Source organism: Ambystoma mexicanum, chromosome 10 (assembly GCF_040938575.1).
Source record: "Ambystoma mexicanum isolate Mex_15411 chromosome 10, UKY_AmexF1_1, whole genome shotgun sequence".
Lineage (NCBI taxonomy): Eukaryota > Metazoa > Chordata > Amphibia > Caudata > Ambystomatidae > Ambystoma > Ambystoma mexicanum.
The window spans coordinates 585,617,484-585,689,572 of NC_090932.1; positions in this window are offsets into that span (position 1 = coordinate 585,617,484).

Here is a 72,089-nt window from a genome sequence, read left to right on the forward strand (position 1 = left end):
TCTTAAAGCATGAGATGTGATATCCAACTCCTTCCCGTTCCAAACCTGAGACCCTTCCTATAGCAAGAATGTAATATCCAACTCCTTCCCATTCCAATCCTGAGACCATTCCTATAGCATGAGATGTGATATCTCAGTGCTTCTAATAGCAAACCTGAGATCCTTCCTATGACATGAGATGGGATATCCAACTCCTTCCCATTCCAAACCTGAGACCCTTCCTATAGCAAGAATGTAATATCCAACTCCTTCCCATTCCAATCCTGAGACCCTTCCGATAGCAGAGATGTGATATCTCAATGCTTATACCAAACCTGAGACCCTTCCTATGGCATGAGATGTCATATACTACTCCTTCCCATTCCAATCCTGAGACCCTTCCTATAGCATGAGATGTGATATCTCAATGCTTCTACCAAACCTGAGACCCTTCCTATAGCATGAGATGTGATATCTCAATGCTTCTAATACCAAACCTGATATCCTTCCTATAACATGAGATGTGATATCCAACCCCTTTCCATTCCAATACTGAGATCCTTCCTATACCATGAGATGTGATATCTCAATGTTTCTGATACCAAACCTGAGGCCCTTCCTATAGCAAGAGATGTGATATACAAATCATTCCCATTCCAAACCTGAGACCTCTCCTATAGCATGGGATGTGATATCCGACTCCTTCCCAATCCAATCCTGAGACCCTTCCTATAGCATGAGATGTGATATCCAACTCGTTCCCATTCCAATCCTGAGACCCTTCCTATAGCATGAGATGTGATATCTCAATGCTTCTAATACCAAAACTGAGACCCTTCTTAAAGCATGAGATGTGATATCCAACTCCTTCCCGTGTTCCAAACCTGAGACCCTTCCTATAGCATATGTGCTACCCTTCCTATGGCATGAGATGTCATATACAACTACTTCCCATTCCAATCCAGAGACCCTTCCTATAGCATGAGATGTAATATCTCAATGCTTCTACCAAACCTGAGACCCTTCCTATAGCATGAGATGTGATATCCAACTCCTTCCCATTCCAATCCTGAGACCCTTCCTATATCATGAGATGTGATATCTCAATGCTTCTAATACCAAACCTGATATCCTTCCTATAACATGAGATGTGATATCTCAATGTTTCTCATACCAAACCTGAGGCCCTTCCTATAGCAAGAGATGTGATGTACAAACCCTTCCCATTCCAAACCTGAGACCCTTCCTATAGCATGAGATGTGATATCCAACTCCTTCCCAATCCAATCCTGAGACCCTTCCTATAGCATGAGATATAATATCACAATGCTTGTAATACCAAACCTGAGACCCTTCCTATAGCATAAGATGTGATATCCAACTCCTTCCCATTCCAATCCTTAGACCCTTCCTATAGCATGAGATGTGATATCTCAATGCTTCTAATACCAAACCTGAGACCCTTCTTAAAGCATGAGATGGGATATCCAACTCCTTCCTATTCCAATCCTGAGACCCTTACGATAGCAGAGATGTGATATCTCAATGCTTATACCAAACCTGAGACTCTTCCTATGGCATGAGATGTGATATCCAACTCCTTCCCATTCCAATCCTGAGACCCTTCCTATAGCATGAGATGTGATATCTCAATGCTTCTATCAAACCTGAGACCCTTCCTATTGCATGAGATGTGATATCCAACTCCTTCCCATTCCAATCCTGAAACCCTTCCTATACCATGAGATGTGATATCTCAATGTTTCTAATACCAAACCTGAGACCCGTCCTAAAACATGAGATGTGAAATCCAAATCCTTCCCCTTCCAAACTTGAGACCCTTCCTATAGCTTGAGATGTGATATCAAACTCCTTCCCATTCCAATCCTGAGATAGCTTGAGATGTGATATCCAACTCCTTCCCATTCCAATCCTGAGACCCTTCCGATAGCATGAGATGTGATATCTTAATGTTTCTCTTACCAAACCTGAGGCCCTTCCTATAGCAAGAGATGTGATGTACAAATCCTTCCCATTCCAAACCTGAGACCCTTCCTATAGCATGAGATGTGATATCCAACTCCTTCCCAATCCAATCCTGAAACCCTTCCTATAGCATGAGATGTAATATCACAATGTTTGTAATACCAAACCTGAGACCCTTCCGATAGCATGAGATGTGATATCAAACTCCTTCCCATTCCAATCCTGAGATAGCTTGAGATGTGATATCCAACTCCTTCCCATTCCAAACCTGAGACCCTTCCTATAGCATGAGATGTGATATCCAACTCCTTCCCATTCCAATCCTGAGACCCTTCCTATAGCATGAGATGTGATATCTCAATGCTTCTAATACCAAACCTGAGATCCTTCCGATAGCATGAGATGTGATATCTCAATGCTTCTAATACCAAACCTGAGATCTTCCTATAGCATGAGATGTGATATCCAACTCCTTCCCATTCCAAACCTGAGACCCTTCCTATAGCGTGAGATGTGATATCTCAATGCTTCTAATACCAAACCTGAGATCTTCCTATAACATGAGATGTGATATCCAAATCCTTCCACTTCCAAACCTGAAACCCTCCCTTTAGCATGAGATGTGATATCCGACTCCTTCCCATTCCAATCCTGAGACCCTTCTGGTAGCATGAGATGTGATATCTCAATGCTTCTAATACCAAACCTGAGATCCTTCCGATAGCATGAGATCTGATATCTCAATGCTTCTAACACCAAACCTGAGATCCTTCCTATTGCATGAGATGTGCTATCCAACTCCTTCCCATTCCAAACCTGAGACCCTTCCTATAGCATGAGATGTGATATCTCAATGCTTCTAATACCAAACCTGAGATCCTTCCTATAACATGAGATGTGATATCTCAATGCTTCTAAAACCAAACATGAGAACTATCCTGTAACATGTGAAATCCAAATCATTCCCTTTCCAAACCTGAGACCCTTCCTATAGCTTGAGATGTGATATCAAACTCCTTCCCATTCCAATCCTGAGATAGCTTGAGATGTGATATCCAACTCCTTCCCATTCCAATCCTGAGACCCTTCCTATACCATGAGATGTGATATCTCAATGCTTCTAATACCAAACCTGACACCCGTCCTAAAACATATGTGAGATCCAAATCCTTCCCCTTCCAAACCTGAGACCTTTCCTTTAGCATGTGATGTGATATCCAACTCCTTCCCATTCCAATCCTGAGACCTTTCCTATAGCATGATATGTGATATCTCAATGCTTCTAATACCAAACCTGAGATCCTTCCTATAACATGAGATTTGTATCCAACTCCTTCCCATTCCAAACCTGAGACCCTTCCGATAGCATGAGATGTGATATCTCAGTGCTTCTAATAGCAAACCTGAGATCCTTCCTATGACATGAGATGGGATATCCAAATCCTTCCCCTTCCAAACCTGAGACCTTTCCTTTAGCATGTGATGTGATATCCAACTCCTTCCCATTCCAATCCTGAGACCTTTCCTATAACATGAGATGTGATATCTTACTGCTTCTAAAACCAAACCTGAGAACCATCCTATAACATATGTGAAATCCAAATCCTTCCCTTTCCAAACCTGAGACCCTTCCGATAGCATGAGATGTGATATCTCAATGCTTCTAAAACCAAACATGAGAACCATCCTACAACATGAGATGTGAAATCCAAATCCTTCCCTTTCCAAACCTGAGACCCTTCCTATAGCTTGAGAAGTGATATCTCAATGCTTCTAATAGCAAACCTGAGATCCTTCCTATGACATGAGATGTGATATCCAATTCCTTCCCATTCCAAACCTGAGACCCTTCCTACAGCATGCGATGTGATATCTCAATCCTTCTAATACCACACCTGAGACCCGTCCTATAACATGAGATGAGATATCCAAGTCCTTCCCATCCCAATCCTGAGACCTTTCCTATAGCATGAGATGTGATATCTCAATGCTTCTAATACCAAACCTGAGACCCTTCCTATAACATGAGATGGGATATCCAACTCCTTCCCATTCCAATCCTGAGACCCTTCCGATAGCAGAGATGTGATATCTCAATGCTTATACCAAACCTGAGACCCTTCCTATGGCATGAGATGTAATATACAACTACTACCCATTCCAATCCGGAGACCCTTCCTATAGCATGAGATGTGATATCTCAATGCTTCTACCAAACCTGAGACCCTTCCTATAGCATGAGATGTGATATCCAACTCCTTCCCACTCCAAACCTGAGACCCTTCCTATGGCATGAGATGTGTTATCACAATGCTTCTAATACCAGACCTGAGATCCTTCCTATAACATGAGATGTGATATCCAATTCCTTCCCATTCCAAACCTGAGACCCTTCCTGTAGCATGAGATGTGATATCCAACTCCTTCCCATTCCAATACTGAGACCCTTCCTATAGCATGAGATGTGATATCTCAATGCTTCTAATACCAAACCTGAGAACCTTCCTATAGCATGAGACGTGATATCCAACTCCTTCCCTTTCCAAACCTGAGACCCTTCCGATAGCAGAGATGTGATATCTCAATGCTTGTACCAAACCTGAGACCATTCCTATGGCATGAGAGGTCATATACTACTCCTTCCCATTCCAATCCTGAGACCCTTCCTATAGCATGAGATGTGATATCTCAATGCTTCTACCAAACCTGAGACCCTTCCTATAGCATGAGATGTGATATCTCAATGCTTCTAATACCAAACTTGATATCCTTCCTATAACACGAGATGTGATATCCAACTCCTTCACATTCCAATCCTGAGATCCTTCCTATACCATGAGATGTGATATTTCAATGTTTCTCATACCAAACCTGAGGCCCTTCCTATAGCATCAGATGTGATATCCAACTACTTCCCAATCCAATCCTGAGAGCCTTCCTATAGCATGAGAGGTAATATCACAATGCTTGTAATACCAAACCTGAGACCCTTCCTATAGCATGTGTGATATCCAACTCCTTCCCATTCCAATCCTTAGACCCTTCCTATAGCATGAGATGTGATATCTCAATGCTTCTAATACCAAACCTGAGACCCTTCTTAAAGCATGAGATGGGATATCCAACTCCTTCCTATTCCAATCCTGAGACCCTTACGATAGCATGAGATGTGATATCCAACTCCTTCCCATTTCAATCCTGAGACCCTTCCTATAGCATGAGATGTGTTATCTCAATGTTTCTAATACCAAACCTGAGATCCTTCCTATAACATGAGAGTTGATATCCAACTCCTTCCCATTCCAAACCGGAGACCCTTCCTTTAGCATGAGATGTGATATCAAACTCCTTCCCATGCCAATCCTGAGACCCTTACTATAGCATGAGATGTGATATCTCAATGCTTCTAATACCAAACCTGAGAGCCTTCATATTACATGATATGTGATATCCAACTCCTTCTCATTCCAAAACTGAGATCCTTCCTATAGCCTGAGATGTGATATCCAACTCCTTCCCATTCCAAACCTGAGACCCTTCCTATAGCATGAGATGTGATATCTCAATGCTTCTAATACCAAACCTGAGACCCTTGTTATAGCATGAGATGTGATATCCAACTCCTTCCCATCCCAAACCAGAGACCCTTCCTATAGTATGAAATGTGATATCTCAAAGCTTCTAATACCAAACCTGAGACCCTTCATATAGCATGAGATGTTATCTCCAACTCCTTCCCATCCCAAAACAGAGACACTTCCTATAGCATGCGATGTGATATCTCAATGCTTCTAATACCAAACCTGATATCCTTCCTATAACATGAGATGTGATATCCAACTCCTTCCCATTCCAATCCTGAGATCCTTCCTATACCATGAGATGTGATATCTCAATGTTTCTCATACCAAACCTGAGGCCCTTCCTATAGCAAGAGATGTGATATACAAATCCTCCCCATTCCAAACCTGAGACCCTTCCTATAGCATGAGATGTAATATCGCAATGCTTGTAATACCAAACCTGAGACCCTTCCTATAGCATGAGATGTGATATAAAACTCCTTCCCATTCCAATCCTGAGACCCTTCCTATAGCATGAGATGTGATATCTCAATGCTTCTAATACCAAAACTGAGACCCTTCTTAAAGCATGAGATGTGATATCCAACTCCTTCCCGTTCCAAACCTGAGACCCTTCCTATAGCAAGAATGTAATATCCAACTCCTTCCCATTCCAATCCTGAGACCATTCCTATAGCATGAGATGTGATATCTCAGTGCTTCTAATAGCAAACCTGAGATCCTTCCTATGACATGAGATGGGATATCCAACTCCTTCCCATTCCAAACCTGAGACCCTTCCTATAGCAAGAATGTAATATCCAACTCCTTCCCATTCCAATCCCGAGACCCTTCCGATAGCAGAGATGTGATATCTCAATGCTTATACCAAACCTGAGACCCTTCCTATGGCATGAGATGTCATATACTACTCCTTCCCATTCCAATCCTGAGACCCTTCCTATAGCATGAGATGTGATATCTCAATGCTTCTACCAAACCTGAGACCCTTCCTATAGCATGAGATGTGATATCTCAATGCTTCTAATACCAAACCTGATATCCTTCCTATAACATGAGATGTGATATCCAACCCCTTTCCATTCCAATACTGAGATCCTTCCTATACCATGAGATGTGATATCTCAATGTTTCTGATACCAAATCTGAGGCCCTTCCTATAGCAAGAGATGTGATATACAAATCATTCCCATTCCAAACCTGAGACCTTTCCTATAGCATGGGATGTAATATCCGACTCCTTCCCAATCCAATCCTGAGACCCTTCCTATAGCATGAGATGTGATATCCAACTCGTTCCCATTCCAATCCTGAGACCCTTCCTATAGCATGAGATGTGATATCTCAATGCTTCTAATACCAAAACTGAGACCCTTCTTAAAGCATGAGATGTGATATCCAACTCCTTCCCGTGTTCCAAACCTGAGACCCTTCCTATAGCATATGTGCTACCCTTCCTATGGCATGAGATGTCATATACAACTACTTCCCATTCCAATCCGGAGACCCTTCCTATAGCATGAGATGTGATATCTCAATGCTTCTACCAAACCTGAGACCCTTCCTATAGCATGAGATGTGATATCCAACTCCTTCCCATTCCAATCCTGAGACCCTTCCTATATCATGAGATGTGATATCTCAATGCTTCTAATACCAAACCTGATATCCTTCCTATAACATGAGATGTGATATCTCAATGTTTCTCATACCAAACCTGAGGCCCTTCCTATAGCAAGAGATGTGATGTACAAACCCTTCCCATTCCAAACCTGAGACCCTTCCTATAGCATGAGATGTGATATCCAACTCCTTCCCAATCCAATCCTGAGACCCTTCCTATAGCATGAGATATAATATCACAATGCTTGTAATACCAAACCTGAGACCCTTCCTATAGCATAAGATGTGATATCCAACTCCTTCCCATTCCAATCCTTAGACCCTTCCTATAGCATGAGATGTGATATCTCAATGCTTCTAATACCAAACCTGAGACCCTTCTTAAAGCATGAGATGGGATATCCAACTCCTTCCTATTCCAATCCTGAGACCCTTACGATAGCAGAGATGTGATATCTCAATGCTTATACCAAACCTGAGACTCTTCCTATGGCATGAGATGTGATATCCAACTCCTTCCCATTCCAATCCTGAGACCCTTCCTATAGCATGAGATGTGATATCTCAATGCTTCTATCAAACCTGAGACCCTTCCTATTGCATGAGATGTGATATCCAACTCCTTCCCATTCCAATCCTGAAACCCTTCCTATACCATGAGATGTGATATCTCAATGTTTCTAATACCAAACCTGAGACCCGTCCTAAAACATGAGATGTGAAATCCAAATCCTTCCCCTTCCAAACTTGAGACCCTTCCTATAGCTTGAGATGTGATATCAAACTCCTTCCCATTCCAATCCTGAGATAGCTTGAGATGTGATATCCAACTCCTTCCCATTCCAATCCTGAGACCCTTCCGATAGCATGAGATGTGATATCTTAATGTTTCTCTTACCAAACCTGAGGCCCTTCCTATAGCAAGAGATGTGATGTACAAATCCTTCCCATTCCAAACCTGAGACCCTTCCTATAGCATGAGATGTGATATCCAACTCCTTCCCAATCCAATCCTGAAACCCTTCCTATAGCATGAGATGTAATATCACAATGTTTGTAATACCAAACCTGAGACCCTTCCTATAGCATGAGATGTGATATCCAACTCCTTCCCATTCCAATCCTGAGACCCTTCCGATAGCATGAGATGTGATATCTTAATGTTTCTCTTACCAAACCTGAGGCCCTTCCTATAGCAAGAGATGTGATGTACAAATCCTTCCCATTCCAAACCTGAGATCTTCCTATAACATGAGATGTGATATCCAAATCCTTCCACTTCCAAACCTGAAACCCTCCCTTTAGCATGAGATGTGATATCCGACTCCTTCCCATTCCAATCCTGAGACCCTTCTGGTAGCATGAGATGTGATATCTCAATGCTTCTAATACCAAACCTGAGATCCTTCCGATAGCATGAGATCTGATATCTCAATGCTTCTAACACCAAACCTGAGATCTTTCCTATAGCATGAGATGTGATATCCAACTCCTTCCCATTCCAAACCTGAGACCCTTCCTATAGCATGAGATGTGATATCTCAATGCTTCTAATACCAAACCTGAGATCCTTCCTATAACATGAGATGTGATATCTCAATGCTTCTAAAACCAAACATGAGAACTATCCTGTAACATGTGAAATCCAAATCATTCCCTTTCCAAACCTGAGACCCTTCCTATAGCTTGAGATGTGATATCAAACTCCTTCCCATTCCAATCCTGAGATAGCTTGAGATGTGCTATCCAACTCCTTCCCATTCCAATCCTGAGACCCTTCCTATACCATGAGATGTGATATCTCAATGCTTCTAATACCAAACCTGACACCCGTCCTAAAACATATGTGAGATCCAAATCCTTCCCCTTCCAAACCTGAGACCTTTCCTTTAGCATGTGATGTGATATCCAACTCCTTCCCATTCCAATCATGAGACCTTTCCTATAGCATGATATGTGATATCTCAATGCTTCTAATACCAAACCTGAGATCCATCCTATAACATGAGATTTGTATCCAACTCCTTCCCATTCCAAACCTGAGACCCTTCCTATAGCATGAGATTTGATATCTTACTGCTTCTAAAACCAAACCTGAGAACCATCCTATAACATATGTGAAATCCAAATCCTTCCCTTTCCAAACCTGAGACCCTTCCGATAGCATGAGATGTGATATCTCAATGCTTCTAAAACCAAACATGAGAACCATCCTACAACATGAGATGTGAAATCCAAATCCTTCCCTTTCCAAACCTGAGACCCTTCCTATAGCTTGAGATGTGATATCAAACTCCTTCCCATTCCAATCCTGAGATAGCTTGAGATGTGATATCCAACTCCTTCCCATTCCAATCCTGGGACCCTTCCGATAGCATGAGATGTGATATCTCAATGCTTCTAATATCAAAACTGAGACCCTCCCTATAGCATGAGATGTGATATCTAAGTCCTTCCCATTCCTATCCTGAGACCCTTCCGATAGCAGAGATGTGATATCTCAATGCTTATACCAAATCTGAGACCCCTCCTATGGCATGAGATGTGATATCCAACTCCTTCCCATTCCAATCCTGAGACCCTTCCTATAGCATGAGATGTGAAATCTCAATGCTTCTATCAAACCTGAGACCCTTCCTTTAGCATGACATGTGATATCCAACTCCTTCCCATTCCAATCCTGAGACCCTTCCTATAGCATGAGTTGTGATATCTCAATGCTTCTAATACCAAACCTGGGACCCGTCCTATAACATGAGATGTGATATCCAAATCCTTCCCCTTCCAAACCTAAGACCCTTCCTTTAGCATGAGATGTGATATCCAAATCCGATCGCTACCTTGATTGGTCTGGTTCGTCCAGAGGTTACCCTGTTCCAAGTAATTAGGTTGGCCTTCTGAACTTCTGCGCCACCAGGACAGAGTTCAGAAATCCGTCTTAACAGCATGAGATGTCATATACAACTCCTTCCGATTCCAATCCTGAGACCCTTCCTATAGCATGAGATGTGATATCTCAATGCTTCTAATACCAAACCTGAGATCCTTCCTATAGCATGAGATGTGATATCAAACTCCTTCCCATTCCAAACCTGAGACCCTTCTGATAGCATGAGATGTGATATCTCAATGCTTCTAAAACCAAACATGAGAACCATCCTATAACATGAGATGTGAAATCCAAATCATTCCCTTTCCAAACCTGAGACCCTTCCTATAGCTTGAGATGTGATATCAAACTCCTTCCCATTCAATGTGATATCCAACTCCTTCCCATTCCAAACCTGAGACCCTTCCTATAGCATGAGATGTAATATCGCAATGCTTGTAATACCAAACCTGAGACCCTTCCTATAGCATGAGATGTGATATCCAACTCCTTCCCATTCCAATCCTGAGACCCTTCCTAGAGCATGAGATGTGATATCTCAATGCTTCTAATACCAAAACTGAGACCCTTCTTAAAGCATGAGATGTGATATCCAACTCCTTCCCGTTCCAAACCTGAGACCCTTCCTATAGCAAGAATGTAATATCCAACTCCTTCCCATTCCAATCCTGAGACCATTCCTATAGCATGAGATGTGATATCTCAGTGCTTCTAATAGCAAACCTGAGATCCTTCCTATGACATGAGATGGGATATCCAACTCCTTCCCGTTCCAAACCTGAGACCCTTCCTATAGCAAGAATGTAATATCCAACTCCTTCCCATTCCAATCCCGAGACCCTTCCGATAGCAGAGATGTGATATCTCAATGCTTATACCAAACCTGAGACCCTTCCTATGGCATGAGATGTCATATACTACTCCTTCCCATTCCAATCCTGAGACCCTTCCTATAGCATGAGATGTGATATCTTAATGCTTCTACCAAACCGAGACCCTTCCTATAGCATGAGATCTGATATCCAACTCCTTCCCATTCCAATCCTGAGACCCTTCCTATAGCATGAGATGTGATATCCAACTCCTTCCCATTCCAATCCTGAGACCCTTCCTATAGCATGAGATGTGATGTCTCAATGCTTCTAATACCAAACCTGATATCCTTCCTATAACATGAGATGTGATATCCAACTCCTTTCCATTCCAATACTGAGATCCTTCCTATACCATGAGATGTGATATCTCAATGTTTCTCATACCAAACCTGAGGCCCTTCCTATAGCAAGAGATGTGATATACAAATCCTTCCCATTCCAAACCTGAGACCCTTCCTATAGCATTAGATGTGATATCCGACTCTTTCCCAATCCAATCCTGAGACCCTTCCTATAGCATGAGATGTAATATCACAATGCTTGTAATACCAAACCTGAGACCATTCCTATAGCATGAGATGTGATATCCAACTCCTTCCCATTCCAATCCTGAGACCCTTCCTATAGCATGAGATGTGATATCTCAATGCTTTTAATACCAAAACTGAGACCCTTCTTAAAGCATGAGATGTGATATCCAACTACTTCCCGTTCCAAACCTGAGACCCTTCCTATAGCATATGTGACATCCAACTCCTTCCCATTCCAAACCTGAGACCCTTCATATAGCAAGAATGTAATATCCAACTCCTTCCCATTCCAATCCTGAGACCATTCCTATAGCATGAGAAGTGATATCTCAATGCTTCTAATAGCAAACCTGAGATCCTTCCTATGACATGAGATGTGATATCCAATTCCTTCCCATTCCAAACCTGAGACCCTTCCTACAGCATGCGATGTGATATCTCAATCCTTCTAATACCACACCTGAGACCCGTCCTATAACATGAGATGAGATATCCAACTCCTTCCCATTCCAATCCTGAGACCCTTCCGATAGCAGAGATGTGATATCTCAATGCTTATACCAAACCTGAGACCCTTCCTATGGCATGAGATGTAATATACAACTACTACCCATTCCAATCCGGAGACCCTTCCTATAGCATGAGATGTGATATCTCAATGCTTCTACCAAACCTGAGACCCTTCCTATAGCATGAGATGTGATATCCAACTCCTTCCCACTCCAAACCTGAGACCCTTCCTATGGCATGAGATGTGATATCACAATGCTTCTAATACCAGACCTGAGATCCTTCCTATAACATGAGATGTGATATCCAATTCCTTCCCATTCCAAACCTGAGACCCTTCCTGTAGCATGAGATGTGATATCCAACTCCTTCCCATTCCAATACTGAGACCCTTCCTATAGCATGAGATGTGATATTTCAATGCTTCTAATACCAAACCTGAGAACCTTCCTATAGCATGAGACGTGATATCCAACTCCTTCCCTTTCCAAACCTGAGACCCTTCCGATAGCAGAGATGTGATATCTCAATGCTTGTACCAAACCTGAGACCCTTCCTATGGCATGAGAGGTCATATACTACTCCTTCCCATTCCAATCCTGAGACCCTTCCTATAGCATGAGATGTGATATCTCAATGCTTCTACCAAACCTGAGACCCTTCCTATAGCATGAGATGTGATATCTCAATGCTTCTAATACCAAACTTGATATCCTTCCTATAACACGAGATGTGATATCCAACTCCTTCACATTCCAATCCTGAGATCCTTCCTATACCATGAGATGTGATATTTCAATGTTTCTCATACCAAACCTGAGGCCCTTCCTATAGCAAGAGATGTGATGTACAAATCCTTCCCATTCCAAACCTGAGACCTTTCCGATAGCATCAGATGTGATATCCAACTCCTTCCCAATCCAATCCTGAGACCCTTCCTATAGCATGAGATGTAATATCACAATGCTTGTAATACCAAACCTGAGACCCTTCCTATAGCATGTGTGATATCCAACTCCTTCCCATTCCAATCCTTAGACCCTTCCTATAGCATGAGATGTGATATCTCAATGCTTCTAATACCAAACCTGAGACCCTTCTTAAAGCATGAGATGGGATATCCAACTCCTTCCTATTCCAATCCTGAGACCCTTACGATAGCATGAGATGTGATATCCAACTCCTTCCCATTTCAATCCTGAGACCCTTCCTATAGCATGAGATGTGTTATCTCAATGTTTCTAATACCAAACCTGAGATCCTTCCTATAACATGAGATGTGATATCCAACTCCTTCCCATTCCAAACCGGAGACCCTTCCTTTAGCATGAGATATGATATCAAACTCCTTCCCATGCCAATCCTGAGACCCTTACTATAGCATGAGATGTGATATCTCAATGCTTCTAATACCAAACCTGAGAGCCTTCATATAACATGAAATGTGATATCCAACTCCTTCTCATTCCAAAACTGAGATCCTTCCTATAGCCTGAGATGTGATATCCAACTCCTTCCCATTCCAAACCTGAGACCCTTCCTATAGCATGAGATGTGATATCTCAATGCTTCTAATACCAAACCTGAGACCCTTGTTATAGCATGAGATGTGATATCCAACTCCTTCCCATCCCAAACCAGAGACCCTTCCTATAGTATGAAATGTGATATCTCAAAGCTTCTAATACTAAACCTGAGACCCTTCATATAGCATGAGATGTTATCTCCAACTCCTTCCCATCCCAAAACAGAGACCCTTCCTATAGCATGAGATGTGATATCTCAATGCTTCTAATACCAAACCTGATATCCTTCCTATAACATGAGATGTGATATCCAACTCCTTCCCATTCCAATCCTGAGATCCTTCCTATACCATGAGATGTGATATCTCAATGTTTCTCATACCAAACCTGAGGCCCTTCCTATAGCAAGAGATGTGATATACAAATCCTCCCCATTCCAAACCTGAGACCCTTCCTATAGCATGAGATGTAATATCGCAATGCTTGTAATACCAAACCTGAGACCCTTCCTATAGCATGAGATGTGATATCCAACTCCTTCCCATTCCAATCCTGAGACCCTTCCTATAGCATGAGATGTGATATCTCAATGCTTCTAATACCAAAACTGAGACCCTTCTTAAAGCATGAGATGTGATATCCAACTCCTTCCCGTTCCAAACCTGAGACCCTTCCTATAGCAAGAATGTAATATCCAACTCCTTCCCATTCCAATCCTGAGACCATTCCTATAGCATGAGATGTGATATCTCAGTGCTTCTAATAGCAAACCTGAGATCCTTCCTATGACATGAGATGGGATATCCAACTCCTTCCCGTTCCAAACCTGAGACCCTTCCTATAGCAAGAATGTAATATCCAACTCCTTCCCATTCCAATCCCGAGACCCTTCCGATAGCAGAGATGTGATATCTCAATGCTTATACCAAACCTGAGACCCTTCCTATGGCATGAGATGTCATATACTACTCCTTCCCATTCCAATCCTGAGACCCTTCCTATAGCATGAGATGTGATATCTCAATGCTTCTACCAAACCTGAGACCCTTCCTATAGCATGAGATGTGATATACAACTCCTTCCCATTCCAATCCTGAGACCCTTCCTATAGCATGAGATGTGATATCTCAATGCTTCTAATACCAAACCTGATATCCTTCCTATAACATGAGATGTGATATCCAACCCCTTTCCATTCCAATACTGAGATCCTTCCTATACCATGAGATGTGATATCTCAATGTTTCTGATACCAAACCTGAGGGCCTTCCTATAGCAAGAGATGTGATATACAAATCATTCCCAATCCAATCCTGAGACCCTTCCTATAGCATGAGATGTGATTTCCAACTCGTTCCCATTCCAATCCTGAGACCCTTCCTATAGCATGAGATGTGATATCTCAATGCTTCTAATACCAAAACTGAGACCCTTCTTAAAGCATGAGATGTGATATCCAACTCCTTCCCGTGTTCCAAACCTGAGACCCTTCCTATAGCATATGTGCTACCCTTCTTATGGCATGAGATGTCATATACAACTACTTCCCATTCCAATCCGGAGACCCTTCCTATAGCATGAGATGTAATATCTCAATGCTTCTACCAAACATGAGACCCTTCCTTTAGCATGAGATGTGATATCCATCTCCTTCCCATTCCAATCCTGAGACCCTTCCTATAGCATGAGATGTGATATCTCAATGCTTCTAATACCAAACCTGAGATCCTTCCGATAACATGAGATGTGATATCCAAATCCTTCCCCTTCCAAACCTGAGACCCTCCCTTTAGCATGAGATGTGATATCCAACTCCTTCCCATTCCAATCCTGAGACCCTTCTGATAGCATGAGATGTGATATCTCAGTGCTTCTAATACCAAACCTGGGACCCGTCCTATAACATGAGATATGATATCCAAATCCTTCCCATTCGAATCCTGAAACCCTTCCTTTAGCATGAGATGTGATATCTCAATGTGTCTAATAAAAAACCTGAGACCCTTCCTATAGCAAGAGATGTGATATCCAAATCCTTCGCATTCCAATCCTGAGACCCTTCCTATAGCATGAGATGTGATATCCTACTCCTTCCCATTCCAATCCTGAGACCCTTCCTATAGCACGAGATGTGATATCTCAATGCTTCTAATACCAAACCTGACACCCTTCATATAGCATGAGATGGGATATCCAACTCCTTCCCAATCCAATCCTGAGACCCTTCCGATAGCATGAGATGTCATTTCTCAATGCTTCTACCAAAACTGAGACCCTTCCTATGGCATGAGATGTGATATCAAACTCCTTCCCATTGCAATCCTGAGACCCTTCCTATAGCTTGAGATGTGATATCCAACTCCTTCCCATTCCAATCCTGAAACCCTTCCTATACCATGAGATGTGATATCTCAATGCTTGTAGTACCAAACCTGAGACCCGTCCTACAACATGAGATGTGATATCCAAATCCTTCCCCTTCCAAGCCTGAGACCCTTCCTTTAGCATGAGATGTGATATCCAACTCCTTCCCATTCCAATCCTGAGACCCTTCCGATAGCATGAGATGTGATATCTCAATGCTTCTAATATCAAACCTGAGACCCTCCCTATAGCATGAGATGTGATATCCAAGTCCTTCCCATTCCAATCCTGAGATCCTTCCTATAGCATGAGATGTGATATCTCAATGCTTCTAATACCAAACATGATATCCTTCCTATAACATGAGATGTGATATATAAACTCCTTACCATTCCAATCCCGAGACCCTTCCGATAGCAGAGATGTGATATCTCAATGCTTATACCAAACCTGAGACCCTTCCTATGGCATGAGATGTCATATACTACTGATTCCCATTCCAATCCTGGGACCCTTCCTATAGCATGAGATGTGATATCTCAATGCTTCTACCAAACTTGAGACCCTTCCTATAGCATGAGATGTGATATCCAACTCCTTCCCATTCCAATCCTGAGACCCTTCCTATAGCATGAGATGTGATGTCTCAATGCTTCTAATACCAAACCTGATATCCTTCCTATAACATGAGATGTGATATCCAACTCCTTTCCATTCCAATACTGAGATCCTTCCTATACCATGAGATGTGATATCTCAATGTTTCTCATACCAAACCTGAGGCCCTTCCTATAGCAAGAGATGTGATATACAAATCCTTCCCATTCCAAACCTGAGACCCTTCCTATAGCATGAGATGTGATATCCGACTCTTTCCCAATCCAATCCTGAGACCCTTCCTATAGCATGAGATGTAATATCACAATGCTTGTAATACCAAACCTGAGACCATTCCTATAGCATGAGATGTGATATCCAACTCCTTCCCATTCCAATCCTGAGACCCTTCCTATAGCATGAGATGTGATATCTCAATGCTTTTAATACCAAAACTGAGACCCTTCTTAAAGCATGAGATGTGATATCCAACTACTTCCCGTTCCAAACCTGAGACCCTTCCTATAGCATATGTGACATCCAACTCCTTCCCATTCCAAACCTGAGACCCTTCATATAGCAAGAATGTAATATCCAACTCCTTCCCATTCCAATCCTGAGACCATTCCTATAGCATGAGAAGTGATATCTCAATGCTTCTAATAGCAAACCTGAGATCCTTCCTATGACATGAGATGTGATATCCAATTCCTTCCCATTCCAAACCTGAGACCCTTCCTACAGCATGCGATGTGATATCTCAATCCTTCTAATACCACACCTGAGACCCGTCCTATAACATGAGATGAGATATCCAACTCCTTCCCATTCCAATCCTGAGACCCTTCCGATAGCAGAGATGTGATATCTCAATGCTTATACCAAACCTGAGACCCTTCCTATGGCATGAGATGTAATATACAACTACTACCCATTCCAATCCGGAGACCCTTCCTATAGCATGAGATGTGATATCTCAATGCTTCTACCAAACCTGAGACCCTTCCTATAGCATGAGATGTGATATCCAACTCCTTCCCACTCCAAGCCTGAGACCCTTCCTATGGCATGAGATGTGATATCACAATGCTTCTAATACCAGACCTGAGATCCTTCCTATAACATGAGATGTGATATCCAATTCCTTCCCATTCCAAACCTGAGACCCTTCCTGTAGCATGAGATGTGATATCCAACTCCTTCCCATTCCAATACTGAGACCCTTCCTATAGCATGAGATGTGATATCTCAATGCTTCTAATACCAAACCTGAGAACCTTCCTATAGCATGAGACGTGATATCCAACTCCTTCCCTTTCCAAACCTGAGACCCTTCCGATAGCAGAGATGTGATATCTCAATGCTTGTACCAAACCTGAGACCCTTCCTATGGCATGAGAGGTCATATACTACTCCTTCCCATTCCAATCCTGAGACCCTTCCTATAGCATGAGATGTGATATCTCAATGCTTCTACCAAACCTGAGACCCTTCCTATAGCATGAGATGTGATATCTCAATGCTTCTAATACCAAACTTGATATCCTTCCTATAACACGAGATGTGATATCCAACTCCTTCACATTCCAATCCTGAGATCCTTCCTATACCATGAGATGTGATATTTCAATGTTTCTCATACCAAACCTGAGGCCCTTCCTATAGCAAGAGATGTGATGTACAAATCCTTCCCATTCCAAACCTGAGACCTTTCCTATAGCATCAGATGTGATATCCAACTCCTTCCCAATCCAATCCTGAGACCCTTCCTATAGCATGAGATGTAATATCACAATGCTTGTAATACCAAACCTGAGACCCTTCCTATAGCATGTGTGATATCCAACTCCTTCCCATTCCAATCCTTAGACCCTTCCTATAGCATGAGATGTGATATCTCAATGCTTCTAATACCAAACCTGAGACCCTTCTTAAAGCATGAGATGGGATATCCAACTCCTTCCTATTCCAATCCTGAGACCCTTACGATAGCATGAGATGTGATATCCAACTCCTTCCCATTTCAATCCTGAGACCCTTCCTATAGCATGAGATGTGTTATCTCAATGTTTCTAATACCAAACCTGAGATCCTTCCTATAACATGAGATGTGATATCCAACTCCTTCCCATTCCAAACCGGAGACCCTTCCTTTAGAATGAGATGTGAAATCAAACTCCTTCCCATGCCAATCCTGAGACCCTTACTATAGCATGAGATGTGATATCTCAATGCTTCTAATACCAAACCTGAGAGCCTTCATATAACATGATATGTGATATCCAACTCCTTCTCATTCCAAACCTGAGATCCTTCCTATAGCCTGAGATGTGATATCCAACTCCTTCCCATTCCAAACCTGAGACCCTTCCTATAGCATGAGATGTGATATCTCAATGCTTCTAATACCAAACCTGAGACCCTTGTTATAGCATGAGATGAGATATCCAACTCCTTCCCATCCCAAACCAGAGACCCTTCCTATAGTATGAAATGTGATATCTCAAAGCTTCTAATACCAAACCTGAGACCCTTCATATAGCATGAGATGTTATCTCCAACTCCTTCCCATCCCAAAACAGAGACCCTTCCTATAGCATGAGATATGATATCTCAATGCTTCTAATACCAAACCTGATATCCTTCCTATAACATGAGATGTGATATCCAACTCCTTCCCATTCCAATCCTGAGATCCTTCCTATACCATGAGATGTGATATCTCAATGTTTCTCATACCAAACCTTAGGCCCTTCCTATAGCAAGAGATGTGATATACAAATCCTCCCCATTCCAAACCTGAGACCCTTCCTATAGCATGAGATGTGATGTCTCAATGCTTCTAATACCAAACCTGATATCCTTCCTATAACATGAGATGTGATATCCAACTCCTTTCCATTCCAATACTGAGATCCTTCCTATACCATGAGATGTGATATCTCAATGTTTCTCATACCAAACCTGAGGCCCTTCCTATAGCAAGAGATGTGATATACAAATCCTTCCCATTCCAAACCTGAGACCCTTCCTATAGCATGAGATGTGATATCCGACTCTTTCCCAATCCAATCCTGAGACCCTTCCTATAGCATGAGATGTAATATCACAATGCTTGTAATACCAAACCTGAGACCATTCCTATAGCATGAGATGTGATATCCAACTCCTTCCCATTCCAATCCTGAGACCCTTCCTATAGCATGAGATGTGATATCTCAATGCTTTTAATACCAAACCTGAGACCATTCCTATAGCATGAGATGTGATATCCAACTCCTTCCCATTCCAATCCTGAGACCCTTCCTATAGCATGAGATGTGATATCTCAATGCTTTTAATACCAAAACTGAGACCCTTCTTAAAGCATGAGATGTGATATCCAACTACTTCCCGTTCCAAACCTGAGACCCTTCCTATAGCATATGTGACATCCAACTCCTTCCCATTCCAAACCTGAGACCCTTCATATAGCAAGAATGTAATATCCAACTCCTTCCCATTCCAATCCTGAGACCATTCCTATAGCATGAGAAGTGATATCTCAATGCTTCTAATAGCAAACCTGAGATCCTTCCTATGACATGAGATGTGATATCCAATTCCTTCCCATTCCAAACCTGAGACCCTTCCTACAGCATGCGATGTGATATCTCAATCCTTCTAATACCACACCTGAGACCCGTCCTATAACATGAGATGAGATATCCAACTCCTTCCCATTCCAATCCTGAGACCCTTCCGATAGCAGAGATGTGATATCTCAATGCTTATACCAAACCTGAGACCCTTCCTATGGCATGAGATGTAATATACAACTACTACCCATTCCAATCCGGAGACCCTTCCTATAGCATGAGATGTGATATCTCAATGCTTCTACCAAACCTGAGACCCTTCCTATAGCATGAGATGTGATATCCAACTCCTTCCCACTCCAAACCTGAGACCCTTCCTATGGCATGAGATGTGATATCACAATGCTTCTAATACCAGACCTGAGATCCTTCCTATAACATGAGATGTGATATCCAATTCCTTCCCATTCCAAACCTGAGACCCTTCCTGTAGCATGAGATGTGATATCCAACTCCTTCCCATTCCAATACTGAGACCCTTCCTATAGCATGAGATGTGATATCTCAATGCTTCTAATACCAAACCTGAGAACCTTCCTATAGCATGAGACGTGATATCCAACTCCTTCCCTTTCCAAACCTGAGACCCTTCCGATAGCAGAGATGTGATATCTCAATGCTTGTACCAAACCTGAGACCCTTCCTCTGGCATGAGAGGTCATATACTACTCCTTCCCATTCCAATCCTGAGACCCTTCCTATAGCATGAGATGTGATATCTCAATGCTTCTACCAAACCTGAGACCCTTCCTATAGCATGAGATGTGATATCTCAATGCTTCTAATACCAAACTTGATATCCTTCCTATAACACGAGATGTGATATCCAACTCCTTCACATTCCAATCCTGAGATCCTTCCTATACCATGAGATGTGATATTTCAATGTTTCTCATACCAAACCTGAGGCCCTTCCTATAGCAAGAGATGTGATGTACAAATCCTTCCCATTCCAAACCTGAGACCTTTCCTATAGCATCAGATGTGATATCCAACTCCTTCCCAATCCAATCCTGAGACCCTTCCTATAGCATGAGATGTAATATCACAATGCTTGTAATACCAAACCTGAGACCCTTCCTATAGCAGGTGTGATATCCAACTCCTTCCCATTCCAATCCTTAGACCCTTCCTATAGCATGAGATGTGATATCTCAATGCTTCTAATACCAAACCTGAGACCCTTCTTAAAGCATGAGATGGGATATCCAACTCCTTCCTATTCCAATCCTGAGACCCTTACGATAGCATGAGATGTGATATCCAACTCCTTCCCATTTCAATCCTGAGACCCTTCCTATAGCATGAGATGTGTTATCTCAATGTTTCTAATACCAAACCTGAGATCCTTCCTATAACATGAGATGTGATATCCAACTCCTTCCCATTCCAAACCGGAGACCCTTCCTTTAGCATGAGATGTGATATCAAACTCCTTCCCATGCCAATCCTGAGACCCTTACTATAGCATGAGATGTGATATCTCAATGCTTCTAATACCAAACCTGAGAGCCTTCATATAACATGATATGTGATATCCAACTCCTTCTCATTCCAAACCTGAGATCCTTCCTATAGCCTGAGATGTGATATCCAACTCCTTCCCATTCCAAACCTGAGACCCTTCCTATAGCATGAGATGTGATATCTCAATGCTTCTAATACCAAACCTGAGACCCTTGTTATAGCATGAGATGTGATATCCAACTCCTTCCCATCCCAAACCAGAGACCCTTCCTATAGTATGAAATGTGATATCTCAAAGCTTCTAATACCAAACCTGAGACCCTTCATATAGCATGAGATGTTATCTCCAACTCCTTCCCATCCCAAAACAGAGACCCTTCCTATAGCATGAGATATGATATCTCAATGCTTCTAATACCAAACCTGATATCCTTCCTATAACATGAGATGTGATATCCAACTCCTTCCCATTCCAATCCTGAGATCCTTCCTATACCATGAGATGTGATATCTCAATGTTTCTCATACCAAACCTGAGGCCCTTCCTATAGCAAGAGATGTGATATACAAATCCTCCCCATTCCAAACCTGAGACCCTTCCTATAGCATGAGATGTAATATCGCAATGCTTGTAATACCAAACCTGAGACCCTTCCTATAGCATGAGATGTGATATCCAACTCCTCCCCATTCCAATCCTGAGACCCTTCCTAGAGCATGAGATGTGATATCTCAATGCTTCTAATACCAAAACTGAGACCCTTCTTAAAGCATGAGATGTGATATCCAACTCCTTCCCGTTCCAAACCTGAGACCCTTCCTATAGCAAGAATGTAATATCCAACTCCTTCCCATTCCAATCCTGAGACCATTCCTATAGCATGAGATGTGATATCTCAGTGCTTCTAATAGCAAACCTGAGATCCTTCCTATGACATGAGATGGGATATTCAACTCCTTCCCGTTCCAAACCTGAGACCCTTCGTATAGCAAGAATGTAATATCCAACTCCTTCCCATTCCAATCCCGAGACCCTTCCGATAGCAGAGATGTGATATCTCAATGCTTATACCAAACCTGAGACCCTTCCTATGGCATGAGATGTCATATACTACTCCTTCCCATTCCAATCCTGAGACCCTTCCTATAGCATGAGATGTGATATCTTAATGCTTCTACCAAACCTGAGACCCTTCCTATAGCATGAGATCTGATATCCAACTCCTTCCCATTCCAATCCTGAGACCCTTCCTATAGCATGAGATGTGACATCTCAATGCTTCTAATACCAAACCTGATATCCTTCCTATAACATGAGATGTGATATCCAACCCCTTTCCATTCCAATACTGAGATCCTTCCTATACCATGAGATGTGATATCTCAATGTTTCTGATACCAAACCTGAGGCCCTTCCTATAGCAAGAGATGTGATATACAAATCATTCCCATTCCAAACCTGAGACCTCTCCTATAGCATGGGATGTGATATCCGACTCCTTCCCAATCCAATCCTGAGACCCTTCCTATAGCATGAGATGTGATATCCAACTCGTTCCCATTCCAATCCTGAGACCCTTCCTATAGCATGAGATGTGATATCTCAATGCTTCTAATACCAAAACTGAGACCCTTCTTAAAGCATGAGATGTGATATCCAACTCCTTCCCGTGTTCCAAACCTGAGACCCTTCCTATAGCATATGTGCTACCCTTCCTATGGCATGAGATGTCATATACAACTACTTCCCATTCCAATCCAGAGACCCTTCCTATAGCATGAGATGTAATATCTCAATGCTTCTACCAAACCTGAGACCCTTCCTATAGCATGAGATGTGATATTCAACTCCTTCCCATTCCAATCCTGAGACCCTTCCTATATCATGAGATGTGATATCTCAATGCTTCTAATACCAAACCTGATATCCTTCCTATAACATGAGATGTGATATCTCAATGTTTCTCATACCAAACCTGAGGCCCTTCCTATAGCAAGAGATGTGATGTACAAACCCTTCCCATTCCAAACCTGAGACCCTTCCTATAGCATGAGATGTGATATCCAACTCCTTCCCAATCCAATCCTGAGACCCTTCCTATAGCATGAGATATAATATCACAATGCTTGTAATACCAAACCTGAGACCCTTCCTATAGCATAAGATGTGATATCCAACTCCTTCCCATTCCAATCGTTAGACCCTTCCTATAGCATGAGATGTGATATCTCAATGCTTCTAATACCAAACCTGAGACCCTTCTTAAAGCATGAGATGGGATATCCAACTCCTTCCTATTCCAATCCTGAGACCCTTACGATAGCAGAGATGTGATATCTCAATGCTTATACCAAACCTGAGACTCTTCCTATGGCATGAGATGTGATATCCAACTCCTTCCCATTCCAATCCTGAGACCCTTCCTATAGCATGAGATGTGATATCTCAATGCTTCTATCAAACCTGAGACCCTTCCTATTGCATGAGATGTGATATCCAACTCCTTCCCATTCCAATCCTGAAACCCTTCCTATACCATGAGATGTGATATCTCAATGTTTCTAATACCAAACCTGAGACCCGTCCTAAAACATGAGATGTGAAATCCAAATCCTTCCCCTTCCAAACTTGAGACCCTTCCTATAGCTTGAGATGTGATATCAAACTCCTTCCCATTCCAATCCTGAGATAGCTTGAGATGTGATATCCAACTCCTTCCGATTCCAATCCTGAGACCCTTCCGATAGCATGAGATGTGATATCTTAATGTTTCTCTTACCAAACCTGAGGCCCTTCCTATAGCAAGAGATGTGATGTACAAATCCTTCCCATTCCAAACCTGAGACCCTTCCTATAGCATGAGATGTGATATCCAACTCCTTCCCAATCCAATCCTGAAACCCTTCCTATAGCATGAGATGTAATATCACAATGTTTGTAATACCAAACCTGAGACCCTTCCTATAGCATGAGATGTGATATCCAACTCCTTCCCATTCCAATCCTGAGACCCTTCCTATAGCATGAGATGTGATATCTCAATGCTTCTAATACCAAACCTGAGATCCTTCCGATAGCATGAGATGTGATATCTCAATGCTTCTAATACCAAACCTGAGATCTTCCTATAGCATGAGATGTGATATCCAACTCCTTCCCATTCCAAACCTGAGACCCTTCCTATAGCATGAGATGTGATATCTCAATGCTTCTAATACCAAACCTGAGATCTTCCTATAACATGAGATGTGATATCCAAATCCTTCCACTTCCAAACCTGAAACCCTCCCTTTAGCATGAGATGTGATATCCGACTCCTTCCCATTCCAATCCTGAGACCCTTCTGGTAGCATGAGATGTGATATCTCAATGCTTCTAATACCAAACCTGAGATCCTTCCGATAGCATGAGATCTGATATCTCAATGCTTCTAACACCAAACCTGAGATCCTTCCTATAGCATGAGATGTGATATCCAACTCCTTCCCATTCCAAACCTGAGACCCTTCCTATAGCATGAGATGTGATATCTCAATGCTTCTAATACCAAACCTGAGATCCTTCCTATAACATGAGATGTGATATCTCAATGCTTCTAAAACCAAACATGAGAACTATCCTGTAACATGTGAAATCCAAATCATTCCCTTTCCAAACCTGAGACCCTTCCTATAGCTTGAGATGTGATATCAAACTCCTTCCCATTCCAATCCTGAGATAGCTTGAGATGTGCTATCCAACTCCTTCCCATTCCAATCCTGAGACCCTTCCTATACCATGAGATGTGATATCTCAATGCTTCTAATACCAAACCTGACACCCGTCCTAAAACATATGTGAGATCCAAATCCTTCCCCTTCCAAACCTGAGACCTTTCCTTTAGCATGTGATGTGATATCCAACTCCTTCCCATTCCAATCCTGAGACCTTTCCTATAGCATGATATGTGATATCTCAGTGCTTCTAATAGCAAACCTGAGATCCTTCCTATGACATGAGATGGGATATCCAACTCCTTCCCGTTCCAAACCTGAGACCCTTCCTATAGCAAGAATGTAATATCCAACTCCTTCCCATTCCAATCCCGAGACCCTTCCGATAGCAGAGATGTGATATCTCAATGCTTATACCAAACCTGAGACCCTTCCTATGGCATGAGATGTCATATACTACTCCTTCCCATTCCAATCCTGAGACCCTTCCTATAGCATGAGATGTGATATCTTAATGCTTCTACCAAACCTGAGACCCTTCCTATAGCATGAGATCTGATATCCAACTCCTTCCCATTCCAATCCTGAGACCCTTCCTATAGCATGAGATGTGATATCTCAATGCTTCTAATACCAAACCTGATATCCTTCCTATAACATGAGATGTGATATCCAACCCCTTTCCATTCCAATACTGAGATCCTTCCTATACCATGAGATGTGATATCTCAATGTTTCTGATACCAAACCTGAGGCCCTTCCTATAGCAAGAGATGTGATATACAAATCATTCCCATTCCAAACCTGAGACCTCTCCTATAGCATGGGATGTGATATCCGACTCCTTCCCAATCCAATCCTGAGACCCTTCCTATAGCATGAGATGTGATATCCAACTCGTTCCCATTCCAATCCTGAGACCCTTCCTATAGCATGAGATGTGATATCTCAATGCTTCTAATACCAAAACTGAGACCCTTCTTAAAGCATGAGATGTGATATCCAACTCCTTCCCGTGTTCCAAACCTGAGACCCTTCCTATAGCATATGTGCTACCCTTCCTATGGCATGAGATGTCATATACAACTACTTCCCATTCCAATCCAGAGACCCTTCCTATAGCATGAGATGTAATATCTCAATGCTTCTACCAAACCTGAGACCCTTCCTATAGCATGAGATGTGATATCCAACTCCTTCCCATTCCAATCCTGAGACCCTTCCTATATCATGAGATGTGATATCTCAATGCTTCTAATACCAAACCTGATATCCTTCCTATAACATGAGATGTGATATCTCAATGTTTCTCATACCAAACCTGAGGCCCTTCCTATAGCAAGAGATGTGATGTACAAACCCTTCCCATTCCAAACCTGAGACCCTTCCTATAGCATGAGATGTGATATCCAACTCCTTCCCAATCCAATCCTGAGACCCTTCCTATAGCATGAGATATAATATCACAATGCTTGTAATACCAAACCTGAGACCCTTCCTATAGCATAAGATGTGATATCCAACTCCTTCCCATTCCAATCCTTAGACCCTTCCTATAGCATGAGATGTGATATCTCAATGCTTCTAATACCAAACCTGAGACCCTTCTTAAAGCATGAGATGGGATATCCAACTCCTTCCTATTCCAATCCTGAGACCCTTACGATAGCAGAGATGTGATATCTCAATGCTTATACCAAACCTGAGACTCTTCCTATGGCATGAGATGTGATATCCAACTCCTTCCCATTCCAATCCTGAGACCCTTCCTATAGCATGAGATGTGATATCTCAATGCTTCTATCAAACCTGAGACCCTTCCTATTGCATGAGATGTGATATCCAACTCCTTCCCATTCCAATCCTGAAACCGTTCCTATACCATGAGATGTGATATCTCAATGTTTCTAATACCAAACCTGAGACCCGTCCTAAAACATGAGATGTGAAATCCAAATCCTTCCCCTTCCAAACTTGAGACCCTTCCTATAGCTTGAGATGTGATATCAAACTCCTTCCCATTCCAATCCTGAGATAGCTTGAGATGTGATATCCAACTCCTTCCCATTCCAATCCTGAGACCCTTCCGATAGCATGAGATGTGATATCTTAATGTTTCTCTTACCAAACCTGAGGCCCTTCCTATAGCAAGAGATGTGATGTACAAATCCTTCCCATTCCAAACCTGAGACCCTTCCTATAGCATGAGATGTGATATCCAACTCCTTCCCAATCCAATCCTGAAACCCTTCCTATAGCATGAGATGTAATATCACAATGTTTGTAATACCAAACCTGAGACCCTTCCTATAGCATGAGATGTGATATCCAACTCCTTCCCATTCCAATCCTGAGACCCTTCCTATAGCATGAGATGTGATATCTCAATGCTTCTAATACCAAACCTGAGATCCTTCCGATAGCATGAGATGTGATATCTCAATGCTTCTAATACCAAACCTGAGATCTTCCTATAGCATGAGATGTGATATCCAACTCCTTCCCATTCCAAACCTGAGACCCTTCCTATAGCATGAGATGTGATATCTCAATGCTTCTAATACCAAACCTGAGATCTTCCTATAACATGAGATGTGATATCCAAATCCTTCCACTTCCAAACCTGAAACCCTCCCTTTAGCATGAGATGTGATATCCGACTCCTTCCCATTCCAATCCTGAGACCCTTCTGGTAGCATGAGATGTGATATCTCAATGCTTCTAATACCAAACCTGAGATCCTTCCGATAGCATGAGATCTGATATCTCAATGCTTCTAACACCAAACCTGAGATCCTTCCTATAGCATGAGATGTGATATCCAACTCCTTCCCATTCCAAACCTGAGACCCTTCCTATAGCATGAGATGTGATATCTCAATGCTTCTAATACCAAACCTGAGATCCTTCCTATAACATGAGATGTGATATCTCAATGCTTCTAAAACCAAACATGAGAACTATCCTGTAACATGTGAAATCCAAATCATTCCCTTTCCAAACCTGAGACCCTTCCTATAGCTTGAGATGTGATATCAAACTCCTTCCCATTCCAATCCTGAGATAGCTTGAGATGTGCTATCCAACTCCTTCCCATTCCAATCCTGAGACCCTTCCTATACCATGAGATGTGATATCTCAATGCTTCTAATACCAAACCTGACACCCGTCCTAAAACATATGTGAGATCCAAATCCTTCCCCTTCCAAACCTGAGACCTTTCCTTTAGCATGTGATGTGATATCCAACTCCTTCCCATTCCAATCCTGAGACCTTTCCTATAGCATGATATGTGATATCTCAATGCTTCTAATACCAAACCTGAGATCCTTCCTATAACATGAGATTTGTATCCAACTCCTTCCCATTCCAAACCTGAGACCCTTCCGATAGCATGAGATGTGATATCTCAGTGCTTCTAATAGCAAACCTGAGATCCTTCCTATGACATGAGATGGGATATCCAAATCCTTCCCCTTCCAAACCTGAGACCTTTCCTTTAGCATGTGATGTGATATCCAACTCCTTCCCATTCCAATCCTGAGACCTTTCCTATAACATGAGATGTGATATCTTACTGCTTCTAAAACCAAACCTGAGAACCATCCTATAACATATGTGAAATCCAAATCCTTCCCTTTCCAAACCTGAGACCCTTCCGATAGCATGAGATGTGATATCTCAATGCTTCTAAAACCAAACATGAGAACCATCCTACAACATGAGATGTGAAATCCAAATCCTTCCCTTTCCAAACCTGAGACCCTTCCTATAGCTTGAGAAGTGATATCTCAATGCTTCTAATAGCAAACCTGAGATCCTTCCTATGACATGAGATGTGATATCCAATTCCTTCCCATTCCAAACCTGAGACCCTTCCTACAGCATGCGATGTGATATCTCAATCCTTCTAATACCACACCTGAGACCCGTCCTATAACATGAGATGAGATATCCAAGTCCTTCCCATCCCAATCCTGAGACCTTTCCTATAGCATGAGATGTGATATCTCAATGCTTCTAATACCAAACCTGAGACCCTTCCTATAACATGAGATGGGATATCCAACTCCTTCCCATTCCAATCCTGAGACCCTTCCGATAGCAGAGATGTGATATCTCAATGCTTATACCAAACCTGAGACCCTTCCTATGGCATGAGATGTAATATACAACTACTACCCATTCCAATCCGGAGACCCTTCCTATAGCATGAGATGTGATATCTCAATGCTTCTACCAAACCTGAGACCCTTCCTATAGCATGAGATGTGATATCCAACTCCTTCCCACTCCAAACCTGAGACCCTTCCTATGGCATGAGATGTGTTATCACAATGCTTCTAATACCAGACCTGAGATCCTTCCTATAACATGAGATGTGATATCCAATTCCTTCCCATTCCAAACCTGAGACCCTTCCTGTAGCATGAGATGTGATATCCAACTCCTTCCCATTCCAATACTGAGACCCTTCCTATAGCATGAGATGTGATATCTCAATGCTTCTAATACCAAACCTGAGAACCTTCCTATAGCATGAGACGTGATATCCAACTCCTTCCCTTTCCAAACCTGAGACCCTTCCGATAGCAGAGATGTGATATCTCAATGCTTGTACCAAACCTGAGACCATTCCTATGGCATGAGAGGTCATATACTACTCCTTCCCATTCCAATCCTGAGACCCTTCCTATAGCATGAGATGTGATATCTCAATGCTTCTACCAAACCTGAGACCCTTCCTATAGCATGAGATGTGATATCTCAATGCTTCTAATACCAAACTTGATATCCTTCCTATAACACGAGATGTGATATCCAACTCCTTCACATTCCAATCCTGAGATCCTTCCTATACCATGAGATGTGATATTTCAATGTTTCTCATACCAAACCTGAGGCCCTTCCTATAGCATCAGATGTGATATCCAACTACTTCCCAATCCAATCCTGAGACCCTTCCTATAGCATGAGAGGTAATATCACAATGCTTGTAATACCAAACCTGAGACCCTTCCTATAGCATGTGTGATATCCAACTCCTTCCCATTCCAATCCTTAGACCCTTCCTATAGCATGAGATGTGATATCTCAATGCTTCTAATACCAAACCTGAGACCCTTCTTAAAGCATGAGATGGGATATCCAACTCCTTCCTATTCCAATCCTGAGACCCTTACGATAGCATGAGATGTGATATCCAACTCCTTCCCATTTCAATCCTGAGACCCTTCCTATAGCATGAGATGTGTTATCTCAATGTTTCTAATACCAAACCTGAGATCCTTCCTATAACATGAGAGGTGATATCCAACTCCTTCCCATTCCAAACCGGAGACCCTTCCTTTAGCATGAGATGTGATATCAAACTCCTTCCCATGCCAATCCTGAGACCCTTACTATAGCATGAGATGTGATATCTCAATGCTTCTAATACCAAACCTGAGAGCCTTCATATAACATGATATGTGATATCCAACTCCTTCTCATTCCAAAACTGAGATCCTTCCTATAGCCTGAGATGTGATATCCAACTCCTTCCCATTCCAAACCTGAGACCCTTCCTATAGCATGAGATGTGATATCTCAATGCTTCTAATACCAAACCTGAGACCCTTGTTATAGCATGAGATGTGATATCCAACTCCTTCCCATCCCAAACCAGAGACCCTTCCTATAGTATGAAATGTGATATCTCAAAGCTTCTAATACCAAACCTGAGACCCTTCATATAGCATGAGATGTTATCTCCAACTCCTTCCCATCCCAAAACAGAGACACTTCCTATAGCATGAGATGTGATATCTCAATGCTTCTAATACCAAACCTGATATCCTTCCTATAACATGAGATGTGATATCCAACTCCTTCCCATTCCAATCCTGAGATCCTTCCTATACCATGAGATGTGATATCTCAATGTTTCTCATACCAAACCTGAGGCCCTTCCTATAGCAAGAGATGTGATATACAAATCCTCCCCATTCCAAACCTGAGACCCTTCCTATAGCATGAGATGTAATATCGCAATGCTTGTAATACCAAACCTGAGACCCTTCCTATAGCATGAGATGTGATATAAAACTCCTTCCCATTCCAATCCTGAGACCCTTCCTATAGCATGAGATGTGATATCTCAATGCTTCTAATACCAAAACTGAGACCCTTCTTAAAGCATGAGATGTGATATCCAACTCCTTCCCGTTCCAAACCTGAGACCATTCCTATAGCAAGAATGTAATATCCAACTCCTTCCCATTCCAATCCTGAGACCATTCCTATAGCATGAGATGTGATATCTCAGTGCTTCTAATAGCAAACCTGAGATCCTTCCTATGACATGAGATGGGATATCCAACTCCTTCCCATTCCAAACCTGAGACCCTTCCTATAGCAAGAATGTAATATCCAACTCCTTCCCATTCCAATCCCGAGACCCTTCCGATAGCAGAGATGTGATATCTCAATGCTTATACCAAACCTGAGACCCTTCCTATGGCATGAGATGTCATATACTACTCCTTCCCATTCCAATCCTGAGACCCTTCCTATAGCATGAGATGTGATATCTCAATGCTTCTACCAAACCTGAGACCCTTCCTATAGCATGAGATGTGATATCTCAATGCTTCTAATACCAAACCTGATATCCTTCCTATAACATGAGATGTGATATCCAACCCCTTTCCATTCCAATACTGAGATCCTTCCTATACCATGAGATGTGATATCTCAATGTTTCTGATACCAAATCTGAGGCCCTTCCTATAGCAAGAGATGTGATATACAAATCATTCCCATTCCAAACCTGAGACCTTTCCTATAGCATGGGATGTAATATCCGACTCCTTCCCAATCCAATCCTGAGACCCTTCCTATAGCATGAGATGTGATATCCAACTCGTTCCCATTCCAATCCTGAGACCCTTCCTATAGCATGAGATGTGATATCTCAATGCTTCTAATACCAAAACTGAGACCCTTCTTAAAGCATGAGATGTGATATCCAACTCCTTCCCGTGTTCCAAACCTGAGACCCTTCCTATAGCATATGTGCTACCCTTCCTATGGCATGAGATGTCATATAAAACTACTTCCCATTCCAATCCGGAGACCCTTCCTATAGCATGAGATGTGATATCTCAATGCTTCTACCAAACCTGAGACCCTTCCTATAGCATGAGATGTGATATCCAACTCCTTCCCATTCCAATCCTGAGACCCTTCCTATATCATGAGATGTGATATCTCAATGCTTCTAATACCAAACCTGATATCCTTCCTATAACATGAGATGTGATATCTCAATGTTTCTCATACCAAACCTGAGGCCCTTCCTATAGCAAGAGATGTGATGTACAAACCCTTCCCATTCCAAACCTGAGACCCTTCCTATAGCATGAGATGTGATATCCAACTCCTTCCCAATCCAATCCTGAGACCCTTCCTATAGCATGAGATATAATATCACAATGCTTGTAATACCAAACCTGAGACCCTTCCTATAGCATAAGATGTGATATCCAACTCCTTCCCATTCCAATCCTTAGACCCTTCCTATAGCATGAGATGTGATATCTCAATGCTTCTAATACCAAACCTGAGACCCTTCTTAAAGCATGAGATGGGATATCCAACTCCTTCCTATTCCAATCCTGAGACCCTTACGATAGCAGAGATGTGATATCTCAATGCTTATACCAAACCTGAGACTCTTCCTATGGCATGAGATGTGATATCCAACTCCTTCCCATTCCAATCCTGAGACCCTTCCTATAGCATGAGATGTGATATCTCAATGCTTCTATCAAACCTGAGACCCTTCCTATTGCATGAGATGTGATATCCAACTCCTTCCCATTCCAATCCTGAAACCCTTCCTATACCATGAGATGTGATATCTCAATGTTTCTAATACCAAACCTGAGACCCGTCCTAAAACATGAGATGTGAAATCCAAATCCTTCCCCTTCCAAACTTGAGACCCTTCCTATAGCTTGAGATGTGATATCAAACTCCTTCCCATTCCAATCCTGAGATAGCTTGAGATGTGATATCCAACTCCTTCCCATTCCAATCCTGAGACCCTTCCGATAGCATGAGATGTGATATCTTAATGTTTCTCTTACCAAACCTGAGGCCCTTCCTATAGCAAGAGATGTGATGTACAAATCCTTCCCATTCCAAACCTGAGACCCTTCCTATAGCATGAGATGTGATATCCAACTCCTTCCCAATCCAATCCTGAAACCCTTCCTATAGCATGAGATGTAATATCACAATGTTTGTAATACCAAACCTGAGACCCTTCCTATAGCATGAGATGTGATATCCAACTCCTTCCCATTCCAATCCTGAGACCCTTCGTATAGCATGAGATGTGATATCTCAATGCTTCTAATACCAAACCTGAGATCCTTCCGATAGCATGAGATGTGATATCTCAATGCTTCTAATACCAAACCTGAGATCTTCCTATAACATGAGATGTGATATCCAAATCCTTCCACTTCCAAACCTGAAACCCTCCCTTTAGCATGAGATGTGATATCCGACTCCTTCCCATTCCAATCCTGAGACCCTTCTGGTAGCATGAGATGTGATATCTCAATGCTTCTAATACCAAACCTGAGATCCTTCCGATAGCATGAGATCTGATATCTCAATGCTTCTAACACCAAACCTGAGATCTTTCCTATAGCATGAGATGTGATATCCAACTCCTTCCCATTCCAAACCTGAGAAGACCCTTCCTATAGCATGAGATGTGATATCTCAATGCTTCTAATACCAAACCTGAGATCCTTCCTATAACATGAGATGTGATATCTCAATGCTTCTAAAACCAAACATGAGAACTATCCTGTAACATGTGAAATCCAAATCATTCCCTTTCCAAACCTGAGACCCTTCCAATAGCTTGAGATGTGATATCAAACTCCTTCCCATTCCAATCCTGAGATAGCTTGAGATGTGCTATCCAACTCCTTCCCATTCCAATCCTGAGACCCTTCCTATACCATGAGATGTGATATCTCAATGCTTCTAATACCAAACCTGACACCCGTCCTAAAACATATGTGAGATCCAAATCCTTCCCCTTCCAAACCTGAGACCTTTCCTTTAGCATGTGATGTGATATCCAACTCCTTCCCATTCCAATCATGAGACCTTTCCTATAGCATGATATGTGATATCTCAATGCTTCTAATACCAAACCTGAGATCCATCCTATAACATGAGATTTGTATCCAACTCCTTCCCATTCCAAACCTGAGACCCTTCCTATAGCATGAGATTTGATATCTTACTGCTTCTAAAACCAAACCTGAGAACCATCCTATAACATATGTGAAATCCAAATCCTTCCCTTTCCAAACCTGAGACCCTTCCGATAGCATGAGATGTGATATCTCAATGCTTCTAAAACCAAACATGAGAACCATCCTACAACATGAGATGTGAAATCCAAATCCTTCCCTTTCCAAACCTGAGACCCTTCCTATAGCTTGAGATGTGATATCAAACTCCTTCCAATTCCAATCCTGAGATAGCTTGAGATGTGATATCCAACTCCTTCCCATTCCAACCCTGGGACCCTTCCGATAGCATGAGATGTGATATCTCAATGCTTCTAATATCAAAACTGAGACCCTCCCTATAGCATGAGATGTGATATCTAAGTCCTTCCCATTCCTATCCTGAGACCCTTCCGATAGCAGAGATGTGATATCTCAATGCTTATACCAAATCTGAGACCCTTCCTATGGCATGAGATGTGATATCCAACTCCTTCCCATTCCAATCCTGAGACCCTTCCTATAGCATGAGATGTGAAATCTCAATGCTTCTATCAAACCTGAGACCCTTCCTTTAGCATGACATGTGATATCCAACTCCTTCCCATTCCAATCCTGAGACCCTTCCTATAGCATGAGTTGTGATATCTCAATGCTTCTAATACCAAACCTGGGACCCGTCCTATAACATGAGATGTGATATCCAAATCCTTCCCCTTCCAAACCTAAGACCCTTCCTTTAGCATGAGATGTGATATCCAAATCCGATCGCTACCTTGATTGGTCTGGTTCGTCCAGAGGTTACCCTGTTCCAAGTAATTAGGTTGGCCTTCTGAACTTCTGCGCCACCAGGACAGAGTTCAGAAATCCGTCTTAACAGCATGAGATGTCATATACAACTCCTTCCGATTCCAATCCTGAGACCCTTCCTATAGCATGAGATGTGATATCTCAATGCTTCTAATACCAAACCTGAGATCCTTCCTATAGCATGAGATGTGATATCAAACTCCTTCCCATTCCAAACCTGAGACCCTTCTGATAGCATGAGATGTGATATCTCAATGCTTCTAAAACCAAACATGAGAACCATCCTATAACATGAGATGTGAAATCCAAATCATTCCCTTTCCAAACCTGAGACCCTTCCTATAGCTTGAGATGTGATATCAAACTCCTTCCCATTCAATGTGATATCCAACTCCTTCCCATTCCAAACCTGAGACCCTTCCTATAGCATGAGATGTTATATCGTAATGCTTCTAAAACCAAACCTGAGACCCTTCCGATAGCATGAGATGTAATATCTCAATGCTACTAAAACCAAACATGAGAACCATCCTATAACATGAGATGTGAAATCCAAATCCTTCCCTTTCCAAACCTGAGATAGCTTGAGATGTGATATCAAACTCCTTCCCATTCCAATCCTGAGATAGCTTGAGATGTGATATCCAACTCCTTCCCATTCCAATCCTGAGACCCTTCCTATACCATGAGATGTGATATCTCAATGCTTCTAATACCAAACCTGAGACCCGTCCTAAAACATGAGATGTGAGATCCAAATACTTCCCCTTCCAAACCTGAGACCCTTCCTATAGCTTGAGATGTGATATCAAACTCCTTCCCATTCCAATCCTGAGATAGCTTGAGATGTTGTATCCAACTCCATCCCATTCCAATCCTGAGACCCTTCCGATAGCATGAGATGTGATAGCTCAATGCTTCTAATATCAAAACTGAGACCCTCCCTATAGTATGAGTATCTAAGTCCTTCCCATTCCTATCCTGAGACCCTTCCGATAGCAGAGATGTGATATCTCAATGCTTATACCAAACCTGATGACCCATCCTATGGCATGATATGTGATATCCAACTCCTTCCCATTGCAATCCTGAGTTCCTTCCTATAGCATGAGATGTGATCTCAATGCTTCTATCAAACCTGAGACCCTTCCTTTAGCATGAGATGTGATATCCAACTCCTTGCCATTCCAATCCTGAGACCCTTCCTATAACATGAGACGTGATATCCAACTCCTTCCCATTCCAATCCTGAGACACCTCCTATAGCATGAGATGTGATATCTCAATGCTTCTAATACCAAACCTGGGACCCGTCCTATAAAATGAGATATGATATCCAAATCCTTCCCCTTCCAAACCTGAGACCCTTCAATTAGCATGAGATGTGATATCCAAATCCTTCCATTCCAATTCTGAAACCCTTCCTATAGCATGAGATGTGATATCCAAATCCTTCCCATTCCAATCCTGAGACCCTTCCTATAACGAGATGTGATATCCAACTCCTTCCCATTCCAACCTGACCTTCCTTTAGCATGAGAAGGGATATCCAACTCCTTCCCATTCCAATCCTGAAACCCTTCCTATAGCATGAGATGTGATATCTCAATGTTTCTAATAAAAAACCTGAGACCCTTCCTATAGCAAGAGATGTGATATCCAAATCCTTCCCATTTCAATCTTGAGACCCTTCCTATAGCATGAGATGTGATATCCAACTCCTTCCCATTGCAATCCTGAATTCCTTCCTATAGCATGAGATGTGATCTCAATGCTTCTATCAAACCTGAGACCCTTCCTTTAGCATGAGATGTGATATCCAACTCCTTGCCATTCCAATCCTGAGACCCTTCCTATAACATGAGACGTGATATCCAACTCCTTCCCATTCCAATCCTGAGACACCTCCTATAGCATGAGATGTGATATCTCAATGCTTCTAATACCAAACCTGGGACCCGTCCTATAACATGAGATATGATATCCAAATTCTTCCCCTTCCAAACCTGAGACCCTTCAATTAGCATGAGATGTGATATCCAAATCCTTCCATTCCAATTCTGAAACCCTTCCTATAGCATGAGATGTGATGGCTCAATGTTTCTAATAAAAAACCTGAGACCCTTCCTATAGCAAGAGATGTGATATCCAAATCCTTCCCATTCCAATCCTGAGACCCTTCCTATAACGAGATGTGATATCCAACTCCTTCCCATTCCAACCTGACCTTCCTTTAGCATGAGAAGGGATATCCAACTCCTTCCCATTCCAATCCTGAAACCCTTCCTATAGCATGAGATGTGATATCTCAATGTTTCTAATAAAAAACCTGAGACCCTTCCTATAGCAAGAGATGTGATATCCAAATCCTTCCCATTTCAATCTTGAGACCCTTCCTATAGCATGAGATGTGATATCCAACTCCTTCCCATTCCAACCTGATACCCTTCCTATAGCATAAGGGATATCCAACTCCTTCCCAATCCAATCCTGAGACCCTTCCGATAGCAGAGATGTGATATCTCAATGCTTATACCAAACCTGAGACCCTACCTTTAGCATGATGTGATATCCAAATCCTTCACATTCCAATCCTGAGACCCTTCCTATAGCATGAGATGTGATATCTCAATGCTTCTAATACCAAACCTGAGAACTATCCTATAACATGAGATGTGAAATCCCAATCCTTCCCTTCCCAAACCTGAGACCCTTCCTATAGCTCGAGATGTGATATCAAACTCCTTCCCATTCCAATCCTGAGATAGCTTGAGATGTGATGTCCAACTCCTTCCCTTTCCAATCCTGAGACCCTTATCATACCATATGTGCTATCTCAAGGCTTCTAATACCAAACCTGAGACCCGTCCTAAAACATGAGATGTGAGATCCAAATCCTTCCCCTTCCAAACCTGAGACCTTTCCTTTAGCATATGTGATATCCTACTCCTTCCCATTCCAATCCTGAGACCCTTCCCATAGCATGAGATGTGATATCTCAATGCTTCTAATATCAAACCTGAGAACCTCCCTATAGCATGAGATGTGATATCCAACTCCTTCCAATTCCAATACTGAGACCCTTCCAATAGCATATGTGATATCTCAGTGCTTCTAATATCAAAACTGAGACCCTCCCTATAGCATGAGATGTGATATCCAACTCCTTCCCATTCCAATCGAGACCCTTCCTATAACGAGATGTGATATCTCTTTGCTACTAATACCAAACCTGTGCCCCTTCATGTGATATCCAACTCCTTCCCATTCCAAACTTGTGACCCTTCCTGTAGCATGAAATGTGATTTCTCACCCCTTCCAATGCCAAACCCGAGACCATTCCCACAGCCTGAGATTTGAAATCTCATTTCTTCCAATACCAAACCCGAGACCCTTCCGATAGGATGAGATTTACTATCTCACTCCTTAAAATACCAAACTCGAGTCCCTTCCTAAAGGATGTGATTCTAATACCAAACCTGAGACTCTCCCTACAACAAGAGATGTCATATCCAACTCCTTCCCATTCCAATCCTGAGACTCTTCCTATAGCATGACATGTGATATCGAACTTCCCATTCCAATCCTGAGACTCAGACCTCCCCGTCTAACCTTCTCACCACTCCTAGCTCCCGGATTGATCATGAACTCCTGCTGTCTCTTCGCTCCCTTCTTCTGCTTCCTTTCCTCTCTCCTTCCTCATCTGCCCTAGGTCAGGCTCCTTCTACACCTCCGCAGGGATTACTGATTTGTACCCCTCCCCACTCTCAACTCTCACTCAGTTTCAAACACTCATCTGACATCTGCCATTTCCTGGAAGTACCCGACCTTGATGTTCTTGGTCTAACCGAGACATGGTTGACGGCCAGCGCTATCTCGAGCTTTGACACTTTCCTCCCTGATGACAAGTTCCTCTCCATGCCCAGATCCAACCGTTCTTGAGGGGGAGTATCCTTGATTCCTGTAGTAAATTGCTTTCCTTTGCAGGCCGACTCCTCTCACGAATGCCTTGTCTGCATGCATTCTCTCTTTCCTGGCGAATCTCTCACCGTGGCTATTTGCCTACCCCCTTCCTCTCTCAGTGGATGGACTTCTCCATCCTAGCCTCCTACCACTCAACTCCGCCTACTTGGAGAATTCCACATGAACCTGTATGCTTCCTGACCTGGACTTTTACGAGATCTGCAACTCTTCATGTATCTGGCCCTACACACTGCAGGGAATACTCAGGATTTTCAGATCTCAGACCTCCCCCTCTGTAACCCTCTCAACAATCCTCTCCCGTGGTGATCAAGTTCTCATCTCCAAAGAAGGCTAACTGCCAGCTGTTCCTCCTCAGTGGAGTTCTCCCTTTCTGTCCCTGCTCCCTGCACCGTTTCGCGTTGCAAGTACTCGCTTCCCAGCTCTCTGGTTTCGACGCGTGTTCCCTGCCTTCTCTCCTCTTCCCGCTGCCTTCAAATCAACAAATGAGCTTCAAAAGATACACGGTGTATGTACTGTGTCCGTGCGTTTGTTGTCGAATCCTGAAGTTTTTAACCACTGTTCTCCCATACAAGGGGGGGTCAACATCTACTGCTGTTCACAGGCTGATTGTATACGGCTGAAATCTTCAAGGCATTATCAGCTTTCCTGACTGTTTTGGAACGTGTATTTGCCATCTGTTAATGCAGTCGCCGTGTTCATCGTCCCTTCTACTTTACAGGCTGCACTCCCCTGGAGATCACATTCTCCTCTCCAGAGCAGGTTAACTACCAGCTGCTCCTCCTCATAGGCGTTCATCCTTTCTGTCCCTGATCCCTGCTCCGTTTCGCGTTGCAAACACTCGCTTCCCTGCTATCTGGTTTAGACGCTGTTCCTCCTCAGAGGCGTTCTTCTTTCTGTCCCTGCTCCCTGCACAGTTTCGCGTTGCAGTACTCGCTTCCCAGCTCTCTGGTTTAGAAGCGTGTTCCCTGCCTTCTCTCCTCTTCCCGCTGCCTTCAAATCAACAAATGAGCTTCAAAAGATACACATTGCTCAGAATGCTTTATAACACCCATTATTCATCATATAGCTGTAACCCGCTAGACGTATTGAAATGTGCTGTAAACTAGCAAAACCAGCTAGAAAATGTACTTTCCTTGCGTTTTTGTAAATGCGAATTCTGATGGGTTCCCATGTATGTACTGTGTCCGTGCGTTTGTTGTCGAATCCTGAAGTGTTTAACCACTGTTCTCCCATACAAGGGGGGGTTCAACATCTACTGCTGTTCACAGGCTGAATGTATACGGCTGAAATCTTCAAGGCATTATCAGCTTTCCTGACTGTTTTGGAACGTGTATTTGCCATCTGTTAATGCAGTCGCCTTGTGGTCATCGTCCCTTTTAGTTTACAGGCTGCACTCCCCTGGTGATCACATTCTCTTCTCCAGAGCAGGCTAACTACCAGCTGCTCCTCCTCAGAGGCGTTCCTTCTTTCTGTCCCTGCTCCCTGCACCGTTTCGCGTTGCATGTACTCGCTTCCCACCTCTCTGGTTTAGATGCGTGTTCCCTGCCTTCTCTCCTCTTCCTACAGCCTTCCAATGAGCTCCACAAGATAGTGTTCAGAATGCTTCATAACCCCATTATTCAACATATAGCTGTAACCCGCTAGACGTATTGAAACGTGCTAAAAACTAGCAAAAATAGCTAGAAAATGTACTTCCCTCCCGTTTTTGTAAATGCGAATTCTGGTGGGTTCCCATGTTGTATGTACTGTGTCCGTGCGTTTGTTGTCGAATCCTGAAGTTTTTAACCACTGTTCTCCCATACTAAGGGGGGGGTCAACATCTACTGCTGTTCACAGGCTGAATGTATACGGCTGAAATCTTCAAGGCATTATCAGCTTTCCTGACTGTTTTGGAACGTGTATTTGCCATCTGTTAATGCAGTCGCCTTGTGGTCATCGTCCCTTTTAGTTTACAGGCTGCACTCCCCTGGTGATCACATTCTCCTCTCCAGAGCAGGCTAACTACCAGCTGCTCCTCCTCAGAGGCGTTCCTTCTTTCTGTCCCTGCTCCCTGCACCGTTTCGCGTTGCATGTACTCGCTTCCCACCTCTCTGGTTTAGATGCGTGTTCCCTGCCTTCTCTGCTCTTCCTAAAGCCTTCCAAGGAGCTCCACAAGATAGTGTTCAGAATGCTTTATAACACCCATTATTCAACATATAGCCGTAACCCGCTAGACGTATTGAAACGTGCTAAAAACTAGCAAACACAGCTAGAAAATGTACTTTCCCCGCGTGTACTACCCTCAAGAACGGTTGGATCTGGGCATGGAGAGGAACTTGTCATCAGGGAGGAAAGTGTCAAAGCTCGAGACAGCGCTGGCCGTCAACCATGTCTCGGTTAGACCAAGAACATCAAGGTCGGGTTCTTCCAGGAAATGGCAGATGTCAGATGAGTTTTTGAAACTGAGTGAGAGTTGAGAGTGGGGAGGGGTACAAATCAGTAATCCCTGCGGAGGTGTAGAAGGAGCCTGACCTAGGGCAGATGAGGAAGGAGAGAGGAAAGGAAGCAGAAGAAGGGAGAGAGGAGACAGCAGGAGTGCATGATCCATCCGGGAGCTAGGAGTGGTGAGAAGGTTAGACGGGGAGGTCTGAGTCTCAGGATTGGAATGGGAAGTTCGATATCACATGTCATGCTATAGGAAGAGTCTCATGATTGGAATGGGAAGGAGTTGGATATGACATCTCTTGTTATAGGGAGGGTCTCAGGTTTGGTATTAGAATCGCATCCTTTAGGAAGGGACTCGAGTTTGGTATTTTAAGGAGTGAGATAGTAAATCTCATCCTATCGGAAGGGTCTCAGGTTTGGTATTGGAAGAAATGAGATTTCAAATCTCAGGCTGTGGGAATGGTCTCGGGTTTGGTATTGGAAGGGGTGAAAATCACATTTCATGCTACAGGAAGGGTCACAAGTTTGGAATGGGAAGGAGTTGGATATCACATATACTACGAGAAGGGGCTCAGGTTTGGTATAAGAAGCATAGAGATATCACATCTCATGTTATAGGAAGGGTCTCGATTGGAATGGGAAGGAGTTAGCTATCACATCTCATGCTATAGGGAGGGTCTCAGTTTTGATATTAGAAGCATTGAGATATCACATATGCTATTGGAAGGGTCGCAGTATTTGAATTGGAAGGAGTTGGATATCCCTTCTCATGCTATAGGAAGGGTCTCAGGTTGGAATGGGAAGGATTTGGATATCACATCTCTTGCTATAGGAAGGGTCTCAGGTTTTTTATTAGAAACATTGAGATATCACATCTCATGCTATAGGAAGGGTTTAAGGATTGGAATGGGAAGGATTTGGATATCACATCTCATGCTAAAGGAAGGGTCTCAGGTTTGGAATTGGAAGGATTTGGATATCACATCTCATGTTATTTGACCGGTCTCAGGTTTGGTATTAGAAGCATTGAGATATCAAGTCTCATGGTATAGGACGGGAGTTTGATATCACATCATGCCATGGTATGGGTCTCAGGTTTTGTAGAAGCATTGGGATATCACATCTCATGCTATCGGAAGGGTATCAGGATTGGATTTGGAAGGAGTTGTTGGATATCCCATCTCATGCTATAGGAAAGGTCTCAGGTTGGAATGGGAAAGAGTTGGATATCACATCTCATGTTATAGGAAGGGTCTCAAGATTGGAATGGGAAGGACTTGGATATCACATCTCATGCTGTAGGAAGGCTCTCAGGTTTGGAAAGGGAAGGAGTTGGATATCACATTTCATGTTAGAGGTAGGATCTCAGGTTTGGTATTAGAGGCATTGAGATATCACATCTCATGCTATCAGAAGGGTATCAGGATTGGAATGGGAAGGAGTTGGATATCACATCTCATGCTAAAGGGAGGGTCTCAGGTTTGGATGGGGAAGGATTTGGATATTACATCTCATGTTATAGGAAGGATCTCAGGTTTGGTATTAGAAGCATTGAGATATCACATCTCATGCTATCGGAAGGATCTCAGGTTTGGTATTAGAAGCATTGAGATATCACATCTCATGCTATAGGAAGGGTCTCAGGATTGGAATGGGAAGGACTTGGATATCACATCTCATGCTAAAGGAAGGGTCTCAGTTTTGGTAGAAGCATTGCGATATCACATCTCATGCTATAGGAAGGGTCTCAGGATTGGAATCGGAAGGAGTTGGATATCACATCTCATGCTATAGGAAGGGTCTCAGGTTTGGTATAAGCATTGAGATATCACATCTCTGCTATCGGAAGGGTCTCAGGATTGGATTGGGAAGGAGTTGGATATCACATCTCATGTTATAGGAAGGGTCTCCGGATTGGAATGTGAAGGATTTGGATATCACATCTCATGCTAAAGGAAGGGTCTCAGGTTTGGAATGGGAAGGAGTTGGATATGACATCTCTTGTTATAGGGAGGGTCTCAGGATTTGAATGGCAAGGTGTTGGATATCACATCTCATGCCATAGGAAGGGTCTCAGGTTTGGTATAAGCATTGAGATATCACATCTCTGCTATCGGAAGGGTCTCAGGATTGGATTGGGAAGGAGTTGGATATCCCTTCTCATGCTATAGGAAGGGTCTCAGATTGGAAAGGGAAGGAGTTGGATATCACATCTCATGCTATAGGGAGGGTTGACAGTTTTGATATTAGAAGCATTGAGATATCACATCTCATGCTATCGGAAGTGTCTCAGGATTGGAATGGGAAGGAGCTGGATATTACATCTCATGTTATAGGAAGGATCTCAGGTTTGGTATTAGAAGCATTGAGACATCACATCTCATGCTATAGGAAGGGTCTCAGGATTGGAATGGGAAGGAGTTGGATATCACATCTCATGCTATAGGAAGGGTCTCAGGTTTGGTATAAGCATTGAGATATCACATCTCATGCTATAGGAAGGGTCTCAGGATTGGAATGGGAAGGAGTTGTATATGACATCTCATGCCGTAGGAAGGGTCTCAGGTTTGGTATAAGCATTGAGATATCACATCTCTGCTATCAGAAGAGTCTCAGGATTGGAATGGGAAGGAGTTGGATATCCCATCTCATGTTATAGGAAGAGTCTCAGGTTTGGTATTAGAAGCATTGAGATATCACATCTCATGCTATAGGAAGTGTCTCAGGATTGGAATGGGAAGGACTTGGATATCACATCTCATGCTATAGGGAGGTTCTCAAGTTTGATATTAGAAGCATTGAGATATCACATCTCATGCTATAGGAAGAGTCTCAGGTTTGGGAAGGGAAGGATTTGGATTTCACATCTCATGCCATAGGAAGGGTCTCAGGTTTGGTATAAGCATTGAGATATCACATCTCTGCTATCGGAAGGGTCTCAGGATTGGATTGGGAAGGAGTTGGATATCACATCTCATGTTATAGGAAGGGTCTCCGGATTGGAATGTGAAGGATTTGGATATCACATCTCATGCTAAAGGAAGGGTCTCAGGTTTGGAATGGGAAGGAGTTGGATATGACATCTCTTGTTATAGGGAGGGTCTCAGGATTTGAATGGCAAGGAGTTGGATATCACATCTCATGCCATAGGAAGGGTCTCAGGTTTGGTATAAGCATTGAGATATCACATCTCTGCTATCGGAAGGGTCTCAGGATTGGATTGGGAAGGAGTTGGATATCCCTTCTCATGCTATAGGAAGGGTCTCAGGTTGGAATGGGAAGGAGTTGGATATCACATCTCATGCTAAAGGAAGGGTCTCAGGTTTGGTAGAAGCATTGAGATATCACATCTCATGCTATCGGAAGTGTCTCAGGATTGGAATGGGAAGGAGCTGGATATTACATCTCATGCTAAAGGAAGGGTCTCAGGTTTGGAACGGGAAGGAGTTGGATATCCGATCTCATGTTATAGGAAGGGTCTCAGGTTTGCTATAAGCATTGAGATATCACATCTCTGCTATCGGAAGTGTCTCAGGATTGGAATGGGAAGGAATTGGATATCCCATCTCATGTTATAGGACGGGTCTCAGGATTGTTATTAGAATCATTGAGATATCATATTGCATGCTGTATGAAGGGTCTAAGGATTGGAATGGGAAAGACTTGGATATCACATCTCATGCTATAGGAAGGGTCTCAGGTTTGGTATAAGCATTGAGATATCAAATCTCATGCTATAGGAAGGGTCTCAGGATTGGAATGGAAGGAGTTGGATATCACATCTCATGTTATAGGAAGGATCTCAGGTTTGGTATTAGAAGCATTGAGACATCACATCTCATGCTATAGGAAGGGTCTCAGGATTGGAATGGGAAGGAGTTGGATATCACATCTCATGCTATAGGAAGGGTCTCAGGTTTGGTATAAGCATTGAGATATCACATCTCATGCTATAGGAAGGGTCTCAGGATTGGAATGGGAAGGAGTTGTATATGACATCTCATGCCGTAGGAAGGGTCTCAGGTTTGGTATAAGCATTGAGATATCACATCTCTGCTATCAGAAGAGTCTCAGGATTGGAATGGGAAGGAGTTGGATATCCCATCTCATGTTATAGGAAGAGTCTCAGGTTTGGTATTAGAAGCATTGAGATATCACATCTCATGTTATAGGAAGTGTCTCAGGATTGGAATGGGAAGGACTTGGATATCACATCTCATGCTATAGGGAGGGTCTCAAGTTTGATATTAGAAGCATTGAGATATCACATCTCATGCTATAGGAAGAGTCTCAGGTTTGGGAAGGGAAGGATTTGGATTTCACATCTCATGTTATAGGATGGTTCTCATGTTTGGTTTTTGAAGCATTGAGATATCACATCTCATGCTATCGGAAGGGTCTCAGGTTTGGTATTAGAAGCATTGAGATATCACATCTCATGCTATAGGATTGGTCTCCGGATTGGAATGTGAAGGATTTGGATATCACATCTCATTCTAAAGGAAGGGTCTCAGGTTTGGAATGGGAAGGAGTTGGATATGACATCTCTTGTTATAGGGAGGGTCTCAGGATTTGAATGGCAAGGAGTTGGATATCACATCTCATGCCATAGGAAGGGTCTCAGGTTTGGTATAAGCATTGAGATATCACATCTCTGCTATCGGAAGGGTCTCAGGATTGGAATGGGAAGGACTTAGATATCACATCTCATGCTATAGGGAGGGTCTCAGTTTTGATATTAGAAGCATTGAGATATCACATCTCATGATATCGGAAGGGTCTCAGGATTGGAATGGGAGGAGCTGGATATCACATCTCATGCTAAAGGAAGGGTCTCAGGTTTGGAAGGGGAAGGATTTGGATATCACATCTCATGTTATAGGATGGGTCTCAGGTTTGGTATTAGAAGCATTGTGATATCACATCTCATGCTATAGGAAGTGTCTCAGGATTGGAATGGGAAGGAGTTGGATATCACATCTCATGCTATAGGAAGGGTTTCAGGTTTGGTAGAAGCATTGAGATATCACATCTCATGCTATAGGAAGAGTCTCAGGTTTGGGAAGGGAAGGATTTGGATTTCACATCTCATGTTATAGGATGGTTCTCATGTTTGGTTTTTGAAGCATTGAGATATCACATCTCATGCTATCGGAAGGGTCTCAGGTTTGGTATTAGAAGCATTGAGATATCACATCTCATGCTATAGGATTGGTCTCCGGATTGGAATGTGAAGGATTTGGATATCACATCTCATGCTAAAGGAAGGGTCTCAGGTTTGGAATGGGAAGGAGTTGGATATGACATCTCTTGTTATAGGGAGGGTCTCAGGATTTGAATGGCAAGGAGTTGGATATCACATCTCATGCCATAGGAAGGGTCTCAGGTTTGGTATAAGCATTGAGATATCACATCTCTGCAAGGGTCTCAGGATTGGATTGGGAAGGAGTTGGATATCACATCTCATGTTATAGGAAGGGTCTCCGGATTGGAATGTGAAGGATTTGGATATCACATCTCATGCTAAAGGAAGTATCTCAGGTTTGGAATGGGAAGGAGTTGGATATGACATCTCTTGTTATAGGGAGGGTCTCAGGATTTGAATGGCAAGGAGTTGGATATCACATCTCATGCCATAGGAAGGGTCTCAGGTTTGGTATAAGCATTGAGATATCACATCTCTGCTATCGGAAGGGTCTCAGGATTGGATTGGGAAGGAGTTGGATATCCCTTCTCATGCTATAGGAAGGGTCTCAGGTTGGAATGGGAAGGAGTTGGATATCACATCTCATGCTAAAGGAAGGGTCTCAGGTTTGGTAGAAGCATTGAGATATCACATCTCATGCTATCGGAAGTGTCTCAGGATTGGAATGGGAAGGAGCTGGATATTACATCTCATGCTAAAGGAAGGGTCTCAGGTTTGGAACGGGAAGGAGTTGGATATCCGATCTCATGTTATAGGAAGGGTCTCAGGTTTGGTATAAGCATTGAGATATCACATCTCTGCTATCGGAAGTGTCTCAGGATTGGAATGGGAAGGAATTGGATATCCCATCTCATGTTATAGGACGGGTCTCAGGATTGTTATTAGAATCATTGAGATATCATATTGCATGCTGTATGAAGGGTCTAAGGATTGGAATGGGAAAGACTTGGATATCACATCTCATGCTATAGGAAGGGTCTCAGGTTTGGTATAAGCATTGAGATATCAAATCTCATGCTATAGGAAGGGTCTCAGGATTGGAATGGAAGGAGTTGGATATCACATCTCATGTTATAGGAAGGATCTCAGGTTTGGTATTAGAAGCATTGAGACATCACATCTCATGCTATAGGAAGGGTCTCAGGATTGGAATGGGAAGGAGTTGGATATCACATCTCATGCTATAGGAAGGGTCTCAGGTTTGGTATAAGCATTGAGATATCACATCTCATGCTATAGGAAGGGTCTCAGGATTGGAATGGGAAGGAGTTGTATATGACATCTCATGCCGTAGGAAGGGTCTCAGGTTTGGTATAAGCATTGAGATATCACATCTCTGCTATCAGAAGAGTCTCAGGATTGGAATGGGAAGGAGTTGGATATCCCATCTCATGTTATAGGAAGAGTCTCAGGTTTGGTATTAGAAGCATTGAGATATCACATCTCATGCTATAGGAAGTGTCTCAGGATTGGAATGGGAAGGACTTGGATATCACATCTCATGCTATAGGGAGGGTCTCAAGTTTGATATTAGAAGCATTGAGATATCACATCTCATGCTATAGGAAGAGTCTCAGGTTTGGGAAGGGAAGGATTTGGATTTCACATCTCATGTTATAGGATGGTTCTCATGTTTGGTTTTTGAAGCATTGAGATATCACATCTCATGCTATCGGAAGGGTCTCAGGTTTGGTATTAGAAGCATTGAGATATCACATCTCATGCTATAGGATTGGTCTCCGGATTGGAATGTGAAGGATTTGGATATCACATCTCATGCTAAAGGAAGGGTCTCAGGTTTGGAATGGGAAGGAGTTGGATATGACATCTCTTGTTATAGGGAGGGTCTCAGGATTTGAATGGCAAGGAGTTGGATATCATATCTCATGCCATAGGAAGGGTCTCAGGTTTGGTATAAGCATTGAGATATCACATCTCTGCTATCGGAAGGGTCTCAGGATTGGAATGGGAAGGACTTAGATATCACATCTCATGCTATAGGGAGGGTCTCAGTTTTGATATTAGAAGCATTGAGATATCACATCTCATGCTATCGGAAGGGTCTCAGGATTGGAATGGGAGGAGCTGGATATCACATCTCATGCTAAAGGAAGGGTCTCAGGTTTGGAAGGGGAAGGATTTGGATATCACATCTCATGTTATAGGATGGGTCTCAGGTTTGGTATTAGAAGCATTGTGATATCACATCTCATGCTATAGGAAGTGTCTCAGGATTGGAATGGGAAGGAGTTGGATATCACATCTCATGCTATAGGAAGGGTTTCAGGTTTGGTAGAAGCATTGAGATATCACATCTCATGCTATAGGAAGAGTCTCAGGTTTGGGAAGGGAAGGATTTGGATTTCACATCTCATGTTATAGGATGGTTCTCATGTTTGGTTTTTGAAGCATTGAGATATCACATCTCATGCTATCGGAAGGGTCTCAGGTTTGGTATTAGAAGCATTGAGATATCACATCTCATGCTATAGGATTGGTCTCCGGATTGGAATGTGAAGGATTTGGATATCACATCTCATGCTAAAGGAAGGGTCTCAGGTTTGGAATGGGAAGGAGTTGGATATGACATCTCTTGTTATAGGGAGGGTCTCAGGATTTGAATGGCAAGGAGTTGGATATCACATCTCATGCCATAGGAAGGGTCTCAGGTTTGGTATAAGCATTGAGATATCACATCTCTGCAAGGGTCTCAGGATTGGATTGGGAAGGAGTTGGATATCACATCTCATGTTATAGGAAGGGTCTCCGGATTGGAATGTGAAGGATTTGGATATCACATCTCATGCTAAAGGAAGGGTCTCAGGTTTGGAATGGGAAGGAGTTGGATATGACATCTCTTGTTATAGGGAGGGTCTCAGGATTTGAATGGCAAGGAGTTGGATATCACATCTCATGCCATAGGAAGGGTCTCAGGTTTGGTATAAGCATTGAGATATCACATCTCTGCTATCGGAAGGGTCTCAGGATTGGATTGGGAAGGAGTTGGATATCCCTTCTCATGCTATAGGAAGGGTCTCAGGTTGGAATGGGAAGGAGTTGGATATCACATCTCATGCTAAAGGAAGGGTCTCAGGTTTGGTAGACGCATTGAGATATCACATCTCATGCTATAGGAAGGGTCTCAGGATTGGAATGGGAAGGACTTAGATATCACATATCATGCTATAGGGAGGGTTTCAGTTTTGATATTAGAAGCATTGAGATATCACATCTCATGCTATCGGAAGTGTCTCAGGATTGGAATGGGAAGGAGCTGGATATTACATCTCATGCTAAAGGAAGGGTCTCAGGTTTGGAACGGGAAGGAGTTGGATATCCGATCTCATGTTATAGGAAGGGTCTCAGGTTTGGTATAAGCATTGAGATATCACATCTCTGCTATCGCAAGTGTCTCAGGATTGGAATGGGAAGGAATTGGATATCCCATCTCATGTTATAGGATGGGTCTCAGGATTGTTATTAGAATCATTGAGATATCATTTTGCATGCTGTAGGAAGGGTCTAAGGATTGGAATGGGAAAGACTTGGATATCACATCTCATGCTATAGGAAGGGTCTCAGGATTGGAATGGAAGGAGTTGGATATCACATCTCATGTTATAGGAAGGATCTCAGGTTTGGTATTAGAAGCATTGAGACATCAAATCTCATGCTATAGGAAGGGTCTCAGGATTGGAATGGGAAGGAGTTGGATATCACATCTCATGCTATAGGAAGGGTCTCAGGTTTGGTATAAGCATTGAGATATCACATCTCATGCTATAGGAAGGGTCTCAGGATTGGAATGGGAAGGAGTTGTATATGACATCTCATGCCGTAGGAAGGGTCTCAGGTTTGGTATAAGCATTGAGATATCACATCTCTGCTATCAGAAGAGTCTCAGGATTGGAATGGGAAGGAGTTGGATATCCCATCTCATGTTATAGGAAGAGTCTCAGGTTTGGTATTAGAAGCATTGAGATATCACATCTCATGCTATAGGAAGTGTCTCAGGATTGGAATGGGAAGGACTTGGATATCACATCTCATGCTATAGGGAGGGTCTCAAGTTTGATATTAGAAGCATTGAGATATCACATCTCATGCTATAGGAAGAGTCTCAGGTTTGGGAAGGGAAGGATTTGGATTTCACATCTCATGTTATAGGATGGTTCTCATGTTTGGTTTTTGAAGCATTGAGATATCACATCTCATGCTATCGGAAGGGTCTCAGGTTTGGTATTAGAAGCATTGAGATATCACATCTCATGCTATAGGATTGGTCTCCGGATTGGAATGTGAAGGATTTGGATATCACATCTCATGCTAAAGGAAGGGTCTCAGGTTTGGAATGGGAAGGAGTTGGATATGACATCTCTTGTTATAGGGATGGTCTCAGGATTTGAATGGCAAGGAGTTGGATATCACATCTCATGCCATAGGAAGGGTCTCAGGTTTGGTATAAGCATTGAGATATCACATCTCTGCTATCGGAAGGGTCTCAGGATTGGAATGGGAAGGACTTAGATATCACATCTCATGCTATAGGGAGGGTCTCAGGATTGGAATGGGAGGAGCTGGATATCACATCTCATGCTAAAGGAAGGGTCTCAGGTTTGGAAGGGGAAGGATTTGGATATCACATCTCATGTTATAGGATGGGTTTCAGGTTTGGTATTAGAAGCATTGTGATATCACATCTCATGCTATAGGAAGGGTTTAAGGATTGGAATGGGAAGGATTTGGATATCACATCTCATGCTAAAGGAAGGGTCTCAGGTTTGGAATTGGAAGGATTTGGATATCACATCTCATGTTATTTGACCGGTCTCAGGTTTGGTATTAGAAGCATTGAGATATCAAGTCTCATGGTATAGGACGGGAGTTTGATATCACATCATGCCATGGTATGGGTCTCAGGTTTTGTAGAAGCATTGGGATATCACATCTCATGCTATCGGAAGGGTATCAGGATTGGATTTGGAAGGAGTTGTTGGATATCCCATCTCATGCTATAGGAAAGGTCTCAGGTTGGAATGGGAAAGAGTTGGATATCACATCTCATGTTATAGGAAGGGTCTCAAGATTGGAATGGGAAGGACTTGGATATCACATCTCATGCTGTAGGAAGGCTCTCAGGTTTGGAAAGGGAAGGAGTTGGATATCACATTTCATGTTAGAGGTAGGATCTCAGGTTTGGTATTAGAGGCATTGAGATATCACATCTCATGCTATCAGAAGGGTATCAGGATTGGAATGGGAAGGAGTTGGATATCACATCTCATGCTAAAGGGAGGGTCTCAGGTTTGGATGGGGAAGGATTTGGATATTACATCTCATGTTATAGGAAGGATCTCAGGTTTGGTATTAGAAGCATTGAGATATCACATCTCATGCTATCGGAAGGATCTCAGGTTTGGTATTAGAAGCATTGAGATATCACATCTCATGCTATAGGAAGGGTCTCAGGATTGGAATGGGAAGGACTTGGATATCACATCTCATGCTAAAGGAAGGGTCTCAGTTTTGGTAGAAGCATTGCGATATCACATCTCATGCTATAGGAAGGGTCTCAGGATTGGAATCGGAAGGAGTTGGATATCACATCTCATGCTATAGGAAGGGTCTCAGGTTTGGTATAAGCATTGAGATATCACATCTCTGCTATCGGAAGGGTCTCAGGATTGGATTGGGAAGGAGTTGGATATCACATCTCATGTTATAGGAAGGGTCTCCGGATTGGAATGTGAAGGATTTGGATATCACATCTCATGCTAAAGGAAGGGTCTCAGGTTTGGAATGGGAAGGAGTTGGATATGACATCTCTTGTTATAGGGAGGGTCTCAGGATTTGAATGGCAAGGTGTTGGATATCACATCTCATGCCATAGGAAGGGTCTCAGGTTTGGTATAAGCATTGAGATATCACATCTCTGCTATCGGAAGGGTCTCAGGATTGGATTGGGAAGGAGTTGGATATCCCTTCTCATGCTATAGGAAGGGTCTCAGATTGGAAAGGGAAGGAGTTGGATATCACATCTCATGCTATAGGGAGGGTTGACAGTTTTGATATTAGAAGCATTGAGATATCACATCTCATGCTATCGGAAGTGTCTCAGGATTGGAATGGGAAGGAGCTGGATATTACATCTCATGTTATAGGAAGGATCTCAGGTTTGGTATTAGAAGCATTGAGACATCACATCTCATGCTATAGGAAGGGTCTCAGGATTGGAATGGGAAGGAGTTGGATATCACATCTCATGCTATAGGAAGGGTCTCAGGTTTGGTATAAGCATTGAGATATCACATCTCATGCTATAGGAAGGGTCTCAGGATTGGAATGGGAAGGAGTTGTATATGACATCTCATGCCGTAGGAAGGGTCTCAGGTTTGGTATAAGCATTGAGATATCACATCTCTGCTATCAGAAGAGTCTCAGGATTGGAATGGGAAGGAGTTGGATATCCCATCTCATGTTATAGGAAGAGTCTCAGGTTTGGTATTAGAAGCATTGAGATATCACATCTCATGCTATAGGAAGTGTCTCAGGATTGGAATGGGAAGGACTTGGATATCACATCTCATGCTATAGGGAGGTTCTCAAGTTTGATATTAGAAGCATTGAGATATCACATCTCATGCTATAGGAAGAGTCTCAGGTTTGGGAAGGGAAGGATTTGGATTTCACATCTCATGCCATAGGAAGGGTCTCAGGTTTGGTATAAGCATTGAGATATCACATCTCTGCTATCGGAAGGGTCTCAGGATTGGATTGGGAAGGAGTTGGATATCACATCTCATGTTATAGGAAGGGTCTCCGGATTGGAATGTGAAGGATTTGGATATCACATCTCATGCTAAAGGAAGGGTCTCAGGTTTGGAATGGGAAGGAGTTGGATATGACATCTCTTGTTATAGGGAGGGTCTCAGGATTTGAATGGCAAGGAGTTGGATATCACATCTCATGCCATAGGAAGGGTCTCAGGTTTGGTATAAGCATTGAGATATCACATCTCTGCTATCGGAAGGGTCTCAGGATTGGATTGGGAAGGAGTTGGATATCCCTTCTCATGCTATAGGAAGGGTCTCAGGTTGGAATGGGAAGGAGTTGGATATCACATCTCATGCTAAAGGAAGGGTCTCAGGTTTGGTAGAAGCATTGAGATATCACATCTCATGCTATCGGAAGTGTCTCAGGATTGGAATGGGAAGGAGCTGGATATTACATCTCATGCTAAAGGAAGGGTCTCAGGTTTGGAACGGGAAGGAGTTGGATATCCGATCTCATGTTATAGGAAGGGTCTCAGGTTTGCTATAAGCATTGAGATATCACATCTCTGCTATCGGAAGTGTCTCAGGATTGGAATGGGAAGGAATTGGATATCCCATCTCATGTTATAGGACGGGTCTCAGGATTGTTATTAGAATCATTGAGATATCATATTGCATGCTGTATGAAGGGTCTAAGGATTGGAATGGGAAAGACTTGGATATCACATCTCATGCTATAGGAAGGGTCTCAGGTTTGGTATAAGCATTGAGATATCAAATCTCATGCTATAGGAAGGGTCTCAGGATTGGAATGGAAGGAGTTGGATATCACATCTCATGTTATAGGAAGGATCTCAGGTTTGGTATTAGAAGCATTGAGACATCACATCTCATGCTATAGGAAGGGTCTCAGGATTGGAATGGGAAGGAGTTGGATATCACATCTCATGCTATAGGAAGGGTCTCAGGTTTGGTATAAGCATTGAGATATCACATCTCATGCTATAGGAAGGGTCTCAGGATTGGAATGGGAAGGAGTTGTATATGACATCTCATGCCGTAGGAAGGGTCTCAGGTTTGGTATAAGCATTGAGATATCACATCTCTGCTATCAGAAGAGTCTCAGGATTGGAATGGGAAGGAGTTGGATATCCCATCTCATGTTATAGGAAGAGTCTCAGGTTTGGTATTAGAAGCATTGAGATATCACATCTCATGTTATAGGAAGTGTCTCAGGATTGGAATGGGAAGGACTTGGATATCACATCTCATGCTATAGGGAGGGTCTCAAGTTTGATATTAGAAGCATTGAGATATCACATCTCATGCTATAGGAAGAGTCTCAGGTTTGGGAAGGGAAGGATTTGGATTTCACATCTCATGTTATAGGATGGTTCTCATGTTTGGTTTTTGAAGCATTGAGATATCACATCTCATGCTATCGGAAGGGTCTCAGGTTTGGTATTAGAAGCATTGAGATATCACATCTCATGCTATAGGATTGGTCTCCGGATTGGAATGTGAAGGATTTGGATATCACATCTCATTCTAAAGGAAGGGTCTCAGGTTTGGAATGGGAAGGAGTTGGATATGACATCTCTTGTTATAGGGAGGGTCTCAGGATTTGAATGGCAAGGAGTTGGATATCACATCTCATGCCATAGGAAGGGTCTCAGGTTTGGTATAAGCATTGAGATATCACATCTCTGCTATCGGAAGGGTCTCAGGATTGGAATGGGAAGGACTTAGATATCACATCTCATGCTATAGGGAGGGTCTCAGTTTTGATATTAGAAGCATTGAGATATCACATCTCATGATATCGGAAGGGTCTCAGGATTGGAATGGGAGGAGCTGGATATCACATCTCATGCTAAAGGAAGGGTCTCAGGTTTGGAAGGGGAAGGATTTGGATATCACATCTCATGTTATAGGATGGGTCTCAGGTTTGGTATTAGAAGCATTGTGATATCACATCTCATGCTATAGGAAGTGTCTCAGGATTGGAATGGGAAGGAGTTGGATATCACATCTCATGCTATAGGAAGGGTTTCAGGTTTGGTAGAAGCATTGAGATATCACATCTCATGCTATAGGAAGAGTCTCAGGTTTGGGAAGGGAAGGATTTGGATTTCACATCTCATGTTATAGGATGGTTCTCATGTTTGGTTTTTGAAGCATTGAGATATCACATCTCATGCTATCGGAAGGGTCTCAGGTTTGGTATTAGAAGCATTGAGATATCACATCTCATGCTATAGGATTGGTCTCCGGATTGGAATGTGAAGGATTTGGATATCACATCTCATGCTAAAGGAAGGGTCTCAGGTTTGGAATGGGAAGGAGTTGGATATGACATCTCTTGTTATAGGGAGGGTCTCAGGATTTGAATGGCAAGGAGTTGGATATCACATCTCATGCCATAGGAAGGGTCTCAGGTTTGGTATAAGCATTGAGATATCACATCTCTGCAAGGGTCTCAGGATTGGATTGGGAAGGAGTTGGATATCACATCTCATGTTATAGGAAGGGTCTCCGGATTGGAATGTGAAGGATTTGGATATCACATCTCATGCTAAAGGAAGTATCTCAGGTTTGGAATGGGAAGGAGTTGGATATGACATCTCTTGTTATAGGGAGGGTCTCAGGATTTGAATGGCAAGGAGTTGGATATCACATCTCATGCCATAGGAAGGGTCTCAGGTTTGGTATAAGCATTGAGATATCACATCTCTGCTATCGGAAGGGTCTCAGGATTGGATTGGGAAGGAGTTGGATATCCCTTCTCATGCTATAGGAAGGGTCTCAGGTTGGAATGGGAAGGAGTTGGATATCACATCTCATGCTAAAGGAAGGGTCTCAGGTTTGGTAGAAGCATTGAGATATCACATCTCATGCTATCGGAAGTGTCTCAGGATTGGAATGGGAAGGAGCTGGATATTACATCTCATGCTAAAGGAAGGGTCTCAGGTTTGGAACGGGAAGGAGTTGGATATCCGATCTCATGTTATAGGAAGGGTCTCAGGTTTGGTATAAGCATTGAGATATCACATCTCTGCTATCGGAAGTGTCTCAGGATTGGAATGGGAAGGAATTGGATATCCCATCTCATGTTATAGGACGGGTCTCAGGATTGTTATTAGAATCATTGAGATATCATATTGCATGCTGTATGAAGGGTCTAAGGATTGGAATGGGAAAGACTTGGATATCACATCTCATGCTATAGGAAGGGTCTCAGGTTTGGTATAAGCATTGAGATATCAAATCTCATGCTATAGGAAGGGTCTCAGGATTGGAATGGAAGGAGTTGGATATCACATCTCATGTTATAGGAAGGATCTCAGGTTTGGTATTAGAAGCATTGAGACATCACATCTCATGCTATAGGAAGGGTCTCAGGATTGGAATGGGAAGGAGTTGGATATCACATCTCATGCTATAGGAAGGGTCTCAGGTTTGGTATAAGCATTGAGATATCACATCTCATGCTATAGGAAGGGTCTCAGGATTGGAATGGGAAGGAGTTGTATATGACATCTCATGCCGTAGGAAGGGTCTCAGGTTTGGTATAAGCATTGAGATATCACATCTCTGCTATCAGAAGAGTCTCAGGATTGGAATGGGAAGGAGTTGGATATCCCATCTCATGTTATAGGAAGAGTCTCAGGTTTGGTATTAGAAGCATTGAGATATCACATCTCATGCTATAGGAAGTGTCTCAGGATTGGAATGGGAAGGACTTGGATATCACATCTCATGCTATAGGGAGGGTCTCAAGTTTGATATTAGAAGCATTGAGATATCACATCTCATGCTATAGGAAGAGTCTCAGGTTTGGGAAGGGAAGGATTTGGATTTCACATCTCATGTTATAGGATGGTTCTCATGTTTGGTTTTTGAAGCATTGAGATATCACATCTCATGCTATCGGAAGGGTCTCAGGTTTGGTATTAGAAGCATTGAGATATCACATCTCATGCTATAGGATTGGTCTCCGGATTGGAATGTGAAGGATTTGGATATCACATCTCATGCTAAAGGAAGGGTCTCAGGTTTGGAATGGGAAGGAGTTGGATATGACATCTCTTGTTATAGGGAGGGTCTCAGGATTTGAATGGCAAGGAGTTGGATATCATATCTCATGCCATAGGAAGGGTCTCAGGTTTGGTATAAGCATTGAGATATCACATCTCTGCTATCGGAAGGGTCTCAGGATTGGAATGGGAAGGACTTAGATATCACATCTCATGCTATAGGGAGGGTCTCAGTTTTGATATTAGAAGCATTGAGATATCACATCTCATGCTATCGGAAGGGTCTCAGGATTGGAATGGGAGGAGCTGGATATCACATCTCATGCTAAAGGAAGGGTCTCAGGTTTGGAAGGGGAAGGATTTGGATATCACATCTCATGTTATAGGATGGGTCTCAGGTTTGGTATTAGAAGCATTGTGATATCACATCTCATGCTATAGGAAGTGTCTCAGGATTGGAATGGGAAGGAGTTGGATATCACATCTCATGCTATAGGAAGGGTTTCAGGTTTGGTAGAAGCATTGAGATATCACATCTCATGCTATAGGAAGAGTCTCAGGTTTGGGAAGGGAAGGATTTGGATTTCACATCTCATGTTATAGGATGGTTCTCATGTTTGGTTTTTGAAGCATTGAGATATCACATCTCATGCTATCGGAAGGGTCTCAGGTTTGGTATTAGAAGCATTGAGATATCACATCTCATGCTATAGGATTGGTCTCCGGATTGGAATGTGAAGGATTTGGATATCACATCTCATGCTAAAGGAAGGGTCTCAGGTTTGGAATGGGAAGGAGTTGGATATGACATCTCTTGTTATAGGGAGGGTCTCAGGATTTGAATGGCAAGGAGTTGGATATCACATCTCATGCCATAGGAAGGGTCTCAGGTTTGGTATAAGCATTGAGATATCACATCTCTGCAAGGGTCTCAGGATTGGATTGGGAAGGAGTTGGATATCACATCTCATGTTATAGGAAGGGTCTCCGGATTGGAATGTGAAGGATTTGGATATCACATCTCATGCTAAAGGAAGGGTCTCAGGTTTGGAATGGGAAGGAGTTGGATATGACATCTCTTGTTATAGGGAGGGTCTCAGGATTTGAATGGCAAGGAGTTGGATATCACATCTCATGCCATAGGAAGGGTCTCAGGTTTGGTATAAGCATTGAGATATCACATCTCTGCTATCGGAAGGGTCTCAGGATTGGATTGGGAAGGAGTTGGATATCCCTTCTCATGCTATAGGAAGGGTCTCAGGTTGGAATGGGAAGGAGTTGGATATCACATCTCATGCTAAAGGAAGGGTCTCAGGTTTGGTAGACGCATTGAGATATCACATCTCATGCTATAGGAAGGGTCTCAGGATTGGAATGGGAAGGACTTAGATATCACATATCATGCTATAGGGAGGGTTTCAGTTTTGATATTAGAAGCATTGAGATATCACATCTCATGCTATCGGAAGTGTCTCAGGATTGGAATGGGAAGGAGCTGGATATTACATCTCATGCTCAAGGAAGGGTCTCAGGTTTGGAACGGGAAGGAGTTGGATATCCGATCTCATGTTATAGGAAGGGTCTCAGGTTTGGTATAAGCATTGAGATATCACATCTCTGCTATCGCAAGTGTCTCAGGATTGGAATGGGAAGGAATTGGATATCCCATCTCATGTTATAGGACGGGTCTCAGGATTGTTATTAGAATCATTGAGATATCATTTTGCATGCTGTAGGAAGGGTCTAAGGATTGGAATGGGAAAGACTTGGATATCACATCTCATGCTATAGGAAGGGTCTCAGGATTGGAATGGAAGGAGTTGGATATCACATCTCATGTTATAGGAAGGATCTCAGGTTTGGTATTAGAAGCATTGAGACATCAAATCTCATGCTATAGGAAGGGTCTCAGGATTGGAATGGGAAGGAGTTGGATATCACATCTCATGCTATAGGAAGGGTCTCAGGTTTGGTATAAGCATTGAGATATCACATCTCATGCTATAGGAAGGGTCTCAGGATTGGAATGGGAAGGAGTTGTATATGACATCTCATGCCGTAGGAAGGGTCTCAGGTTTGGTATAAGCATTGAGATATCACATCTCTGCTATCAGAAGAGTCTCAGGATTGGAATGGGAAGGAGTTGGATATCCCATCTCATGTTATAGGAAGAGTCTCAGGTTTGGTATTAGAAGCATTGAGATATCACATCTCATGCTATAGGAAGTGTCTCAGGATTGGAATGGGAAGGACTTGGATATCACATCTCATGCTATAGGGAGGGTCTCAAGTTTGATATTAGAAGCATTGAGATATCACATCTCATGCTATAGGAAGAGTCTCAGGTTTGGGAAGGGAAGGATTTGGATTTCACATCTCATGTTATAGGATGGTTCTCATGTTTGGTTTTTGAAGCATTGAGATATCACATCTCATGCTATCGGAAGGGTCTCAGGTTTGGTATTAGAAGCATTGAGATATCACATCTCATGCTATAGGATTGGTCTCCGGATTGGAATGTGAAGGATTTGGATATCACATCTCATGCTAAAGGAAGGGTCTCAGGTTTGGAATGGGAAGGAGTTGGATATGACATCTCTTGTTATAGGGATGGTCTCAGGATTTGAATGGCAAGGAGTTGGATATCACATCTCATGCCATAGGAAGGGTCTCAGGTTTGGTATAAGCATTGAGATATCACATCTCTGCTATCGGAAGGGTCTCAGGATTGGAATGGGAAGGACTTAGATATCACATCTCATGCTATAGGGAGGGTCTCAGGATTGGAATGGGAGGAGCTGGATATCACATCTCATGCTAAAGGAAGGGTCTCAGGTTTGGAAGGGGAAGGATTTGGATATCACATCTCATGTTATAGGATGGGTTTCAGGTTTGGTATTAGAAGCATTGTGATATCACATCTCATGCTATCGGAAGGGTCTCAGGATTGGAATGGGAGGAGCTGGATATCACATCTCATGCTAAAGGAAGGGTCTCAGGTTTGGAAGGGGAAGGATTTGGATATCACATCTCATGTTATAGGATGGGTTTCAGGTTTGGTATTAGAAGCATTGTGATATCACATCTCATGCTATAGGAAGTGTCTCAGGATTGGAATGGGAAGGAGTTGGATATCACATCTCATGCTATAGGAAGGGTTTCAGGTTTGGTAGAAGCATTGAGATATCACATCTCATGCTATAGGAAGAGTCTCAGGTTTGGGAAGGGAAGGATTTGGATTTCACATCTCATGTTATAGGATGGTTCTCATGTTTGGTTTTTGAAGCATTGAGATATCACATCTCATGCTATCGGAAGGGTCTCAGGTTTGGTATTAGAAGCATTGAGATATCACATCTCATGCTATAGGATTGGTCTCTAGATTGGAATGTGAAGGATTTGGATATCACATCTCATGCTAAAGGAAGGGTCTCAGGTTTGGAATGGGAAGGAGTTGGATATGACATCTCTTGTTATAGGGAGGGTCTCAGGATTTGAATGGCAAGGAGTTGGATATCACATCTCATGCCATAGGAAGGGTCTCAGGTTTGGTATAAGCATTGAGATATCACATCTCTGCTATCGGAAGGGTCTCAGGATTGGATTGGGAAGGAGTTGGATATCACATCTCATGTTATAGGAAGGGTCTCCGGATTGGAATGTGAAGGATTTGGATATCACATCTCATGCTAAAGGAAGGGTCTCAGGTTTGGAATGGGAAGGAGTTGGATATGACATCTCTTGTTATAGGGAGGGTCTCAGGATTTGAATGGCAAGGAGTTGGATATCACATCTCATGCCATAGGAAGGGTCTCAGGTTTGGTATAAGCATTGAGATATCACATCTCTGCTATCGGAAGGGTCTCAGGATTGGATTGGGAAGGAGTTGGATATCCCTTCTCATGCTATAGGAAGGGTCTCAGGTTGGAATGGGAAGGAGTTGGATATCACATCTCATGCTAAAGGAAGGGTCTCAGGTTTGGTAGAAGCATTGAGATATCACATCTCATGCTATAGGAAGGGTCTCAGGATTGGAATGGGAAGGACTTAGATATCACATATCATGCTATAGGGAGGGTTTCAGTTTTGATATTAGAAGCATTGAGATATCACATCTCATGCTATCGGAAGTGTCTCAGGATTGGAATGGGAAGGAGCTGGATATTACATCTCATGCTAAAGGAAGGGTCTCAGGTTTGGAACGGGAAGGAGTTGGATATCCGATCTCATGTTATAGGAAGGGTCTCAGGTTTGGTATAAGCATTGAGATATCACATCTCTGCTATCGGAAGTGTCTCAGGATTGGAATGGGAAGGAATTGGATATCCCATCTCATGTTATAGGACGGGTCTCAGGATTGTTATTAGAATCATTGAGATATCATATTGCATGCTGTAGGAAGGGTCTAAGGATTGGAATGGGAAAGACTTGGATATCACATCTCATGCTATAGGAAGAGTCTCAGGTTTGGTATAAGCATTGAGATATCAAATCTCATGCTATAGGAAGGGTCTCAGGATTGGAATGGAAGGAGTTGGATATCACATCTCATGTTATAGGAAGGATCTCAGGTTTGGTATTAGAAGCATTGAGACATCACATCTCATGCTATAGGAAGGGTCTCAGGATTGGAATGGGAAGGAGTTGGATATCACATCTCATGCTATAGGAAGGGTCTCAGGATTGGAATGGGAAGGAGTTGTATATGACATCTCATGCCGTAGGAAGGGTCTCAGGTTTGGTAAAAGCATTGAGATATCACATCTCATGCTATAGGAAGTGTCTCAGGATTGGAATGGGAAGGACTTGGATATCACATCTCATGCTATAGGGAGGGTCTCAAGTTTGATATTAGAAGCATTGAGATATCACATCTCATGCTATAGGAAGAGTCTCAGGTTTGGGAAGGGAAGGATTTGGATTTCACATCTCATGTTATAGGATGGTTCTCATGTTTGGTTTTTGAAGCATTGAGATATTACATCTCATGCTATCGGAAGGGTCTCAGGTTTGGTATTAGAAGCATTGAGATATCACATCTCATGCTATAGGATTGGTCTAGGGGTTGGAATGTGAAGGATTTGGATATCACATCTCATGCTAAAGGAAGGGTCTCAGGTTTGGAATGGGAAGGAGTTGGATATGACATCTCTTGTTATAGGGAGGGTCTCAGGATTTGAATGGCAAGGAGTTGGATATCACATCTCATGCCATAGGAAGGGTCTCAGGTTTGGTATAAGCATTGAGATATCACATCTCTGCTATCGGAAGGGTCTCAGGATTGGAATGGGAAGGACTTAGATATCACATCTCATGCTATAGGGAGGGTCTCAGTTTTGATATTAGAAGCATTGAGATATCACATCTCATGCTATCGGAAGGGTCTCAGGATTGGAGTGGGAGGAGCTGGATATCACATCTCATGCTAAAGGAAGGGTCTCAGGTTTGGAAGGGGAAGGATTTGGATATCACATCTCATGTTATAGAATGGGTCTCAGGTTTGGTATTAGAAGCATTGTGATATCACATCTCATGCTATAGGAAGTGTCTCAGGATTGGAATGGGAAGGAGTTGTATATCACATCTTATGCTATAGGAAGGGTTTCAGGTTTGGTAGAAGCATTGAGATATCACATCTCATGCTATAGGAAGAGTCTCAGGTTTGGGAAGGGAAGGATTTGGATTTCACATCTCATGTTATAGGATGGTTCTCATGTTTGGTTTTTGAAGCATTGAGATATCACATCTCATGCTATCGGAAGGGTCTCAGGTTTGGTATTAGAAGCATTGAGATATCACATCTCATGCTATAGGATTGGTCTCTGGATTGGAATGTGAAGGATTTGGATATCACATCTCATGCTAAAGGAAGGGTCTCAGGTTTGGAATGGGAAGGAGTTGGATATGACATCTCTTGTTATAGGGAGGGTCTCAGGATTTGAATGGCAAGGAGTTGGATATCACATCTCATGCCATAGGAAGGGTCTCAGGTTTGGTATTAGAAGCCTTGAGATATCACATCTCATGGTATAATAAGGGTCTCAGGATTGGAATGGGAAGGAGTTGGATATCACATCTCAAGCTATTTCAGGATTGGAATGGGAAGGAGTTTGATATCACATCTCAAGCTATAGGAAGTGTCTCAGGTTTGGGAAGGGAAGGATTGGGATTTCACATCTCATGTTATAGGATGGTTCTCATGTTTGGTTTTAGAAGCATTGAGATATCACATCTCATGCTATCGGAAGGGTCTCAGGTTTGGAATGGGAAGGAGTTGAATATCACATCTCATGTTATAGGAAGCATCTCAGGTTTGGTATTAGAAGCATTGAGATATCACATCTCATGCTATAGGAAGGGTCTCAGGATTGGATTGGGAAGGAGTTGGACATCCCTTCTCATGCTATAGGAAGGGTCTCATGTTGGAATGGGAAGGAGTTGGATATCATATCTCATGTTATAGGAAGGGTCTCAAGATTGAAATGGGAAGTATTTGGATATCACATCTCTTGCTATATGAAGGGTCTCAGGTTTTTTATTAGAAACATTGAGATATCACATCTCATGCTATCGGAAGGGTTTCAGGATTGGAATGGGAAGGATTTGGATATCATATCTCATGCTAAAGGAAGGGTCTCAGGTTTGGTATAAGCATTGAGATATCACATCTCTGCTATCGGAAGGGTCTCAGGATTGGATTGGGAAGGAGTTGGACATCCCTTCTCATGCTATAGGAAGGGTCTCATGTTGGAATGGGAAGGAGTTGGATATCATATCTCATGTAATAGGAAGGGTCTCAAGATTGAAATGGGAAGTATTTGGATATCACATCTCTTGCTATATGAAGGGTCTCAGGTTTTTTATTAGAAACATTGAGATATCACATCTCATGCTATCGGAAGGGTTTCAGGATTGGAATGGGAAGGATTTCGATATCATATCTCATGTTATAGGACGGGTCCCAGGTTTGGTATTAGAAGCATTGAGATATCACATCTTATGGTATAGGAAGGGTCTCAGGTTTGGAATGGGAAGTAGTTGGATATCACATCTCATCCAATAGGAAGGGTCTCAGGTTTGGAATGGGAAGGATTTGGATATCACATCTCTTGCTATAGGAAGGGTCTCAGGTTTTTTATTAGAAACATTGAGATATCACATCTCATGCTACAGGAAGGGTTTAAGGATTGGAATGGGAAGGAGTTGGATATCCCTTCTCATGCTATAGGAAGGGTCTCAGGTTGGAATGGGAAGGATTTGGATATCACATCTCTTGCTATAGGAAGGGTCTCAGGTTTTTTATTAGAAACATTGAGATATCACATCTCATGCTATAGGAAGGGTTTAAGGATTGGAATGGGAAGGATTTGGATATCACATCTCATGCTAAAGGAAGGGTCTCAGGTTTGGAAGGGGAAGGATTTGGATATCACATCTCATGTTATTTGACCGGTCTCAGGTTTGGTATTAGAAGCATTGAGATATCAAGTCTCATGGTATAGGACGGGAGTTTGATATCACATCATGCCATGGTATGGGTCTCAGGTTTTGTAGAAGCATTGGGATATCACATCTCATGCTATCGGAAGGGTATCAGGATTGGATTTGGAAGGAGTTGTTGGATATCCCATCTCATGCTATAGGAAAGGTCTCAGGTTGGAATGGGAAAGAGTTGGATATCACATCTCATGTTATAGGAAGGGTCTCAAGATTGGAATGGGAAGGACTTGGATATCACATCTCATGCTGTAGGAAGGCTCTCAGGTTTGGAAAGGGAAGGAGTTGGTTATCACATTTCATGTTAGAGGTAGGATCTCAGGTTTGGTATTAGAGGCATTGAGATATCACATCTCATGCTATCAGAAGGGTATCAGGATTGGAATGGGAAGGAGTTGGATATCATATCTCATGCTAAAGGGAGGGTCTCAGGTTTGGATGGGGAAGGATTTGGATATCACATCTCATGTTATAGGAAGGATCTCAGGTTTGGTATTAGAAGCATTGAGATATCACATCTCATGCTATCGGAAGGATCTCAGGTTTGGTATTAGAAGCATTGAGATATCACATCTCATGCTATAGGAAGGGTCTCAGGATTGGAATGGGAAGGACTTGGATATCACATCTCATGCTAAAGGAAGGGTCTCAGTTTTGGTAGAAGCATTGCGATATCACATCTCATGCTATAGGAAGGGTCTCAGGATTGGAATCGGAAGGAGTTGGATATCACATCTCATGCTATAGGAAGGGTCTCAGGTTTGGTATAAGCATTGAGATATCACATCTCTGCTATCGGAAGGGTCTCAGGATTGGATTGGGAAGGAGTTGGATATCACATCTCATGTTATAGGAAGGGTCTCCGGATTGGAATGTGAAGGATTTGGATATCACATCTCATGCTAAAGGAAGGGTCTCAGGTTTGGAATGGGAAGGAGTTGGATATGACATCTCATGCCATAGGAAGGGTCTCAGGTTTGGTATAAGCATTGAGATATCACATCTCTGCTATCGGAAGGGTCTCAGGATTGGATTGGGAAGGAGTTGGATATCCCTTCTCATGCTATAGGAAGGGTCTCAGGTTGGAATGGGAAGGAGTTGGATATCACATCTCATGCTATAGGGAGGGTTTCAGTTTTGATATTAGAAGCATTGAGATATCACATCTCATGCAATCGGAAGTGTCTCAGGATTGGAATGGGAAGGAGCTGGATATTACATCTCATGCTAAAGGAAGGGTCTCAGGTTTGGAACGGGAAGGAGTTGGATATCCGATCTCATGTTATAGGAAGGGTCTCAGGTTTGGTATAAGCATTGAGATATCAGATCTCTGCTATCGGAAGTGTCTCAGGATTGGAATGGGAAGGAGTTGGATATCCCATCTCATGTTATAGGACGGGTCTCAGGATTGTTATTAGAATCATTGAGATATCATATTGCATGCTGTAGGAAGGGTCTAAGGATTAGAATGGGAAAGACTTGGATATCACATCTCATGCTATAGGAAGGGTCTCAGGTTTGGTATAAGCATTGAGATATCAAATCTCATGCTATAGGAAGGGTCTCAGGATTGGAATGGAAGGAGTTGGATATCACATCTCATGTTATAGGAAGGATCTCAGGTTTGGTATTAGAAGCATTGAGACATCACATCTCATGCTATAGGAAGGGTCTCAGGATTGGAATGGGAAGGAGTTGGATATCACATCTCATGCTATAGGAAGTGTCTCAGGTTTGGTATAAGCATTGAGATATCACATCTCATGCTATAGGAAGGGTCTCAGGATTGGAATGGGAAGGAGTTGTATATGACATCTCATGCCGTAGGAAGGGTCTCAGGTTTGGTATAAGCATTGAGATATCACATCTCTGCTATCAGAAGAGTCTCAGGATTGGAATGGGAAGGAGTTGGATATCCCATCTCATGTTATAGGAAGAGTCTCAGGTTTGGTATTAGAAGCATTGAGATATCACATCTCATGCTATAGGAAGTGTCTCAGGATTGGAATGGGAAGGACTTGGATATCACATCTCATGCTATCGGAAGGGTCTCAGGTTTGGTATTAGAAGCATTGAGATATCACATCTCATGCTATAGGATTGGTCTCTGGATTGGAATGTGAAGGATTTGGATATCACATCTCATGCTAAAGGAAGGGTCTCAGGTTTGGAATGGGAAGGAGTTGGATATGACATCTCTTGTTATAGGGAGGGTCTCAGGATTTGAATGGCAAGGAGTTGGATATCACATCTCATGCCATAGGAAGGGTCTCAGGTTTGGTATAAGCATTGAGATATCACATCTCTGCTATCGGAAGTGTCTCAGGATTGGAATGGGAAGGAATTGGATATCCCATCTCATGTTATAGGACGGGTCTCAGGTTTGGTATTAGAAGCATTGAGACATCACATCTCATGCTATAGGAAGGGTCTCAGGATTGGAATGGGAAGGAGTTGGATATCACATCTCATGCTATAGGAAGGGTCTCAGGTTTGGTATAAGCATTGAGATATCACATCTCATGCTATAGGAAGGGTCTCAGGATTGGAATGGGAAGGAGTTGTATATGACATCTCATGCCATAGGAAGGGTCTCAGGTTTGGTATAAGCATTGAGATATCACAACCCTGCTATCGGAAGGGTCTCAGGATTGGAATGGGAAGGACTTAAATATCACATCTCATGCTATAGGGAGGGTCTCAGTTTTGATATTAGAAGCATTGAGATATCACATCTCATGCTATCGGAAGGGTCTCAGGATTGGAATGGGAGGAGCTGGATATCACATCTCATGCTATAGGAAGAGTCTCAGGTTTGGGAAGGGAAGGATTTGGATTTCACATCTCATGTTATAGGATGGTTCTCATGTTTGGTTTTTGAAGCATTGAGATATCACATCTCATGCTATCGGAAGGGTCTCAGGTTTGGTATTAGAAGCATTGAGATATCACATCTCATGCTATAGGATTGGTCTCTGGATTGGAATGTGAAGGATTTGGATATCACATCTCATGCTAAAGGAAGCGTCTCAGGTTTGGAATGGGAAGGAGTTGGATATGACATCTCTTGTTATAGGGAGGGTCTCAGGATTTGAAAGGCAAGGAGTTGGATATCACATCTCATGCCATAGGAAGGGTCTCAGGTTTGGTATTAGAAGCCTTGAGATATCACATCTCATGGTATAATAAGGGTCTCAGGATTGGAATGGGAAGGAGTTGGATATCACATCTCAAGCTATTTCAGGATTGGAATGGAAAGGAGTTTGATATCACATCTCAAGCTATAGGAAGGGTCTCAGGTTTGGGAAGGGAAGGATTGGGATTTCACATCTCATGTTATAGGATGGTTCTCATGTTTGGTTTTAGAAGCATTGAGATATCACATCTCATGCTATCGGAAGGGTCTCAGGTTTGGAATGGGAAGGAGTTGGATATCACATCTCATGTTATAGGAAGCATCTCAGGTTTGGTATTAGAAGCATTGAGATATCACATCTCATGCTATAGGAAGGGTCTCAGGATTTGAATGTGAAGGATTTGGATATCAAATCTCATGCTAAAGGAAGGGTCTCAGGTTTGGTATAAGCATTGAGATATCACATCTCTGCTATCGGAAGGGTCTCAGGATTGGATTGGGAAGGAGTTGGACATCCCTTTTCATGCTATAGGAAGGGTCTCATGTTGGAATGGGAAGGAGTTGGATATCATATCTCATGTTATAGGAAGGGTCTCAAGATTGAAATGGGAAGGATTTGGATATCACATCTCTTGCTATATGAAGGGTCTCAGGTTTTTTATTAGAAACATTGAGATATCACATCTCATGCTATCGGAAGGGTTTCAGGATTGGAATGGGAAGGATTTGGATATCATATCTCATGTTATAGGACGGGTCCCAGGTTTGGTATTAGAAGCATTGAGATATCACATCTTATGGTATAGGAAGGGTCTCAGGTTTGGAATGGGAAGGAGTTGGATATCACATCTCATCCAATAGGAAGGGTCTCAGGTTTGGAATGGGAAGGAATTGGATATCACATCTCATGTTATAGGAAGGATCTCAGGATTGGAATGGGAAGGAGTTGGATATCCCTTCTCATGCTATAGGAAGGGTCTCAGGTTAGAATGGGAAGGATTTGGATATCACACCTCTTGCTATAGGAAGGGTCTCAGGTTTTTTATTAGAAACATTGAGATATCACATCTCATGCTATAGGAAGGGTTTAAGGATTGGAATGGGAAGGAGTTGGATATCCCTTCCCATGCTATAGGAAGGGTCTCAGGTTGGAATGGGAAGGATTTGGATATCACATCTCTTGCTATAGGAAGGGTCTCAGGTTTTTTATTAGAAACATTGAGATATCACATCTCATGCTATAGGAAGGGTTTAAGGATTGGAATGGGAAGGATTTGGATATCACATCTCATGCTAAAGGAAGGGTCTCAGGTTTGGAAGGGGAAGGATTTGGATATCACATCTCATGTTATTTGACCGGTCTCAGGTTTGGTATTAGAAGCATTGAGATATCAAGTCTCATGGTATAGGACGGGAGTTTGATATCACATCATGCCATGGTATGGGTCTCAGGTTTTGTAGAAGCATTGGGATATCACATCTCATGCTATCGGAAGGGTATCAGGATTGGATTTGGAAGGAGTTGTTGGATATCCCATCTCATGCTATAGGAAAGGTCTCAGGTTGGAATGGGAAAGAGTTGGATATCACATCTCATGTTATAGGAAGGGTCTCAAGATTGGAATGGGAAGGACTTGGATATCACATCTCATGCTGTAGGAAGGCTCTCAGGTTTGGAAAGGGAAGGAGTTGGATATCACATTTCATGTTAGAGTTAGGATCTCAGGTTTGGTATTAGAGGCATTGAGATATCACATCTCATGCTATCAGAAGGGTATCAGGATTGGAATGGGAAGGAGTTGGATATCACATCTCATGCTAAAGGGAGGGTCTCAGGTTTGGATGGGGAAGGATTTGGATATCACATCTCATGTTATAGGAAGGATCTCAGGTTTGGTATTAGAAGCATTGAGATATCACATCTCATGCTATCGGAAGGATCTCAGGTTTGGTATTAGAAGCATTGAGATATCACATCTCATGCTATAGGAAGGGTCTCAGGATTGGAATGGGAAGGACTTGGATATCACATCTCATGCTAAAGGAAGGGTCTCAGTTTTGGTAGAAGCATTGCGATATCACATCTCATGCTATAGGAAGGGTCTCAGGATTGGAATCGGAAGGAGTTGGATATCACATCTCATGCTATAGGAAGGGTCTCAGGTTTGGTATAAGCATTGAGATATCACATCTCTGCTATCGGAAGGGTCTCAGGATTGGATTGGGAAGGAGTTGGATATCACATCTCATGTTATAGGAAGGGTCTCCGGATTGGAATGTGAAGGATTTGGATATCACATCTCATGCTAAAGGAAGGGTCTCAGGTTTGGAATGGGAAGGAGTTGGATATGACATCTCTTGTTATAGGGAGGGTCTCAGGATTTGAATGGCAAGGTGTTGGATATCACATCTCATGCCATAGGAAGGGTCTCAGGTTTGGTATAAGCATTGAGATATCACATCTCTGCTATCGGAAGGGTCTCAGGATTGGATTGGGAAGGAGTTGGATATCCCTGGGTTCCTGGGAGCCTAAAGTCGCAGAGGCTTATGCTAGGATTCCGGATAATACCAAGCACTACTTTAAAGACAGTGTGCTGATCAATGGAGTAGATACTCCAGCTCTTAGGGATAGTGGGTGCAGTCGCACTGTAGTGGATTCTACCTTGGTAGACTCAGAGGAAGTTGCCAGAGCTACTCTGATGCCCACTAAATTGGCTGACGGCCCCCTCCGTATGTTTCCAGTAATACCTGTAAATCTTACTTTAAATGGTACAGCAGTCAGGATTCCAGTGAGCATTCAGAGAAACGTCCCGGGAAAGGTCTTGTTAGGTAATGATCTCAGAGCTTTAGGGCTCGTAGGAGACACTGCCAAAAGACCCTACACACGGTCTCAAGCACGGGCAGCATTGGCCAAGTCCAATACGCCGCCCCAGCCGAAGGGGAAACCCAAGGCGAAAGGAGTCAACAAGTCACGATGGGGGAAAGAGAATATTCCCCCGAGCTCGCCTACCACTGCGGTGGAGGAACCCCACCACCTTCCGCACTGTCCTCAGAAGTTATAGCGTCAAGCTGCGCTTCCTGCCACGCCACGATTCTTTGGATCATTTCCAATTTCGTGCCTTGAGAGGAAACACCTCTCTCCGCACACATCTTCTTCAATGTTTCTGATTTGGAAGCATTTAAAGTTAACAAGGTATTTGTTTCCATACTGTTAGATAGGACTATGGCTTTTTTAAAGTTATACTACAACAATTCACTACGTGTCCTGGTTGGAATAACCTGAAATGCCTTAGTTCGTGCGCAACACTGGATACCTTCAGTCGTATCCCACCGCTGTACACCAATTTGTTAAGACGGATTTCTGAACTCTGTCCTGGTGGCGCAGAAGTTCAGAAGGCCAACCTAATTACTTGGAACAGGGTAACCTCTGGACGAGCCAGACCAATCAAGGTAGCGATTGCGGCGGTCAAGACTAGGTCTCAAGAGGGGTGAGGGTGACTGAAAGCCCGCAATGAGCACACAAAACCAGAACACTTACAAACTACTCCAAAGAGGTGTTATATAAAAATATATACACGTTTATTTTAAGGCCTTTAAAACAATGACCGTAGCGAGAAAATCACAATATCACAATATT